Source organism: Chenopodium album, chromosome 15, assembly GCF_948465745.1.
Source record: "Chenopodium album chromosome 15, dcCheAlbu1.1, whole genome shotgun sequence".
Classification (NCBI taxonomy): Eukaryota; Viridiplantae; Streptophyta; class Magnoliopsida; order Caryophyllales; family Amaranthaceae; genus Chenopodium; species Chenopodium album.
The window spans coordinates 42,740,365-42,800,873 of NC_137848.1; the positions used below are offsets into that span (position 1 = coordinate 42,740,365).

The window sequence follows — 60,509 nt, forward strand, 5'->3', positions numbered from 1 at the left end:
TTCAAGTCAATAATTTTCGGGTTATAATCAGGTCGGGTCATTCTCGAGTTCAAGTCGAGTTCGGTTCAAGTCAATAATTTGCGAGTTATAATCAGGTTGGGTCATTTCCAAGTAGGATTATTCTCGGGTTCAAGTCGGGTTATGTTCAAGCCAATAATTTGCGGGTTACAATCAGGTCGGGTCATATTTGGGTTCAACTAATTATAAATAGATAATTATCATTTTTATCAAGCTAATTATTTCCTTTGACTATAATATATATGGCAACATACTAGGGAACTATAGCTTATAATTTAGGAAGATAATTATCTCCTTTGACCATACAACAAACATATACGGAGTACTATATTTAACTCTTAAATTTGGGGATGATGCTCCTTTCTTTTGCTGGCCTGGACTGACTTGGTCTCCTTATACAAAATGCTTTGATCAACAATAATAAGGTGGTCTAAATTGAATTTAAGGTGATTTGAAATCGGGTCAAGAACAATTTGGGTTGAATTTAGGTCGGGTCAATAACAAGTCGTGTTGATTTCGGGTCGGTTTGTAACAAATCGGGTTGAATTTTTGGGTCGAGTTAGTAATAGGTCGGGTAAAATTCGGGTCGGGTCAATAACAAGCCAGGTTGAATTTGGGTAGGGTCAATAACAAGTCGGGTTGATTTCGGGTTGGGTTTGTAACAGGACGGGTTGAATTTCGAGTCGGGTTAGTAACAGGTCGGGTTAGTAACAAGTTGGGTTAAATTCGGATTTTGACGGGTTAAAACGGGTTTGGGTCAATTTCAGTTCAAGTCGAGTTCGGTTCAGGTCAATAATTTACGGGTTATATTCAGGCCAGGTCATCTCGAGGTCGGTTCATGTTCGGGTTCGAGTCTCACATACTCGAGTCAACTCGGGTCTAGGGTTGTTTTCAGGTCGGGTCAGGTCGGGTTTGGGTCCCCATTTTTTCGGGTTCAGATGAGTCGATTAATAATCGGGTTCGGGTCGGTATTTTGGATCGGGTCAGCTTTTGACAGCTCTAGTAAGAAAAGGATGTTGTCAAGTAATGTTGATAGTGTGGCCAGCCCCACCAATTGGGATCTTGGTGAGAAATGAGTTACATCCTAGCTTGAAATTGTAGGGGTTTGGGGAGTATCGCTGCAATAAACGCTTTAAAACGCATAGTGTTTCTTGAAAATCCCCAATTAATTTTTCTTTCGGAGACGAGATTAAAAGCGTTTGAGATGGAAAAAATAAAACAAAAAATAAAGTTCTCTTGTGGACATACTGTTGAGTTTGAAGGTGAAGGGAGAAGAAGGAAAGGAGGCTTGGCTCTTTTGTGGAATAACAATATTGATGTTTCGATGCAATCATGATCTTTGAACCATATTGATGCTATGGTGCGCTCTGTAAATCATGAGGAGTGGCGTTTTTTGGGTCTCTATGGTTTCCTAGAAGAAGAAAATAAGTTCAAGACTAGCCAACTTTTTAAAACTCTTATGGCGATCTGAATTTAATGTTGCACTCGCACGAGAAGATAGGAGGGAGGGATTTTAACTTTGATGAGGCTGAAATCCTTCGAAATGCAGTATACTATTGCCATCTAGAATATTTGGGTTTCATTGGACACAACTTCACATGGATAAACAATAGGAGAGGTGTGGAATATATTCAGGAACTACTTGACAAGTTTCTCGCCAATAGTGCTTGGAAGGATCTCTTCCAGGGATCTTTTGTTACTCATCTTACAAAGAGGAGGTCGGATCATTTGCCTATGCTATTTTGAATTAAAGAAGCTGTCCCGAGCCAAAAAAAAAAAAGAAAAAAAGAAAGCTTTACAGGTTTGAAGAGATGTGGCTCCGTGACCAAAATTGTGCCAATATAGTGTCGGATGCGTGGGGTTGTGAAGGTGATTTATGTTCTAAAATTTCTTTTACTTCACTAAAACTTAGTGCGTGGAGTAGAGAGAAATTTGGTGATTTCATTAAGGAGCTTGGTGCCTGTAAGGCTCAAATGAAGTTCTTGATGGGTGAAGCTCAAACTGATGATGTGATATCACAAATGAAGGCCCTTGATGATTGTATGGATGAGCTTGAGAGACGAGAAGAGATGTATTGGAAGCAACGGAGTAGACAAGAGTGGCTTAAAAATGGGGACAAAAACACATCTTTCTTCCATAATAAAGCCAAACAAAGAGCAGCGAGAAATCATATTTCTCAAATCAAAGATGAGGCTGGAAACTCCTATCTCGAAGAAGAGCAAATTTCGGAGATTTTTGTGAATTATTTTCAAGACTTGTTTGCTACGAGTTGCTATATTGAAGCGGAACCAGTGATAGACTTGGTGGAACCAACCATAAGTGACAGACATTTCACAGGCTTGAACGCCCCTTATAATGCTGAAGAAGTTCGTAAAGCTCTTTTCCAAATGCACCCTACAAAGGGCCCCGGGCCTGACGGTATATCTGCAATATTTTTTCCAAAAATTTTAGGATGTAGTAGGGAATGATGTAGTTGGGAAAGTCTTAGATATTTTAAATAATATAGGGATATAGGGGCTATTAATCGGACTCATATAGTTTTAATTCCTAAGAAAAAAGAGTGTGAGTCTCCTGTCGATTATAAACCTATTAGTCTTTGTAATGTCTTGTATAAAATTGTGACAAAAGTCCTAGCAAACAGGTTGAAGCTTGTGCTTCCTTCTATAATTCATGAGTCACAAAGCGGATTTGTTTCGGGAATATTGATTATGGATAATGTGCTTGTGGCCTATGAGTGTTTCCATTACCTCTGAAAGAAGAAGAAGGGCAAGAAAGGGTACTTGGGTCTCAAATTAGACATGAGCAAGGCGTATGACAGAGTAGAGTGGGATTTCCTAGAAAAAATGATGAAAAAATTGGGAATGCCGGAAATCTTTGTCAATTTGGTGATGAAATGTGTGAGTATGGCCTCTTTTGATGTTTTAGTCAATGGTCAGCCGTCGAGAAGCTTCAAGCCAAGCCGTGATCTTAGACAAGGGGATCCCATCTCCCCTTTTCTATTTATTTTATGTGCGGAGGGCCTTTCAACCTTACTTCGAGATGCAAAAAGAAGGAAACTCATTCATGGGGTAAAGTTTGGTCGATATGTCAAGCTTATTTCTCACCTATTTTTTGCTGATGATAGTTACCTTTTTGTTAGAGCGACGTAAGAGGAAGCTGAGAGTGTGCTTGTGTAGGCGTCGTTTGAAGTGCGCCTACGTTAAGCATGTATGAATATGCTTGGTACTCATAGGAAGTGGGAATTGACATACACGATTAGGGACAACGATTAGGAACAAGGAAAGTAGGGAGCCGCCAACAAGTTTTTAAGGAACTTGTAAACCGTTCACGGATCATAAAAGGCAACCACGAATAAGGGACAACGATAGGGGGATGAATTGGATTGGATTTGGATTTAAGCACCTAAAAATGTATTGGGAATGAATATGGATTTAAGCACTAATACCACTCTCTCTACTTATGAGATATCTCATAAATACCCAACAACATTTTTAGGTGTCTACAGCTTGGGATTCTCTCTACTTATGAGATAGCTTCCGGTCAGAAACTGAACATGGATAAATCAGAGGTGTCTTTTAGCCGAAACATAGAGCAAGAACGGAAACAAATGCTTCAGATGAAGTTATCATTAAGGCTTTCGAAGGACATGACAAATACCTTGGGCTTCCAACTAACAATGGGGGGTCAAAGAAACATATTTTCTAGAACATTCAGGATCGGATTTGGAAAAAACTCAAGGGGTGGAAAGACAAATTTCTTTCTCAAGCCGGGAAAGAAATTTTAATTAAATCAATTGCACAAGAAATTTCGACTTATGCAATGCTTCTCGATTCCGGTTAGTATTTTAAATGTTGTTGAAAGGTTGTGTCGAAAAATTTTTTGGGTCAAAAAGGGGAGGAGAGCAAAATTTGTTGGGTTTCTTGGGAAAAGATGTATGCTCCAAAGAGTCAAGGAGGGCTTGGATTTCGGAACATGAAAAATTTCAATAGATCCCTCCTTGCTAAGCAGGCTTGGCGTATCCTCTCTAATGAGGACTCGCTTATGACTAAGGTCCTCAAGGGAAAGTATTTCCCTCACTCGACTTTAATGGAAGCCAAAATAGTCCAAATTGCAGCTATACGTGGAGATCAATTCTTACGGCTAGAAAGGTGCTAATGAAGGGTGCTAGAAAAATTGTTGGGGACGGCACGTCTATTCATATCTGGAAAGACCCCTGGGTTCCAGAGCTTCCTGGTTTTAGTATTGCTTCGAGTCAGGAGAATAATATAGACTAGTAACCACTCTATGCCTGCCAACTTTGGGATGACAGACAGTGGGATGCAAATGTGCTCAATGGTTTGTTCTCTCACACTGAGGTCTGTGCAATCCGAAATATACCTATCCCTCTTTTTGATCGCAAAGACTCATGGTCGTGGCATTACACAAAAGATAGGTGCTTCTCTGTAAGGAGTGCTTACAATCTGATCACAATGGAGCAATTGAGGGAAACTACCACAGCTTCGAATAGTGGCTGTTCTTTTGACTGGAAGGTCATTTAGAATGCTAAGATTCCTCAAAAAATAACAATGTTTGCGTGGAAAGCGATTGGAAATGCTGTGGCTGCTAGAGAAATATTGTGAAAAGAGGTATGGAGATTGATCCTATATGTCCTATGTGTGGAACCGAAGCTGAGAGTGTACTGCATATGTTGATAAAGTGTGAGAAAGCAAGGAGAATATGGTACTTGTCTCCCCTGCGCATTGATGTGCAGCTGCTTGCAGGAGAGAGTTTCATAGAGTGGTGTTGTTCTGCTCGTGCTGTTTACAAAGATCCAAGCTGGTGGAATCTGTTTTGGAGATTTTGTGGGGTGTGTGACTGCGTAGGAACAGGTGGATTTTTGATAAGAAGAAAATAGAGGCGAATATTGTTATTCATAAAGTTGTTGGTCTTGTTGGCGAATTTGAGAATGCGAAGGAGATAAGTAACACCAGCCATCATACTCCTTTGCTTGAATCTGCCTGGAAGCCTCCTTCAAATGGAGTGATAAAAGTGAACTTAGGTGCTGCCATGATTCCCCCACTGTATGTTGGATTTGGAGGCATTATACGTGATGCTGACGGTGATGTAGTGGCTTTCACGTGCTTGAAGATGGAAGGAACCTTTGAACCAGATGTTGTTGAAGCTCTTGCCATGAGACATGCCTTAAATGTGACTCTTGAGTCTAGTTTTAGGAGAGTTTGCTTGGAAACGGATTGCTTGAAACTGCACAATCACTTAGCTAAGGGTGTTACCTCATCGAATGCTTTTTGGTATGATTGTCAATGATATTCGTAAGCTGTCTGTAGGGAATATTTCAAGCATTAACCCCAAGCTTGAACCCCACTGTGATCATACACTTAAGCATGGTGGCGTCCAAAGGGAAGGAAGCTAGAGCAAAAGAGTCGCCAACAAGTTTTAGGAACTTGTAAACCGTTCACAAGGTGAAGATTACACCCCTTAACGATCCATGAGATCGTCAACTCCAAAAGGTCTTGAACCAAATAGGGTTCGGGGATGAAGGTACAAATCCAACCTAAAAGAGATTGAACCTGCCCTAAATAGGCCTCTACTTCATTCTTCTCGTATTCATGTGCGCTTTCTGACTAGCATGCAATCAACAGATTAACCCTAAACCTGTTTATCTATGTTGGTTGAACTTAATGCAAAATTAAAACTATTATTGGCGATCACTTGAATTATAATCATATTAGCCCTAAACAAGATTATTAATTATCTTATTAAGCGTGATTACAAGTACAAATTCCCTTTAAACATGCATAAAAGGCGTGATCAAGCAATAATAATAATAATATATATCAAGTAACATAATAATCATCATAACAATTATAATCATGTTAATAATAAAGCTTAAATATAATAGCAAGATCTTAGGCATGATACTAACAAGATTAATAACACCCTAGCCTGTCACTAAGCATAAAAATCAAAGCTTTATCCCTAGCATGATACCCACGGGACACCTCCTGGCAGCAACCACAGGACATGCTATTGATATGATATTAGAAAAGAGTAAAAGGCACCCTAAACATGATACTAGAAAGCAATAAAGACATCCTAACATGATACTAGGAATTAAACAAATTTAGACATGCTTTCTACAAGAATAGAGCAATAAGATTACATACTTTGATGCCTCGCATCTCTTTCTAATAATAAAATACACGCGTCAGTAACTTCAAGGAAAATAAAATCAAACAATCAAATTAAATAATCGAAATAGAGATTAGGGACCAAACCCTCAGTTATAACCTTTCACGTCTAGGGCGAAGGCAACTTCGAACTTGGCTAGGTGTGTCTAGATCTCGTGAATGCGGAATTTTGTAAGAGGGAAGGTTTAGAAAAAGAATAGAGAGAGAGAAAGCTGATTGTTGATTGTAGATGATTGTTGATGAATAAAAACGGAGGTTCAGGACCCTATTTATAAGAAAACAGTCCGGAAATAGGTAGAATTTGATAAGGAATAAAACTCCACGCTGTCGCTGCAAAACCGACCTTGTCGCCAGGCGACAGGGTCTGTCACGTGGCGACAGACCTTGTCGTCTGGTGACAGCCTAGACTTCTACGCGCTTTCAACACGGAGTCCACATATGAATCAAAATCGATTTGTAAAGTCCGTATGAAAACTGAAATCGTATTTTTCATAAAATAATATTTTATTCCAAATAAAACTTATCAAAATCTAATTATTAATTCTAATTCTATTAGGATTAAAGAGAACCTTCTAGAGAATTCTAGAAGACTATAATTAATTCTAATAATTCTAGGAATAATAATTAATATTGGGCCCTCCCCTAGATCATTGGGCCGTATGTAAAGATCAAACCGGGCCCAGTTTAGTGTTTTGGCCATAACTTCCTCTTTATTCATCGGAATTGGGCTTATAATATATCGTTGGAAAGCTCTTTGCAAGCTCCATCCAACTACACTATTATTGGACCCTTGTTGTGGACCAAACTAAAATGGATTGGCTATTTTCATAAATAGAGTAAGAAAAGAAATATTTTCTAAAACAGAAAGAAGAGATATTTTAATAAAAACATCCTCATCACTAGACTTTTCACACTTTCACTTCGTTCGATAATCAAATGATGTGAAATGTATTCATCACTGGGTTTGGTTTTGGGGAGACACATTTGGGTGTCTACGCTGTCCCAGTTGTGTCTTTCTGTATTTTTTTATTTTGTACAAAGGGAGGGCAATAGAGTAGCACATAGCTTAGCAAAATTGTGTAGTCCGTATGATGAGCTTCGTGTTTGGATGGAAGATGTTCCAAGTAGTGTTCTTGATATTGTAAGAGCTGATTTAAGCTCCTTTAATACTTAATAAAATATCACCGATTCCTGTTAAAAAAAAAAAAAGGAATGAAGAAAGAGAAAATAATGAAAATATGTAGAAGGGGATTTAAAAGAAAAAATTAAAATAAAAGGTAGTTAATGACCTGCAACATTAGCGTCCACATAAGACATTAACCTACTACATAATGGTAAAGAATAATCAAAAGTTTGTCTTGTTTAAAGAAGACCAAATAAAGTTTGTATTATTCATGCTAATGTTTCCTAATAATAATAATAATATTTACCCTAATAATAAGGGGAAGCCCCAATTAATCTCTAGAATAAACAAAATTTGTTTATCACATGACATTTTGGTAAATAAATCAATAAATTTATCCAGTCATCATCACTGTGGGACCCGCTTTTATTGAAAAAGTTGTTGATTTATTTACAAAAATTACATGTGATAAACAAATTTTGTGTATCTCAAAGATTAACTTGTATTTACCCTAATAATAATAATAGTAGTAGTAGTAGTAGTAGTAGTAGTAGTAGTAGTAATGATAGTAATAGTAGTAATAATAGTAGTAATAAAAGTAGTTATGATAATAATAATAATAATAATAATAATAATAATAATAATAATAATAATAATAATAATAATAATAATAATAATAATAGTAATAATAGTAGTAGTAATAATAGTAGTAATAATAATAATAATAATTGTAGTAATAATAGTAGTAGTAATAATGATAATAATAATAATGTTAATAATAATAGTAGTAGTAGTAGTAGTAGTAGTAGTAATAATAGTAATAATAATAATAATTCATTTTAATTCAAGCTTTTCTTCTCCCTTAATCAAGCTTCCATATTTATTCTACAACTTTTTATATTCTTCCATCAATTCTAATTAATATTTTCAAAATTGCCAAAAATTAAAACAAACTTGAAATAAAATGTCTATTTCTCCATTAAAGATGCACATATAAACTTGATATATTAGGAATAAAATACAAAACTCTTATAGTCATATACTCATTTTTCTTTGTAAATGGTTGATTTGAGTGATTTTGATCATTTCTTGGTCCGTGCCTATTCCTTTTTTTTAGTAAGATAACTTTCTTGTTTTAGCAATGTCAATTATACTAGTAGAAAAATAGTAAATAGCACCGGTTCAAAATCCCCTATAACACCGAGAAAAAAATAGCACCGGGATGCCAATTTAAGAAAAAAATAGCGCCGGTTCAAAACCGGTGACAATTTCTTTGATTGGCACCGGTTATGGTGGTAATAATTATTTTGGCACCAGTTAACCGGTGCCAAGAATCCTTCCCGCTTTTTTTTCTTTTTTTTTTTTTTTTTTTTTGGTATCAAATATATATAGGGATCCGGTAAGAACCCCTCCTTATATATGAACCCTTTCTTATGTAAGAACACCTTATGTTCTAAACTTTTTCCTATGTTCTAAATTTTTTTTTAGTTTGTGTTCTAAAGTTTTTCCTATATTCTAAATTTTTTCTACTTATGTTCCAAATTATTTCCTACTCCGTGTGCTCTTAATTTTTTTTTAAGTTTATGTTCTAAATTTGTTTCTATATTCTAAATTATTTTTCAGCATATGTTCTAAATTTTTTCCTATGTTCTAAATTATTTTTTCAGATTATGTTATAAATTTTTACCTGTGTTATAAATTATTTTTTAAACTTATGTTCTAAATTATTTTTCTTATGTTCTGAATTTATGTTTGCTTACGTTCTAAATTTTTGCTATCTTCTAAATTTTTTTTTTCTTATGTTCTAAATTTTTTGGCTTATGTTCTAAAAATTTTCCAATGTTCTAAATTTTTTTCCATGTTCTAAATTTTTTTTTTCTATCTTTAAAACATGAAATACTCAAAATTACAGAAATGTCATTACTAAAGGATCATTTTAGATGGTAAGATCAAAACTAATAAAGGGCTGAGATTGGTTCTTATATAAGATTGAGTTCTTATATAGAGGAGGGTTCTTACATATATATATATATAATAATAATAATAATAATAATAAGAATAATTTCTAAATTGAAATAAGAACAACAATAAATAGATATTAATTGAAATAAGAACAACAATAAATAGATATTAATAATCTCACGTGCAATACAACATCCAAAAAGTGTCATATATACAAACAATACTAATTGATAATGTAGTTAAAAAGTTAACAAAATATAAATTAAATAGAAGTGAAATTTACAAATTAGTTTCATTTTGTTTTTGCTTCTAAATATACTACGAAGTATGTATTGGTTTTTAAATATCGTGAATAAATTAGTAAATGTGCAATTATTTGTGTGTGTGTGTTTGAAGGTTGAACATGTTAGTGGTGTACTTACTATAAATAATGTTGATGATACTAATGAGTTTAATGTTGGTGATGTGCCTATTTTGCAAATAACGTGTATTACCTAATTAAATGTAAGTAATAGATTTTAGATTAAAAATATGTATAATTTTTAAACTATTAAGGACCCATTTTTTTATTCTAGATTAGGGCCGTCAAAACCACTAAGACGGCCCTAGGGGGTAGGTAGAATAATAAAAAAAATTGTAAGAAAAGATATTGAGGTTATAATTTAATTGAAAAGTAATAGGATGTGAGAAGGAGTAGAGACCATTGAAAGAATGAAAAATGATAAAGTAAGAGAGAGTGAGTACCATTGGTGAGTAAAGTTACATTAAAATGTAAGGAGTTTTTGAAAGAGGAAGTGTAGCTTTTAAAATAAACGACCGAATAAGGCAAGTGAAGCTTTTAAAAAAACGGAGGGCGTATATTTTATAGACTTTATAATTAATTTATAAAATATAAAAATTAAATATTAATATAAAATGTATAAAAATACTGGATATTACAGGTATAAATATGACTGACTCAAAGCAAAAATCTCGTAAGGATTTGATTTATTTGGGTCTATGGGATTGCTCTTTTAGCGAGATATTGAACCTTATTGGGTAAGGCAATCCGATTTTGGACAGTTTTCGTCTACTCAACAACTTCAACTTGGTTTTACATATTACATGTAAATTGTAAATTGTAAATTGTAATACTTCACATATTACATCTATTGGTTGTGAATGACCATACGTTGTATTGTGGAAGGGTCTAGCCCATTTTGATAGGGTTGGGATCCGGTGAGAAGTAAGGTAATGATGAGAAGCGTGAGAAGCACGAGTACATTGAGAATATAAAATGGATACATCCAATGTGCATTGTAGATACATTGAAATAACATCATGTATACATCAACTCTTTTCCTTCTTTTTTCTTTTAAATACGAACAAATCGGCAATATGACCTCTTCATGTGCCCATTACAGAAGTCTTTCTTCATAAACTTATTTATTAAATTTGAAAACAAAACCCCAACCCTCTTTTTCGTCTTTCTCACTCTTACCAACAACTATATCGTGATATTTACAGTAACTATCTATAAACAATTGTTGAAATAAAGAAAGGGAATTCAACACGTCAGGTTTAGCCGCCCGATCGGGCGAAGCTTGCCCGAGCAGGCACGAGAGGTGTCGTAAATTTTTGGGGTTACGCCGCCTGACCGGACGAGCTTTGCCCGACCGGGCCCGAGAGGAAGTCTGGAAAAGATTTCTTGCTCGGTCGATCGGGCGAGCTCCGCCTGACCGGGCGAGCTCCGCCTGACCGGGCTTAGCTCGATCGGGCGCGAGTTTGCCCATTCGACTCCAATGGTTCTTTCTTGGATTCCTCTTGATTTCTTGATTAATTCCTTGTAACCCCTCATTTAAGAGGTTAATTAAGGTGATTAAATCACCATGTTTATTATGATTTTATTTCTTCATTGATGGAAAATATTCTTCTATCTTCTTCCATCCATCATTGTAAATTGAAGTATGATTTGCTGCTTTCATACACTTGAAAAAATACATCAAACATATAAGCTTAACATATACTCTACATTAGGCATAAGTTACTTGACTCCAACCTTCCATACCCAAAAGTGTCTTTGAGTGGAAGTGGTGTGTTAACCTTAGGGAACGTGCCAACAAATACAATTGAGCACCCCGATTGTGTCGGAATTTCGTCAAGTCATTTAATTTGCTTCACGACACATGGTACTCATTCCATTGTTGTGGGATCACTTTTCAATCTTGCTTTTGCTCTTATACTATTTGTACTAGACCACTTTATTATTTACAACAACAATGACTTTGGTTGAAAAAGGCATATAAAATTTAAAGCTAATATATGAAGTGCACTAGTGCAGAAGCAGAGATGAGCACAATAAATAAGATGCTAAATATAGAAGAATCGTATAGATACATTAGAATGATTTTACAGATACATTAACAATGCTCAATAGATACATCAAATTTACCTTAGAGATACATCAATAACATTTCGTTTAGAGTTTACAAAAACATTATCAGATTAGATTGTAAACTATAAAATAAATTTGATATGTAAATCGTTGAAATAAACCATTGAAAATGGAGGAGTATGAAATAGATTAGCTTGGGAGGCCAAAAATGGAGGAAAAAAGAGGTTTGGGGAAGAAAAGTAATAAGCAAGGCACGTGTATCTCATATAGAGTTGGATTACTTTGAGCTAAATTTTTCACATATTTACCATCATGCCATTAATGACACATAAATGATATGGGCCATCAAATTAATATAATCCAACGGTTGACATGTCTTCTCACCCTTTTCACATAATATATGTGTGTTTGTATCTCTCCTCACCTTTCTCACAATGTGTGTGTATGTTGGATTTCAATAAGAAGTTTTTTAAACTGAGAAGGATGAAATGTGAAAAAAAATTCATTAAATGCGTATATTTTTTTCACAAATTGTGCAAAATTGATTTTTGAACTAAAAAAAATAAATTTTTTGGAAAATCAGAAAATGTGCACATTATGTTCAAAATTTATGCACATCGAATTTGAGTTAAAATATTTTTAGCACATTTAGTACAAAAAGTATCATTTTCATCATTCACATTTTAAGGAACTTCTCATTTGACCTTAAATATATAAAGTTTCGGCTTATTTGCAATAAGACTAAAAATATCAGGGACTCATGGTGCATTGGATAAGAATACTAAAAGTGGAAATATTAAATTAAAATGATAAATTGACACGTACATATCACTACTTTTAGTAATCCTACCTAATGCACCATGACATGACACGTAGGCAGACATATATGGATTATGACATGTATTACCTAATCTAATATCACTATCACTGAAAATATCAAGGACTCATGGTGCATTATTGGATAGGATTACCAAAAGTAGAAATCTTAAATTAAAATGCGCCGTTTGACGCATGATTATGACATGCATTATCTAATTTAATATCACTATCACTTTAAATAAAGACGAGTCTCGCACTCTCGCAGCTAGGTCACAAAAAAGCGACGCTTGACATTTCAGCTTTTCACTAAGTGTCACGCCACGTAGACAACAAATAAAAGTAAGCGAATTTAGGGATAAAAAAGGATAAGAATTTAAATAAAGTTTTATTGTCGATGTACTTCTAATATTTCATACTCCCTCCGTTTAATATTTGTTGCAACAAAGGGGGAGAGCACGGATGAAAACTACCACCGCCAAACTAACAGCCACGAACTACCATAAGCACCACCAAAACCACTGATGAACCCCCCGGTCGTTGAATCATTGACGACCCACTAACAACCAGAAGAATCCCGGTTGAACCCCCGCCGAACCACCAATTTGATTATGAGAGATGAGTGATGAAGAATGTTGTTTCAATGAATACTACAAGAAGGGGGGGTTGAATTGTAGTATGAGAGTTTAGCCAAACTTTTTGCGAAATTAAAACTAAGTAAGCTAAAGGAACAGAAAGTTAAACTGAAGGAACTAAAAGATGCAAGAGAGATTTTTACGTGGAAAACTCCTTGGCCCTAACAAGGAGAAAAACCACGACAACTTGGGATTTTGGGAAAAGAATCTTCACTAGAATAGGGCAAATGGTCCTATTACAAACTAAAGACTCAAACTTCAATTTCCTCAACGAACTTGAAACCCCGAGGAACAAGTCACCCAACTTGTTACTCTTCTCTTCTCTTTCTCTTTCTCTTCTCTATCTCTCATCTCTTTCTCTTCTCTTTCTCTTCTTTTTCTCACTTCTCTTTCTCACATACAGAAATTCACTCAAACTTCCCCATTCCCCAAATTACAACTCGAAAAATAAATAACTCTATTATAAGAACATAAGAACACTCTATATCACTTATGTGGAATTGACACTTAACTCGAATTAAAGCTTGAAAACTTATGTGAGTAAAGGTGAGTTTTTCCAACTAATTTCAAAGACTATTTATAGATCAAATTCGTTTAGGAAAAACTCCTTTGTGCAGCAAATCCATTACGCCATTACTGCAACCCATTAAGATGAACATATTCCTAATTTCAAGGAAACATGAACTCCTTAATGTGCTTTGACCATGATATGAAAGAGATCATGGGGAGTAGGCCGCAAGTTTTTGGAAAACATGGAAGATTTTATTTCAAAAAGATATTTTCGAAAATCAAAAATAAAATAAAATCTTTTCAGTTGAGAAAAAGATAATCCTTAGAAAATAACAGTTTTCCTAAAAACTAGCATGCACAATTTTATCAACTTAGACCAATTCCACACAGCTTTTTTTAGTGTAACTAATTTCTTATACTTACATAAATCCTAAAATATAAAAATATATTTAGTCTTCATGTTTCTCTGATGAAGCTTCTACTCCGAGGCTTCTATTCCTCAAGGGGAACTTTTCTTCTCTGGTGAAGCTTCTGCTGTGAAGCTTCTGTTCCCTGAGGGGAACCTTCGCTTCTCAAGTCTTCATTTTTGAAGCACCGGTTCCTGCAAAGGAACTCTTCTTTTTAGATAGCTTCGTTTCTGGCTTTCCTGTTCCTCATGGTATCTTTGCACGACACTTAATTCTCCTAGTCATTGCATCTGATCACACACTTAAACAATCAAGCTCTTATTAGTTTATAAGTAAGTGAGGTTGTGTCATCATCAAAATCATTAAGTCCAACAAAGAAGATGAAATGAGAGATGAAGGAGGAGAGAGAAAGATAATGGGTCTAATAATTTAGGTGGGATTTTATACATAATTAATTTAGATTAGGATTATAATGAGTTGTAAATATGTGTAGTATTATTTGCAAAAAAATTTAAATGAGGGTATATTGGTCATTTTGACACGAAAAAGTTTCCAAATAATGAAAAAAAAAGTTTGTTGCAAGTATTACAAAGCATTCTAAAATGATAAATGTTGCAACAAATACGAAACGGAGGTAGTACATATAATAAAAGATAACTTTTCAAATTAATCTTATAACTTTGTTCTATCAAAATATATAACTAATACTACCTCCATTTCTGAAAGTTCGACTCACGTTACATTTGCACGGTCTCCAATGAACATTTTTTACCATTAGTAACTTCGGCTATGTATAAGTAAATATTTTAAAAAGTTAAAATTTGAAAAATTTATCAATAGGGGAATCTAATAAGACCAAACTTGTTAATTTATTCTGATTATATAAATCATAAAATTAATGTGGTTAAAGTTATTTTATTTTTACCACATGAATAGTAAGTGAGTCGAAATTTCAGGAACGGAGGTAGTATATAAAGTTATAATTTAATTAAGCAAGCCACGAGACAGCAACACTTGACGTTTCAATTTTTCGCCGAGTGGAAACGTTAAAAAAAAAAAAGTGTCGCGCCACGTAGGCGACATATATGGATGAGAAATTGACACATATATTGTTATTAAATAAGTGAATTTAATAGATTTGTTTAGGATGAAATAATTCGATAAGTAATATCGAAAATATATCAAATCAAATAATAAATTATATCATAGTTCCACAAGAATTAAAATTTCAAATAGGCAATTGTCTATCAAAAAAATAAAATTATAATAGTCAATCATCTTGGAAGTTTATGCATAAACTAATTATTAAAAAGAAAACAGCTACGTATCATGTACTCAGATTGTTATATAGCTCCAATCAACCATGATACGTAGCTGTTTAATTAGATTGTTATAAACTAATTATTAAAAAGAAAAGCCCTTTATGATCTGATTAATTGATGCATTGATGATTGATTGTTATGTTTTACCCTGGAATATTATTTATTGGTGAACCTATGCCCTAGGCATTTATAAATTGATTCATCCCTACTTTTATCTCCCTTAGTTTAATTTCCTCGTATCTATAACTTAGTTACTTTATAATTTAGATTACTTAAATTAATTAGAAATAGGAAGACTTGTTTCCCTGTGCTTCGACCCTTCTTCCCTATCTGCATAGTTAGAGGAATCTAGGAATTATTTTTGATTAGGTGATACGACTTTATCCTGTCACCCTTCGTTGCCATGAGCGTTCGATTGGGTAGATGGAGCGTGAATCCCCAGAGGGTTATGGTCACATGTAGAACACATATGGGTTTAGAAAAGTGAGAAAAACTCAATCAGGAAGTAGAATCGAGCAAACAGTACTAGAACTGGTCGAAACAAGAAGGTAGATTTCTGGCTCGGTATTGGAAGAACGTAGCGTGAGACAATAGAGACTGTCGCCAGACGCTGACTCTGTCGCCACGCGACATTGCTGTCGCACAGCGATAGAGCCATCGAACTGCGACAGGCTCTATTTTCTCGCGCCAGTTCCTACATGCCACAGCAGCTTTCTGTTCTTTGAATTTTCCAGATTTTCGCAGCGTTATTTCGATCCTAGTTGTGAAAGATATTTCCCAAATTTCCTATGTGTAAAAATCCTATGTTTTTTACGCATTACGGATGGTCTTTCCAATGCGGACCTTTTTATTCATATGCCAATAATGTCAATAAAAATTACGCACATGAATATTTAGAACGTTTCGAGTCTCATCCACTCATTCTAAATTATTGCCAAAATAAATTTTAGGAATTAAAATAGAAATCCTCCCCGGTGGAGTCGCCAAAAACTGTGGGGAATATTTCAAGCATCCCACACTTAAGCCCCACTGTAATCATACACTTAAGTATGGTGGCATCCAAAGGGAAGGAAGCTAGAGCAAAAGAGTCACCAACAAGTTTTAGGAACTTGTAAACCGTTCACAGGGTGAAGGTTACACCCCTTCATGGTCCATGAGATCGCTAACTCCATAGTGGTCTGGAACCATGACTGGATATTCGGGGATGAAGGTACAAGTGCAACCTAAAAGAGATTGAACCTGCCCTAATAATAGGCCTCTACTTTATTCTTCTCATATTCATGTGCGCTTTCTGACTAACATACAATCAATATATTAACCCTAAGCATATTTAATATATGTTGGTTGAATATTAATGCACAAACGAAACTATTATTGGCGATCACTTGAATTATAATCATATTAGCTTATACAAGATTATTAATTATCTTATTAATCGTGATTACAAGTACAAATTCCCTTTAATCCTGCAAGACAAGGCGTGATCAAGCAATAACAATAATATATCAAGCAACATAATAATATATTGATACAACAAATCATCATCATCATAATAATATTCTCAAAGCAAAATAATATTAGCAAGATCCTAGGCATGATACTAACAAGATTAATAACAAATCCTAGCATGTCACTACAAAATAAAGATCAAAGACTTATCCCTAACATGATAGAAGAAATAGAAAGCAACCTAAACATGATACTAGAAAGCAATAAAAGCATCCTAACATGATACTAGGAATTATAAAGACATCCTAACATGATACTAGGAATTAAAATAATCTAAGCATGATTTCTATATCAAAAGAATAATTAAGCAATTAAATTACTTACTTTGATACCTCGTATCTCTTTCTAATAACAAAATACACACGTTAGTAACTTCAAGGAAAATATTAAATCAAACAATTAATTTAAATAATTGAAATAGGGATTTGGGACCAAACCCTCAGAAATTATCAACCTTTCACGTCTAAGGCGAAGGCAACTTCGAGCTTGGCTAGGTGTGTCTAGAACTCGTGAATGCGGAATTTTATTTGAAAAGAAAAGTCTTAGAAAGAGGGAGAAAGAATAAGCTTCTAGCTTAAGAGAGAGAAGAGAATAGAATTAGATGATTGTTTATTGGTTGTGTATGAATAAAAACGGGGAAATACGACCTTATTTATAGAGAAAATAGCCCGGAAACGATCAGAAGAAGACTGAATCCTATTAGGAGTAAAACTGCCTCTATCGCAGAACAACAGAGTCCAGCGCGACACGACAGACCTGTCGCTGTGCGACAGGCTTGTCGTTCAGCGCCGGTTTTGTCGTTTCGCGCTGATTCACGCGTTTTCTAAAAACTTGTACGGAATCCTTAATATAATTAAATTCGATTAACAACGTCCGTACTTATCTTTGAAAATCAGATTTAATCTTTTTTAAAACACTTGTTTTAATCCAAATAGAATTCTTTATTTTCCATAAAAGATATAATTATTATTCCCAATCCCATTAGAACTCAAAACAACCTTCTAGATTATTCTAAAAGATTAAAATCAATCCTAATAAATTTAGGAATATTAATTAATGGGCCCTCCACTAGATCATTGGGCCATAAAACCATTTCAGGCCCAATTTTGTATTTTGGTCATAACTTCCTCATTATTCATCGGAATTGGGCTTATAATATATTGTTGGAAAGCTCTTTTCGAGCCCAACCCAACTACGCTATTATTGAACCTTTATCATGGACCAAACCAAATTGGACTGGACATTTTCAATAAATAAAGTACATTTTCAAAAACAGATTGAAGAGTTATTTTTATTAAAACAACCGCATCACAAGACTTTTCACACTTTGACCTCGTTCGATAATCAAATGACGTGAAAGGTACTCATCACTGGGTTTGGTTTTTGGGGAGACACAATCAGGTGTCTACAAGTAGACTTTTTCATGTCTGGATTCATTCAACAACATGTCTATTGGCTTTCTCCTCTTCCTTTGTAACCTCTTTGTAATTCCCTAGCTTCATTATGCGGATGTTTATGGTGATTAATCTTCATCTTTATTCTGATTAATTCACTTTTTGGAGAGGTTACATTTGCCTCTTTATCTTCCTTGCATAGTTTATATATTGTTTGGAACTCTTTCACAAAGATTACATACATGTTATACAATCATCAAACACTGTAAGCTAAACACATTCCTCTTTTTGGGCATTAGTTTAAGTGACTCCAACCTCTCATCCAAAAGTGCCTTTGTATGAGAGTGGTGTGTTAACCTTAGGGAACGTGCCGGCGAATATAATTGAGAACCACGGTTGCGCTGAAATTTTATTTTCAAGTCAGTGATTTGCATCACGACACACCATATTTGTTCCATTGATTATAAGATCAACTTTTTGATCTTATTGTTCTCTTATTTTTGTAGCCTTGAAAAACACCTTATTTTACATTCTCCTGTTATATGTTATAATTAAACATCACCGCACTGTGGACAAGCATCTAAGTTTTCATTCTCCTTTCGAAAAAGCACACAGTCATTAGGACATGCGTGGATCTTGGTGTACTCCAAACCCATGGGACACATCAATTTCTTCGCATAATAGGTGGACTTAGGAATGTCATTCCCCTCGGGGAACATATCCGAAAGAGTTTCTAACAGCAAGGTGAAACTCGTGTCAGTTCAACCGCTCTTTGCCTTCAAGTTGAATAAAGTTAACACCCCTGAAAGCTTGGAATACTTTGTACAACCAGGATATAGTGGTGTCTCTGCAGCCTTTGACACCTCCTCCATTGTACGAGAATTTTCATTCACATTATCCTCCAACCCTTCCATCATATCATTGATGTTATCTTCATCAACAATGTTTTCATGATCAAACCATCATTATTATCACTACCACCCGACTCCTTATCAAGCTCAGTATCATTATTAACAGAAGATGAACTGCCCATAGGAATAATTTTTTCACCATGCCAGTACCAAACGGTGTAGTCTGACATGAACCCATGAATAATCAAATATTCCTCTATTTTCTTAATGTCATCCCACCTCTTCACGTTCTTGCAATGACAACAAGGGCAAAAGATAGGTCTTTCCCTAGTAAGTCTTTTTTCAACAAGAAAACTCCACTGATGTTGCACAGCAATTTTACAAAACTCCTTAACTCCTTCTAAGTATGCAGGTGAAGTTTGGATTGCATCATACATCCATTCACGATTCATTTCTAAAATGTAATAACATGTTATATTCAACACCAAAAAAAAGCAAAATATTTGCCCAATTATTTGTGACGTGATTCATAACTAGAATTTGAACGACAAAGCATATTTATGATATAACGCACACTAATTAAGGCAGATGAACTTTATATCTAAAATGTCATAAACCCAAGATCGACAAAATCCACCTCAGTCCACAGAACAATTGAGACTCCAAAATATAATTCAAATACAATAGATAAATACAATATAAACAGGAACTATCAACAGAATATTGAGACACAAAATTGAAATAGGTATTAAATGCAATGTAGACAGAAAATTGAGACAAAAAATTGAAACAAAAAATTGAATTCAATATAAATTTAAATTCAATATAATAAAATCCAAATCCCAAATCAAATAAAATTGACACAAAAAATTGAAATCAGATTTCAATAGCATTTACCCTCAAACTCTCAGCATCGCAAAATCATACAAGCATAGCAAGACTCTCAAATTTCAAGCATAGCCCTCGGAATTCAAAAATTCAGACACATAACAATCAGAACTTGCAAAAACAAATAAGCATAGCCATGGGATTTCTAGAGTACAACAGCCAAAGAAGTGAAAGAGCCCAATTTTCATGTAAAAAAAAACCCCCAAAAAATTCTCGAACATACCTTAATTAGTGTTGAAGCGGCTTGACGGTGGCTAACGGTCGAACCCAAATAATCTGAAATATAAAGCCAGATAATCAGTCTAAGGACAGTTCATGGCTACAAAAAATGGCAATAATAGAAAGTCACATTAAATTCATCTTTAGGATCAATATATATTTGGTGAACGAAAGGAGTATTGAAAATAGTTCTTATTTGATTAAAGGAGTTGAGTTGAGGTTGTTGTTTGACCATAAACCTGAATTTTGTAAAGGATTGTGTTGACAACAAAATATCTATTACTTTGTATTAACAGCAAATAAGTACTACACTTTTCATCAAAAATTTAAAATGATAGGTGCGTCAAGTTTGTTAATTTGGTTTGACTCAAATTTCCCTCCAATCATTATACTATTTACATTACTTTACAAGAAATTGAATTTAGGTTAAACGCAAACAAAAAAAAATGCAAGCAAATTGAATTGTAAAACGCAAACAAAAAAAACTAAGAAAATACCCAAATTTTAGTTTAAACGAAGGTCGGTAATTGTGGAAGGCGTAGTGGGCGATTGTGGAAGGCTTCAAGTCGCAGGTGGATGGCGGAACTCTAGCGGTCTTTGTTTAGAGGTTTTTGGTGTCCCTTGTGAGTGTTACAGCTCACAGACTGGATCCAAGCCGCCTGTACCTGCAAAACAATGGAACTCCGGATGTTCGGAGGTCCGCCTCCGAAAGTTAAGTTACTACGGGTTCGAAGTAAAAAACGTGCAGAAAGTAAATATCTTCTCGGATTCTGAGATCAGGTATTTTCTCTGTTTTTGAGAGAATGTAGGGTTTTTGTAATAATTTAAAGTGTCCCCAAAATGGGGGAATCTCCCTATTTATAGGGTCGTTGGAAAATATGCCCTTCATTAGGTCAAGATGACCTAATGGGCTGCACCGTTTTGCGGCGTTCTTGGGATTTGGCCCCTGAAGGCTGCCATTCCATTTGTCATCTGAGGCTGACACGTGTCAGCTGAGGAGTGGTCCACGTTGGACCAATCCAAGAGTGACACGTATCCCTCTCTGATTGGGCCACGTGTCTAGGGTATTTTTACCCTAAACATTTGCCCCTCATAGGGGTGACGTGGCAGGCCACGGGGCGCCTATGACACGCGTCCCCCTGTAAGTGGTGAACAGTAACAAACAATTCACCTTCGGTTAAAGTGACGGGGATGCCCCTGTTTTCACCCTTCTATAAATAGGGTTTTACCCCCACCCCCCTTTTCTCCCTCATCTTTGACCATTTCACAAGTCTAAAGAGAGAAAGACAGAGAATTTTTTAGAGAGAGACACTCTGCTACTGCCTGCAACTACTTCCCAGAAACTTTCCGTCTGCAGCGTTCGTGGACTCAACCAGCCACCGTTTGAGGCAAATTTTCAGAGTTTAAATCAGAGGTAACCGTCTCTTCTCTTCTCTTCTCAACTCTTTCGAATTTCTTCCGCTTGTACATATAGTTTTTCAAATAAAATGGATTCACTATCAACACACACGGCACAACCTAGGACAGTAGTCACCCGATCTCCTGATACGACTGAGTCCAGGACTGGGGGTGTCGTCTCTGGGTGCATGGACCTATTTTGCTCATCCCCGAATTCCACCGTCTCTATGTTTGTGCAGGACACAATGGCGAGAGTTAAACAGACGGCTACAAAGCCAAAAAGGAGAAGGCGCACTATAAAAGTACCTGCTGATGAGGTAACCCCAGACAGGGAATACCAGGAATCGGGTGAGCAATCAGAGTTCTCCCCGCGTGCCCCAACTACTCCCAGTGATGGTATTCTAGAAGAGTTGGGCGGCGAGGGATCCGCCTCGGCCCATAGCCCTAATAACGAGTCAGACGGCAAAGAGGCTGCTGACAGGTCTGGCTCCGAGGCATCCAGCTCCAATTAGGAGGATGTCAGTTATGAATACCAACAGACGGCCAAAGGACAGTCTATCCCGGACCCTACCCAGATGGGTATGTCCCCCAAAGACATTGCAACTTTGAGGGACAGCTTCGAGGCTTTCAAGGATAAACACCCTCTAAGTTGGGGAGCGTGGTATACTTTAACCACACTCTCGGAGTATATGATGACGCTGGACAAGACGTCCAAATGGAGTAATTGGAGGGAGAAGTTTTACTTGGTATCTTCCCCATCTTTGAGTCACAACAGGGCCCTCCGCCAGTACAATAAGGACCCGGCTTTGTTGGGAAGGAATTGTGCCCGTCCGCATCTCCCTAAGAAGACTTGGGATGAAATTATGTGGCCGGGTCTGTTTACAACGACCACAATGCCGCTTGACGATGGGACAGAAATAATAGTGCCCAAGTACTGGGTGCCCCATCCAAAGTGGCTCAAAGACGAGGCGTTTCTCTCCGCTTGTGGTCTAAGTACCATGTTTGAGAGACGTATGTAGCCCCTCAACGGGGAATTTTATGTGTTTGTTTTTTTTCGTTTTTTAATTCACAATTTTTCTAACCGATTGATTTCCCTTTACAGCAATCGCTTTGGAAATGGTTGATGCTGACAAGACGCCTGCCAAGTCTGCAGCTCAGGTCCAAAAGGACCTTCTGGAGCAAAAGAAAGCCTAGGCGGCGGCCAGGAAAGATGGAGTAAGGCCCGCCTGCGCTCTTAACTTGAGAAAATTTATCTTTAAAGAACTAACTTGCCAGCTGTCCTATCTCAAAGTGGGAGCAAGGTTGTTCCCCGGTCAATTACCAAGATTCTCAAACGGAATCGGTCGGATGATCTGAAGAATACCCCCGCAGCAAGGACTCAAACAACCCAGACGATATCTTCTATGCCGTCTGGGCAAAAAAGACCAACGACCGAGGGTAAAAGCCCGTCTGCATGGGAATATTAACTCTTCCGGGAACCAATAACGCGTAAAAGCACCTCAGCCCCGGCCGGATCGACCTATAAGGCTCTCAGTGAGAGCGCTGAAATTGGCAGTAAAGAGTCGGGCATCTCTGAGACGCCGAAGGGTGGCATGCTACCCGGTGCTGCATCCGATTCTGCAGCGGTTGTGGGCACAAGGGACCCTCATTCTGGAACTCCAAAGTATGAATTGCTGTCTAGAACTCCTCTAGCCGTTTGACTACTTGATGCGAGTAAAATCCCAAACTTCTCAGTCTGGAGATTTGCCGAGCAGCCGGCACGATATTGGTGCCACCTATGCTTCTTCCTCACAAAACCCTTCTTCTGGTGCAAATACATCCCAGAGATGGCCAAACATACAACAGTATGCCACGCGGATGTTGAGGACCCTCACCCGATCAGATAAGTACCGGGTCCCTGGATTGCAGCAGGTCAACTTTGACCAAGTCCTTGCCCTGCTGGCTGAGGTAATTTGTACCCTTTTCTTGATGTAAAATTTTGCAAGAAAATTGGCTAACTCTTTTTCACCGCTTGTGCCTTTTTTAGGCAATGCTGGGTAGAGGGATTGAAAACCCCGTTTAGAAAGTAGAAGGAGGTAAGAGAGGCCAAAAATCGAGCGACTGATGCCCTTAACTTTGCTGAATATCGATATATTATGGGTGAAGTTGAAACTAAAGCCATGGAGATGAAATAAGAGGAATTTATCAAGGAGCTCAAGGCTGCGACGGAGACGGCCAATAACAAAGTTACCAACTTGGAGCTTGAGCTCAAAAATGCTAAGTTTGACCTCAAAGCTTTGGAAGCGGCTGACACAGAGAATACCAAGCTTAGGGAAGACGTCAAGCAACTCCAAGTGGATATGGCCAACATGCAGGCGGAGCATGATGCTGCACTCAAGAAGGAGCAAGAGCGGCTGATGGCGAAAAACGAGAAGGATTGCAAGGAGTGCATGAAGCTAACTTGAAATCTCGTTGATTCACACACCGACTGGGAGTACTTCAACTTAAGATATCGGTACGCCTCCGAGGTGTACGATGCCCAGCAGCTTTCCGAGCAGTCGCCGCCTCCCTTCAAGGAGTGGGCCTCTTCCCAAGGCATTGAAATTGACTCAGACGAGGAAGATGAAGAGGAAGATCCCAAGGATCAAGCTCCGGTTGACCCTATCCAGGCTCAACCTGATCAGACTACGGCTGACCTCTCGCCTAGCCAAACCCAGGTGGTGCCTTTTCCCCAGCAGCCTTAAATTTCCAGCGACAGTATGCCAAGTGTTTTCTCCGGCCTGTGTGCCGTGTATCTTTGTACTTTCCCGACTGAGGGGTCGGATAATTCAACAATCTCTTTTTTTTTTTTTTTTGCCGGATGCATATCCGGTTAACATTATTGCTCGGCCATTTGGTCGGGTTTAATCTATGAAATACCCTGATTGAGTCGGTTTTGTTCAATATGTTCTAAATTTTTCAATTTTTACATTTGAATCTCTGCATATACATACATATATATACTTGAATTTTTGCCTAACTCTTTAATAGCATGCGGCAAATGGTGAACCGGCTGTACTTGCCCCTAGGCGGCTGTGTGGTTTGTTTCAAAGCTTGATTGATTGATTGATTTGGGAACTTTTGATACTTTAAGGAGTATGAGATGTTCCTAAGTCAATCAATCATAGTAGTTTTTTCCCCAAACCAAGTACACAGCCGTCCAACACAACAAGCGAATCAGTCGTTTGCTTAGGCGGTTTGGGTAGTTGTATTGAACTACTTGCCACCGTCTGGGGTACCTGCAATCCAATTGTACTCTTGTCGAACAATGATCTAAGTTAGAAATTCGGCCAGTCACTGGCTAATGCCTTTAGACATCCTCTATTCGTGGACTTGGTTGTTCTTTTTAGATTACTTTGGTCAGACGACTATGAGTTGGCCAATTAGGCCGTTCAATTTCAGCCGTCTGCATATGTTTGTAGAGAAATGTGCCACACAAATGGGAGATTCTCCCTGCGACGATTCCATCCGGATGGGCGTCGCGGAACGCCTTACTCATATTGGAGCAGACGAATTTATAAGTTCAAATATTATCCGGCTTCGCCAGACGTTCATTTAGCTACTAAGTTTTTGTACTTAGTTTATTATTTCTATTACTTAAAAGTGCGCCGTCTGTATATTGTACAAGCGGCATTTCAAACATTCTGGATGTATATTAAGCAACAGATAAAGGAATTGGAAATAAAAAGAAAGTTTTCATTGATAAACTTTTCATTTACAAAAATTTACAACTCTTAGAAGTAGTACTTTTTTAAATTATCTACATTCCAAGTTCTAGGCAACTGCCTACCATCTGGGGTTTCCAGGCGGTAGGTGCCATTTCTTACTTCTTCATAAATCTGGTAGAGACCTTCCCAATTAGGAGTTAACTTTCCCTGCTCGTTGGCCCTACCGGTTGCCTCCATTTTCCGTAACACAAAGTCACCCTCTTTTAGGGGCCGTTTGTGTACTCTCTTATTGTAGGCATGGGTCATTCTCAGACGGTAAATCTCATGACGTAAGGCGGCTTTGCCCCTGCGTTCCAGGAGTGAGTCCAATACTAGCCGCATGGCCTCCCACTTTGCCTCTTTATCGTATAGCATGACTCAAAGAGTCAGCTCATAATGCTCGATGGGCAAGATGGCTTCAGCACCGTAAACCATGAGAAATGGGGTTTCATCGGTTTCCCCTTTTTCAGTTGTTCGAATGGCCTATAGGACATGAATTAATTCTTCAGCCCATAACCCACCGGCCTTTTCTATTTTCTTTTTAATGTCGTCTGAGATGAGTTTGTTTAAGGCTTCAACTTGGCCGTTTGCTTGGAGTCGGCCAACTGATGCAAAACAATGTGAGATCCCTTGATCTCCCAGCCAATTTTTGAGTTGAGGCATCTCGAATTAAGGGCCATTGTCAAAAACCATAGACATAAGTACCCCGAACCGGGTGATGATGTTCTTCCAAATGAAAGAGATGACATCCTTAGTCTTGATACTTTTTACCGCCTCTACCTCAACCCACTTGGTGAAATAATCCAAAGCCACCAGAACGTACCGTTTTTCGCCTGGCATAGGCGTATACAGACCCAAGATATCCATGCCCCATTTAGCAAACGGGACTGGGCTATGAATTGCTGTCAGGTCAGTGGTCGGTTGATGGATGAGCTTGCAAAACCTTTGGCACTTATCACATTTTTTACCATCTCCATGGCGTCTAACTCAAGAGTGGGCCAGAAATAACCCTGCCGCCTGGCCCTGACAGCCAAGGATCTGCCGCATATGTGAGAGGCGCAGTATCCCGCATGCAATTTTTCGAGAACTTCCTGCCCCTTTTCTGGAGTAACACACTTCAATAGAGGCTTTAAGAAACCTACCTTGAAGAGTTCTCCGTTTCTCATCTCGAAATTTGCAGCCTGCTGTCTCATGATAGCCACTTCCTGTGGTGAATCAAGTAGCGTGCCGTCCTGCAGGTATGCCCCGGATGTCATCCATCCAAGTAGAGCTTCGGTCAAGTACTCCAATGGGTTCATCTTCAGTAATACTTCGTTTTTCCATAACTTCCCAAAAGACTGAGCGAGGCGTATCACAGGAGGCGGAGGATGCCAATTTTAACAGTGCATCCGCCTGATTGTTTTCGGACCTGGGCACTTGACTCAGATGGAATTCTTCAAGTGTCCCAACTTCAACTTTGATGCCTTAAGGTATTTGATCATAGCCGGATGGGTGGCCTCATAGTCACCATGGTATTAGCTTATGACCAACTGAGAATCAGAGCAGGCATCAATTTTGGTTGCCCCTGCTGCCTTATACCGACTAGCAGGGCTTTATATTCTGCCTCGTTGTTTGAGGCTTGGAACTTGAACCGTAGTGCATACTCATATTTGTCCCCCTCGGGAGACTGACAGATTATGCCTGCACCACAGCAGTTCATGGTAGAGCTCCCGTTTACATACACTTTCCAAACCTGATCAGCATTGTTCGGTGCAACTGGCCTTGTCATTTCGACAATGAAGTCGGCAAATGCCTGACCCTTCACTGCCTTTCTCGGTTCGAAAGTGATTTCAAGACTTTGCATTTCAATAGCCCATTTGAGCATTCTGCCGGATGACTCCAAGGTTGTCATTGGCCGCTTGAGGGGTTGGTCTGTGTAGACCATAACCGGATGTGCCAAGAAGTAAGGTTTTGACTTCTTGACAGCCATGTAAAGAGCAAGGCCAAATTTTTCAACAATGGGGTACCGCAGTTCAGCATTTCTGAGTACATAACTGATGAAATAGATCGGGAGCTGAATGCCGTCTCTCTCAGCAAGGAGAACGGCACTGAGGGCATGCTGAGACGGCTAAGTACATGTAAAACGTCTCTTTGGGCAAAGGGCTAACAAGCCTTGGCAAAGAGTATAAGTGTTCTTTCAATTTCTGAAAGAACTTCCTTGACAGTGCGGGGTGACTTCATGTCAATTACCGTCTATATCTTCTCGGGGTTAGCCTCTATCCCCCTTTGATCAATCAGGAATCCGAGAAACTTCCCAGACTCAACACCAAAAACACATTTCTTGGGATTTAACATGACCTTATGCCGCATGAGTGTGGTGAAGGTTTCTCGAAGATCAGCAAGATGATCCGTCTGTAGCTTGAATTTGACTATCATGTCATCAATGTACGCCTCTACATTCCTCCTAATTTGATTAATGAAGACAGTATTAATCATTCATTGGAAAGTAGCAGGCGCATTCTTCAAGCCAAACGGCATCACAGTATAGTAGAATAACCCCTTATCAGTGACGAAGGCCGTCTTCTCTTGATCTTTCTTCCACAGGGGTATCTGATGAAAACCTGAGTAGGCATCCATAAAACTCATCAAAGCATGCCCGGCTGTAGAGTCGACCAGACTGTCGATCTTTGGAAGTGGGTAACTGTCCTTTGGACATGCTTTGTTCAAGTCAGTATAGTGCACACACATGCGCCAGGTACCATTTGGCTTCTTTACAAGCACAGCGTTTGCAACCCAATTGGGGAAGTTACATGGCCGAATGAACCTTGCGTCTAACATCTTTTTGACTTCAGCAGCTGCCTGCATATATAGTTTATATATTGCTTGGAACTCTTTCACAAAGATTACAAACACGTTATACAATCATCAAACACTTTAAGCTAAACACATCCTCATTTTGGGCATAAGTTTATGTGACTCCAACCTCTCATCCAAAAGTGCCTTTGTATGAGAGTGTTGTGTTAACCTTAGAGAACGTGCCGACGAATACAATTGAGCACCACGATTGCGCCGAAATTCGTTTTCAAGTCTGTGATTAGCATTACGACACACCATATTTGTTTCATTGATTATAAGATTAATTTTTCGATCTTATTGTTCTTTTATTTTTGTAGTCTTGAAAAACACCTTATTTTACAACACTCCAATGACACATTTTATGTATACAATGTTTTGCTAAAAAGGAGTTAATTATATTTATAAACTTGAAGATAGCATTTAGCTGAAGAACGAAGTAAACTAATAATTTAATTTTAAGATACTGGATATTGGATAAAATATTTTGATGTTCAATAATGATTTGAAAAACTATATTTTAAATAGTACGAGTGCTAAAGTAAATGTAACTATATTATAAAAGCTCATTTTCAATATACATATTATGACCTGGGGTATTATCCGAGCCAAAAACTAGTTCAAATTAAAAATGATACACAAATAGGGAAGGTATCTTACATTGACATTTATTTTATGGTTCCTTAAACACCTAGTTGCATAGAACGTAGAAGTGAAAAAAGCCCGAATACACATAAATTAGCAAAACAAAATTAAAAATAAATAAATAAACATTAAACTTGATCATCAACTTATTTTGGCATTTCCAACATTAAATTTTCGCATTACAATCCACTCTAGAAAATAAAACTGTTAAAATCCTATTAGAAATTGCGAAAATAATTTTTTTGCCATTATATTGGGTGATACCTTAGCTTACGGGTAACAGTAGCCGCCGAAGAAGGGTAAGGAGCAATGATAGGGTTCACAACATCGGTAATAAAGCCCATCACACCACCCTTCGTGGTCTACACAGGCAGAAGTGACAACAATTAACATAAACATTACCATAATAACTAGTATAATATTTTTCATCACCACATTATTTCCCTTCATCTTCGTCTCAAAGTGATCAAATTTTGTTTGCTTCAAAAAAAAAAGTGATCAAATTTTGTTTTTTTTAGTGTGTTTTGATTCTTTTTATTGAGATGTAATCAAGGTAGCCACAACCTTTTATAGAAGTTATACTAGCAATAGGGAGTGGAGTCCATACATTATTATTATTATTATTATTATTATTATTATTATTATTATTATTATTATTATTATTATTATTATTATTATTATTATTATTATTATTATTATTATTATTATTATTATATGGGGAAGGCTTTTAGATATTTCATTTTTTTTATCATCTACTTGTAAATTTTTTTTTTTTTTTTTTTTTTTTGAAAAAATAACTACGACAATCCCAATTTGGGTGATCTTCCATATAAAGTCAAATCTTAACTTAGTAAAAATATGCCCAAGTTTAATGTCTCTATTTCAATTATACTACTCACATGTTTTTTATTGGCTTTAAGCTGGTAATACACATGACATGGTGCATGTAATCATGTGTATCCATATTGTTTGACTTTAAGAAATCATTGAGCATACATTTACATTAAGTAATCATTGAGCATACATTTACATTAAGTAATCATTCATGATTAACACATACAAAAAGCTTATACATGGCATCACATCCGCAACATGATACGGAGTATCTCTTTGTGAAAGTTGGATAATGCACCATTCTTTTGGACTTATTTTTTAGAATTTCAGATTTTTTTGTAAGAGAATAAGTAATAGGGGGGTAATTTTTTGTAAAAGAAGTGTAATTTGGGAATTTTTGAAACTAACATGATTAAAAAAAAAATGGTATAAGAGTTTTCGAAATAATTTTATAGTATTTTCAATTTTCTTAGCCTTAACTTATCAAGTCCGCAGTCAATCACAAGCACTAGAGAGGTAAGATTTACTGATTTAGATCTACATCCTTTCCTGGATAAATAAATAAAGAAAAAAATCAAATTATACAAGTCCATTTGACATGAAGCAACTGGTTCTACTTCTACATTGTATAGCACTTCCAGGTTTTAGCAAACCTAAAAGGTGCACTAAAACAAGTGGTGTCCACAAAACCCACAAGCAGGACTTAAGTCCTATACGGCTATAAATATGTTGTTTCTATGCTCAACATTGTTACTCGTCTACACGCTTCACGAAAGAATAAATTCTAAACTAAACTTGCTCAAAACTTTTACAAGGGCCAGCTCCTATGGTTTAGATTCTTGACCTCTCTCTTCGAAAGTTAAAATAGCTTGCTAGTTTTGTATGTACAAGCACATTATTGTACGACTGCAGCAAGCACCGACACATCCCCAAGTGTCTTCTTTGCACGCCAATATACAGCATTGGCAGATTCGGATGTTCCCAGCTGCATAAGCAATGAGTAAAAGTTAAGCTAGTCAGACCAACTAGATTTGCAACACTTATTCAATTAAGGTGCGAGGATTGGCTCAAATGTTATACTTCCTATGTTTTTAAAGCTTACAACAATTGAATTTCATGATTTGACCATTAGTATCTTTGATTATTAATTATGTTAGAGATTAAGAAAAAATGACATTTAGAAAATATACACACATATATATCGAATTTAACCTAAAAACATTCTACAATAATAACATTCATTTAATAAATCTTCTATACCCTGATATTGACATAGAAGCCAAAGGAGGCAACACACTGTGCCACCTCAACAATCATGTAACACTACATTTGAATGAGACTTTTTAGACTATGCATTTGATTTCAGAGCATTTCTTCAAGACTGAGCGTAAAATAAAGTCATACGAGTACTTGATAAACTATGCACCTAAATCTTACTTGAAATTACCACAGTATAGATTAAACTCTGATAATAAAGAGTCCTAATTTTAAGGGGAAAGGAGTCCTTCGGCACAAATTGAAGCTACTTTACTTGGCAACAGGAGTCCTATTTTATATCAACTTGATTCTACTTCTTTTCTCCCTATTTTCAATGGAAATTAATTACATCACATTTCAAATTACTTGGCTGTGGGAGCCCTGTAATCACATGGGTATTGCATAAAGGGAACCAATAGTCTACATATTAACTCCGTGTATTACTAGTAGAAACACTTGCCAATACATCACCTTGACCATTAGTAACTACCTAACTACTCCGTATAAGTATCTATTTTTAAAATCTTAAAATTAATTTAGCATAACATATTACATAATCGGCTATGTTTACAATTGCATTACATTATAGTATTATACAAGTGAACATATTAATTAATTAATTTATAAAAGTGATTTCAGGTTGAAGGTGACAAAAAGGATTGTTCAATTCAAGTCGGCCCAAATTGGGTAAATGTAGCGTTTAATAATCAGGTAGGGTTCAGGTTGGATTCAATCAAGTTTGGTGACTTAAGAGTTATATGGTCTTAGTTCATCGAGCAAATAAATTATATTGTTCACAGTTGACAAATCACCCGGGCATTGCCCAGGTAAGAGATGAGAAAAAAAAAAAAAAAAAAGTGCAGTCAAAGTTACAATATGAATAAAGAGCGCAAAAGTCACATTGTTGCAAGCTTTAAGAAACGAAAGAAGTTATTGCCCAATAGAACCTAATTCAGTAATTCTTATCACTCAATCTACAAATAGCCAGCATGTTATATTATACAAGAAACTAACCTGTGTCTCCATTGAGTAATATTCTTGCCACAGGCTGATGTCCTCACTATCAGTTGCAAGTGCACATTCGTATAGCTTACGAGCATTTGAAAGACTATCTTTGTCGCCAGATGAGATCTCCAGCTCAATGCAGTGCTTGTGTATGGCTACTCCTGGGTGAGGTGAATTAAGAATTCTGCAGAATCACAAGATAAAATTTAGCAATTACTTCCTTCGTAATCAGAGTAAAGCGTTTACAGAGCTAGTCTTGCTCTAGTTAAGAAGTAAAACTTGAGGCTTTGGGAGGTCATGGGTTCAAACCCTCCACTAGGGGAACTTTGAGGGTGAGATTTCCATCCCTTTACCCCACCCTGAGGGTGTCTATGCTCCAACTGGGCTGGCAGTAGGACCATGGGCCAGGCCAGTTTCATGAACTACCAAAAAGAGGAAAAATTAATGTGTTTGGATCAGGGACATTAACTAATGCAGCAAAGAAAATTGCCTTTTGCAATAACACTTGGAGCTTATGTGTGCAAGTAGGGTAAAATTACTAGGGTTGGATGGGGTGAAGTAGGCTAGATTTTTGGATTGATAGGTAAATTGCTTAATAAAGAAATTTTGCAACAAAATTAGAACGGCCTAGAAATATAGTTGCAAGTAATTTGGAGCAGAGAGAGTACCAATAAGTAATACTCACCCAGTTCCATTTTAGTAGTTGGATACTCGGATTTAAAGAATGGACAGAATTAATGGAACATCATTTACTGCAATATTACCTACCATTTATACATCTTTTAATCAAAAATTCTATTGCGGTGTTACCAAAAAAAAAAATCCTATTGTTGCACACTAAGTGATTTCATTTATCATTGTTGAAAATATAACCACTATATAAGGACATCCAAAAAGAATATTTGACCAATGTAATGGAGCGGAGAGAGTAATAAATAGCAGTTATTGCCTAGCCCATGGTGTTAGTCTAGTTGACTTCAAATCTAACTTCGTACCGCTTATAGAAGTCTCTTGCTTGTTGAATACCATTGTTCTGCCAAATAAAGTTAACGAGAACAGCAGAGAGAGAGAATCCTTCATCCTGGCCTCCATCTTTAGCCAGTGAAACAAGGGCAAGGTCTACCAACTTGCCAAAGTATTTCTTGTCATTTGCAAAGAGCTCAAGAGCCTGCAACATAAGTATTAGGATACGATTAGCTAGATAAGATTGTTGATAGAAGAAAATTAGCTAAAGCTTCAAAATTCAAAGCTCAACAAAACAAAAAAGTTTGAATACCAACTTGAAAACATAAGATGCCAAAGATAAGGACTACATAGAGAGGAAAAGAGAGAAATAGTTCAATTAGGATAGGAGAAAAGAATGATTACAGAAAATATGATAGCTCATAGAAGGACATGGGAGTTGATGATAAGGAGAGGAAATAATCCCTCTTTGGCTAATCTCTCAACTGGATCACCTAATGCAACGAGTGATGATAAAAGCAAAATCTTTTGCACGCTTTTGTGCTTAACAATATGACAAGTACTGCTATTCTGCAGTTTGAGCTTTCTCAAAAATTGGAGAACAATGGGCTAAACAACGCACAATGGTAAGAGATGATACTGAAAGCAGTGATAGGTGCAAAATTAGGGGCGTTTCTATAAGCTATGTGGATTGTAAAAAGAAGACAAAAATATCAATACAAAGATCACAGGATTGACAGTTGTAATAGACTTTATGAGACCGACATGAAATGGTTACATACCATGACCCACAAGCCCTCGTCATTGGAGACAGCTACTTTTTTCACCAACCTTTTCAAGAGGTCAAAGATAGATGAAAGGTGAGCCTTACAAGAAGTACCAGATTCTTTAATGTGTTTCATTTGTTCTGTGACCCTTAGAACCCACAATTGTCTTGAATCTGAATATTTTCCCTCACAGAAACTCTCTGCTAATTTCATCGCTTCATCAAATTTACCCATGTTCTTGTACAACATTACATACTGACAGGCAAGATCTTCATCAAGACACCCTAAGGTATCAGCTTTTTCAAAGACCTTAATCAGGTGTGATATATAGTCTCCTGCATCCTTTGATGCAATGCAACATCCAGAACTTCCAATTTCTCCTTTTAGACTGATGACTTCAGACAAAAACTTTACGTACATGTCAAACATAGCAACAGATGAAATTGACTGTATTGCTTCTTCATATACCTGGAAAATGTTGCATCAATATGAGGATCAATTGAATACCAATAATGAAAATAAGGACTGCAGGTGCAATTACTAATTAGACACATCTTAAGAAGAGTCACAAATGTATGTCGTCCATGCACAACAGAAAATTCCCCTGAATCGAGGATTCCACAATTCCCAAAGATTAATATAAATATATAAGCATTCACATGATGCCATAGAGAGAGGAAAAGAAAAAGTGACTAAGAAAGCTCAATCTATCTCTTAAAAGAATAATTATTCTTTTCTTACAATTTATTTATGGCATTGAAATGGGGGTACAAAAAAGTTTTAGGAGGATTTAATGACGAAGACAAGCCTTTGTCAATATGTTCCAAATAAAGTTAAGGACATCGCATGTGCACCAAGTTAATGTGGCACAATCAATAATCAACCCCACATGTTATTTGAGCTATGCAAGATACATGTTCCTTTGATCTATGGACTCAATAGCAATTAAAGTATGGCATTCATGATCTGAACTCTGGAGCAAGTTTCCCCAAAGATTGAAGTGAGTTTCATGGCTAGTATAGTGAAGCACCAAATGATGGGATCACATCTAAATCAAGCCTTTTATGGTTTAGCAGATAGGTAGTCTTCCTTACTTCCATTTGATAATAGTCAATATTCTACATGATACAATGCATTATCAATTTGCAAGTTTTTCTTTCCCTCCATCTTAAATTTCAGCTCCATTATCCCTTTTTTGAAGCCTCAAGGCCAATCTGTATCCAAAAATAAATGCTAAATATTATTCCAGTTACATTTGGTTGTCCACCTCCTAGCACTAAACATCCCACATTGAGGGTGTATTAGTAAGCATAACACAATTAAAATAAATTGTAGGTGGATTACTGATTTTTCCTTAGAATAGGCTTTCCAGCAAAAGGGTGTAAAATGACTTGGAGCATTCACTTTACTTCAACAGATCCAAATCCATGATCCATCTCAAAGCACAGGAAAATGGAAAGCTTATGAAAGCTATCATAACAGCATCAAAACATTGTGTCCCACACAAGGGGCTGTCAGACAATGTTATAAAATTGTAAGAATTCTAATGACTGACACCTGAATAATGTAATAGCATCTCAATTGACTACTTAAAAGTCAACAATGTTACATCTACTTAGAACAAAGATACTGAAAATTGATGACAACAGAGTCAAACTTCATACCTTAATGACTTCTTCCACCTGGGAACGCCCACTATCTGTGCTAATATCTGGAGTACATTGTGGATCTTTTAATTTAATCTGAGCAAGCCAGCTCCAATATTCAGGTTCAATTGAGAAATCTCTCCTCATGTCAGCCATTATCGCAGCTCGCATTTCTTCTGAATGTGCCAAGTCCGTAACTTCCACTATCTCAAGGAACTTCTTCCTTAGACCAAAACTAGATGGAATTGCATCAATAGCACCTTCATATATTTTTTGGAATAGCTTAAATCCTTGTTCACGGAAAACATCCAGTTTCTTGCTTGATTCTTCCTTTTGAGCAAGGGACATGAATAAATCTTTGTTCTCATCTTGCCACTGCTTCACCTCAACATCTTTATTGTCATGAATCAGTGTCCCATCATCTTCCCCTAAAATAACTTTACGTGTTTTCAACTTATTAAGGCAAGTAAGTTCCATGCGCAAAAACTCAACCCAAAGATCTTCAGAAGTTGGGCAAGATCTCAAACCCATTTGCATGAGGACATGCGCAGCTTTTGCATTCAAGTTATGGTCAAACTCCCACGCAGCAGCATAGATCCAAACTGCAGGAACTTTGGGATGAAATCTGATCACTTGACCCAAGACCTGTATCACCCAAAGGAGCAAAGAATAAAGCATGTAACTTCTTAAGATTATGATAGCTTTCAGTAATAATCCAAAATACACTTTTTAATGCTTCAAGTTATATAAAAACATAGGATTATAAGTAATAATACAATGACATAATTTCTATAAACTCAAATTTAATTGACAGAAGAGGGTATAATAACTGGTAAGATTAGAGGCCACATAAGACCATAAGCAAGTAGTCTATATTTTGTATCTGTGAATTCAAAAAATAATAAATAAAAAAGGTTGTTTGAATAAATATAAGCATGGAACTCGGTGATCAGTGCTTAATTGCTATTATACAATAAACTGAGAAAGTGATATGAACAAGAAGATAAAGAAAGTAAGCCAAAAGATCTTCCATCAAACAAATCAGATAATGGACAAAAATTAGACTGCCGCGATAAATTAAATCCTAGATGGAGCAGCAACAGAAGCTTAACAAATTGAACCCTCCCTGCTTTCAGCTTTTCATCTGCTGAACACCGAGAATACACCACATTAATGAGTGATGGATTTATTGATGTCAGAGTTGTCAGATCCTACACCAACTCCATTATGGCCAAATGAAGGTAATTACATTCTTAACTCAAATTGTATTATTTATCAGAGTTGTCAAGTCCTACACCAACTCCAGTCACAATTTCATCCTAAATTTATTGGGGTAATGAACTAGACTAGAATATTTCAGAGCACATTGATTTCAAATTGTATTATTTTGCAACGTATATTGAATTTTAGCATCCGATTTCATAATTACAATCACTCATTTACTCCAAATTTTTTTAATTATCAGTATCTAGGAGCATTTTGTGAATGTGATGTCAAATATAACGCTAATAGAAATCACTTTTATGACTGAAAACTAATGAACAATTAACTTCGATATGTAGCTTAAAAGACTCCAATTGAAACTCCAATTCGAAACAAGACTTCAGATATTCTTTTTTTTTTTCCTTATACCCTAAATTGAAATTCAACTGATTATGACATAAATTAAAATTGCATTTCTAACTAAGTAGGCCATTTCAACAAACCACACAATCAATATCAAAATTGTCTCCGTGTCACTGTCAGCCTTAAAAAACCCGAATTACAACTCGAATATACTCCTAATGCCCACCAATCCTCAATTGAACAAAGCTTTACTTTCTAGCCAAACAAGTTCATCAAAATGAATTCTTCCAAATTTGTGTCACTATTATACAAACATCAACATTGTAATTACATTGTGATCAAACATCTTCAAAATCACAAATGCACAGTCATTTCCTGCCATTTAACATAATACTGTATAACATATGTAAAAGCTTTAAAATTTAACAAAATACCTTCTTCATCCTGCCATTGCTTTTCTCTTTACAAAACTCCAAATACTGAAACCAAATATCAAGGTCACCCTTAAAGCGGCTAGTAGCAATGCGATAAATCTCAATAATCCGTCGAACACCGGCAACATCGGACCGCGATTTCTTGAGCTTTTTATTCCCTTTATCCTTGAGCTCCCGAGAAACAGACTTCTTCCGAAGAAGACGGAGTCGATCAAGCTGCTTCTCGTAATCAATGTAGTCTAAGAAATCTTGCTTTAAAGGGCTTGGTCTTTGGAGTCTGTACTCAAATTTTCTTCTCTTTTTCACAATTTCATTGATTTCTCTACTATTGAAGAGACCTCTTTTCTCCAGGTCGTCTAGGTCTGGAATCATTCGCTCTAGTCTTAACTGTACTACGTCCGCCATTGTTGTGTGGTTTCGAAGGTTTAGGGTTTAGGGTTTTTGGGGATGTTGGCAAGTGAGGAGGATGAACTGATGAAGGCGCCAGTGAAGTGATATGCGAAATTTGCCAAGGTTGTAACTTGTAAGTTGATGTACGGGCCGGGTCGGGATGGCTCACATGAGTTCGGGCCTTGCAAATGTTTTAAGTAAGGATGTCAGTGTACAGGTTAAAGGTCTATTCTGATTGACTGAATTGAAGTGAACTGAACTTATTGGAGCTGAACTGAATCGAAGTGAACTGAATATTTTATTAGAGGAGTAAATTAAAAACTGAACTTATTAGAGTTGAATTGAATTGAACTGAAAATAATGTGAAAAGAACAGGCCCTAAGTAGGAGACCTGACTCATCCCTGCCCTAATGAGGCGGGGTTAGGTCCCAATTTGACGAGTGGTGGGATGAAGATGGGGATAAAAACAGTACCCGCCATGAATGATATGGCGGAGGTGAATTTTAAGTTAAACTTGCCCCCCAACTTCTTATCCACATCCATATATTTTATAAAAACAAAATTTTATGCTTTTTCGTGGCATTTGGTTGGAGGGATAAGATAAGAGGGATAAGGAGGGAGGATAAAGATATGGAATTGATAGGTAGGCTAAGGATAAATAATTCTTATCCCATGTTTGGTAAGTATGGGAAATAAATTAGAGATAAGTAATAAAATTATAAAAATACCCTTACTAACTTCTACCCTTTCCCTTATCCTTTCAATTTCATTAAGGGTAATTTGGTATTTTTAGCCTATTTCTTATCCCTTTCCCTTATACCACCCCCATTAATTATAGAAATGGAGGAATAAAAGGGTGTTTTTATCCCTATCCTCAACCCCCTTTTAATCTCCATCTCTCTAAACAAACAATACTTTTCTTCTATCCTCATCTTTTATCTTTATCCCTCCCTTTTTATCCCCTAAACACACCCTCTTTATACTACGTGTAGATAACCAAGTAGGGGGTGGAGTGATGATGGTTTTGAAATTGTGTCCGATGGGGCAGGGATGGGGATGAATTTTGGAGTTGTCGCTAGAATGAGGATGGAAATGAGAATGTTAAGCGGGGATGAGGATGGAAAACCATCAATTGTCAAGCCCATCCCATTGGCATCCCTAGTTTTAAACTTTAGAACTAATGAGTAGCACAGGCATTGCCCCGGGTTCACTACTTTTGTAATCGTGCAATTGGGGTACTTTTTTTTAAAGATTTTGAAATCTGAAATCTACATTATTAAATGGTTTTTTTTTTAATAATTAAATCATGTAGTTAACCCTTATCTATATTTCTTTTTCTTATTTATAACATGCATCATAATGGGCTAAAATGGTTAAATACCCAACTTTGTTTTAAATGTTTGGGTGTTCGAATCCCCTTAACCTTATATTTTTATATGAAGTAATGTGGGTTTCTTGGGTGACGTGGCGTAACGATTAAGGTTAATTAAGTGATGATTTGGCATGAAGAGATGTTGGGTAGGTGATGTGGCATAAACGTTCTTTAATATATTAGTACTAGGTTAGGGATGTCAATGAGGCGGGGCGGGGCGTGGCGGATGTTGGCCTTCCCATCCCAACCAGAAATGTTCATCCCCATCCCCGTGACAGGTCCAAAATTCATCCCCATCTCCGTCCCGGTGGGTACAATTCCAAAACCATCCCCGCCCCACCCTCCACTTGGATATCCATCCCCACAATTCCAAAAACATAGACTACAAGAAAAAAAAATTGTTAATATTACTCACTCTTTTAGTTATAATATTAGTGTATTACAATTATTATATCTACTATTTTATTTTACATAATTTTTTTATAGAATAGTATAAAATATATATAATTTTGTTTTTAAAATATATATATATATATATATATATATATATATATATATTGGTGTGAGATGGGGATGAAGCAGGTATGAAGTGGGGCGGGGCGGGGATGGGATGGGTACAATGTAAAATCAGCCCCCGCCTCATCACTCATGGCGGGTATGATTTTTATCCCCATTCCCGCCCCACCACCCGCCAAACCAAGACCCATCCCCACCAAATTGGGGCGGGGATGGGGCGGGTCTCCTACTTAACCCGCTCCACTGACATCCCTATATGTATATATATTTCACCAACAAATTTATATCGTTTTCATGTTAACCAAATGAAAATCTTAACAATTTGTATTTTGCACACTATTATTCATTCTCTCTTATGTATGTTGCATTTTTTTTTCTCAATAATCAATTGACTTAAAATGTTTTTCATATCTCTCTTAGCAAGCTTTTCATACATGATTAAATACCAAAAAAAAAAAATCCTTGTTTTATTAATGGTAAAGTAGTACGTAACTCTACGTATGTCATAAATTATGTGTAAGAAGTTTATGGTATCAATATATTTTTGGAAGGATACATTAAATCTTTTCTAATCCTTTTTTTTCTTTGAAGGAAAATTTTTTGTAATAATCTTTTATTTATGCATAAGATTTATTTCCTATATAAAAAATAAAAATAAAAAAAACTAAGGACACAATTTCCTATATAAAAAAATAAAAACTAAAAATAAAAAAAACTAAGGACACACCATAAAATGACACGTGTCATTACTGGTGTGTGTCTTTTAATATATAGTTATTGATTGATGATTATTGATAGACAGATTTTTAGATTTATGTTAAAATCAATTATTAGTTCTTATAAAAACAATTAAAATTTTTGAGAAATTCTCAATAGTGGTCTAAATTTTTGCTACATTGAAATGTTAATTATACTTTTTTAATTAAATAGCTCTTAGGAAGAATTGTCATAAATAATACAACTTTTGATCTGTTGAATTCAAACAAGACAAACTTTTAACTATAACATCAATCAATATATACAACTAACGTCAAATCTCACCCTCCTTCATAGTATTATTTCTGAGATAGATTTGGCTCAAACTTTTTCTCCAGATTGAATTGAACCTAGATTGTCATCCTTACTTGTTGTAGAAATTTCTTAATTAGGGTTATTTTGTATAATAAAAGAGGACTATTGTTTGAATGTGGTAAAAGTACGGGACCATTGTCCATTGATAGATGGCACCCCCGGTTGTATGTAACAATTTTGATCAAACTAGGGCAGCCAAAGCGCGCGTTGCGCGCAGGATGGCCAGCCCTTTCAGTTTAATTTTTTTCTTAGATTGTGTTTGCACTTGACATGGAGTTAATGGACTGATAAAGGTATATCTCTCTATTGCTTAGCCTTAATGTTTCTTGGCTTGTGTTTGCACTTCACATGGAATTAATCATTCAATGCCGATGGCTCTTGTTTTTGATGTTAATCTGATACAACAGGTTGTACCCTTATTTAAGTAGTGAAAAAAACAACGTGCTAACACTTTATATAGGAATTATGATACTAATATATCTTTTGCGCTCATTGACCTAATTGGAAACAACTAGGTACAACATATAGCAGTATAGGGTACATCACTATACATAGTAGTGGCATTAATATATAATAGCATTCAGATACACATGATATCACAATTTTCAAAAGTTAACCGATAATCCGAAACTGACAGACAAAATAATGCATCAAACAATTTAGTTTTGCAGTGAAACTCTATGCAGCCCCATAATTCCCTTAAATCTCTTCTTGCTTTCTTCCCCTTTTCACCGTAGTCAATTTGGTTTCCTTTCTTCCTAGCACATCTATTTCGGCATAATCCGATTTTTTGTAAACTTCTCCCCCGTGGTGTTGGGGGGTCGCGTTCCTTCTTAATGTAGCTAATGTGGTTATAAATTAATTTTATTAGTCTTGATTACCTTTAAACACAATTATGTGTAAGTCATTAATTTTGACTTTCACAAAATAAAGAAAAAAAAACGCCATATAAAGCAACAACCTTTCGTTGTCCAGTGACTAATGTTGTGATGTAATTAAACCATAACCCCTATTAAATAAAGAAGATTTTAAATTTTATTATTCCATTTTCTATTTAATTTCTAATTAATTGATGGGTTTTAAGAAAAATTACAAAATTATGCATGTAGATAAGAAGGCAAACAAACATTTTGAGGGGTATAATGGTCCGTGCACTATTCATAAGAATAATCTCCTACTTTTTACGGAGTATAAGATAGGGATGCATGTGAGTAAGAAAGTAAACAAACATTTTAAGGGATATAATGCTCCGTGTACTATTGATAAAAATAATCTCCTACTTTTTATAAGGTAGGGAAATCTGAATTATTCATGTCTAAATTGGAGTGAATTATTCATTGCCCGTTCTATCAACAAACTTCTAGATTTTCCTCAAGCCCAATCCACCTTTTCAACGGGCCTGGAAATCATAATCTAGAAAACCATAATCGTCACTTTTGACGTGCCAAACAATATCCCTAAAGTCTAGGGATTTCAGTCAATTATAAAGAGAGAATTGAAGGGCCTAAAAGAAAAATAGAAAGAAAAGTAAGGGTATATTTGTAAAGAAGAACCTTCTCGAACCACTTTTTTTCATATTCCTCGTGGTTACAATAAAAACCCAAAACGACTTCCTTCATCAAATTTATCTGCTCTTTACCAAACCTTCAATTTGCGTCGGAAATATTCGCGAGTTTTTTGCTATTATAATTCAAGGTACATTTTTTTTTTCCGTAATTTTTTAATATAATTTTTCATTACGTATTCTCAATGATATTATTGCGAATTTGACTGTTTTTGATTGCTTGTTTGAAATTAAAATTATCAGTTATTAATTGTTAAGAGAAATATTGATGAAATTGTGAGTTATCTGCTGATTAACTCTTTTAATCATTAGTTTTAGCTTACAAATTGCGTTGATTTGTATCTTTTTATTCCATTTTAATCGATTGTGTGGTAGGTTATTAATTTTGTGAAGGAAAATTGATGTTTATTTAAATTTTTTTTTTCGAGTAATACAAATTTCTCATAAGATTGTGGGTTAAAACTTTTACTCGTATATTAGATGGGATAAAAGCATTCGTAAAGCAGTAAATTGTAATATTTGTCTTCATTATCTAGTTTAATTGGTTAAAGTCTTAATCAAGTCCCGTCTACATCATTGCCTCCTCGCCTTGTGTTATGGTGGGAATTATTTTCATGTATCCATGAATTTAGTATCATTATTGATCCCTTTACCTCAGTTATTATGAAATAGGATGAGTTTTTTATTTTATTTCGTTGTAGTTTAATGGGTTTGTTATTGTTTATTCCGATGATGATTGGTTTGTGAATGCAGAGAAAATGAGGGGAAGAAGTTACAGCTACAGCCCTTCTCCATCTCCTCCACCAAGGAGTTATGGAAGAAGATGCAGGAGCCCATCTCCGAGAGGCCGTTACAGCCGTGGGAAGGAGGCTCCCACTAGTTTATTGGTTCGGAACCTCCGTCATGATTGCAGGTTCGACCTTGTGGCTTCCTATGAGCAATTTTATGACTAATTGTTTCTTGTGCAATGGTTGCTTACTTGCTTGCTATACTAATATACTAATATTTGTTTTTTCTGTATTTTGTTAAGTCCTACCCATTTGTATTTTGTATGTAAAACGTAGGCCGTAGGATAACCAATTTTCTCATTTATTTTGGTTGTATTGCGTATTGCTAGATAGCCAATATTGTCATTCATTTACATATAAGTTATTTTTTGAGATAATTTGTGACAGTATACAATGTGGGATGAAATGTAAATGTGTGCATCCATTTTCAAAACAATGTAAATGTTGTTTATGGAGCAATATGCTATTGCACGGTTGTTTTCAAGGCAGCATGTAAAAGTGTAATTTTTATTTGCGAATTGCTACCCTATGTAGTGGTTCGTATAAATTGAATATTTTTCAGTAGTTGCTTTAAGTTTTAAATATAGCCATATATTGAACTGTCTAAATCTTCATAGTCTTCATTTTCTTGTTCTTGATATAGATATATTTTTAGATACTTGTGCATCAACTTTCAACCATTTCATTGGGCAAGTACTTAGTTGGGCATCTCTTCTTTTTTTCTTCCATTAAATTCATTGCTTGTTGATTGAGGAGCAACTAGAATCTGTTGTATTTTCTCAGGGAAGATTTCAAGACTAATCTTCCACTGTGAGCCATTCCATTAGTTTTCTGTGTAATATTGATGGGTTTGATTAGCTAATGGACCCCATGGTGTCACGGTCTAGCTGAAGCCAGATTATGGTTATTTGAGTCATCAATCATGCTTTAGATTATGACTTTTCACATTTCAAGGTGACTGAGAATTGTGCTCTTACTGTTCGTCCTACATGTTGCTGTGCCTCTCTTGTTAGAACTGCCTAAAGAAAAATTGTTTGTTGATATGAAGCTATCATCTCTCATTGTAGTTGCCTCCTATGTCTTTCTCTGCTATCAGCAGTGAATTTGTTAAATATTTATATGCGAGATTTGATATATTGTACTTGTATTTGCTTTAGTTTAGCAGTTATCTTCTTATCTGTACTCATATTCTTCATAAATATGTTGTGTTTTAACATATGTTCTACTGTTGCAGGCCTGAAGATTTACGGGTGCCTTTTGGGCGGTATGGTCCTATCAAGGATATTTACTTGCCTAGAGATTATCATACTGGGTAAGTTATAATGAAGCCACTTGTAATGTTTTGTTTAAAACCTTTGTTTATTGTTTGTTTCTTGTATTGAGCTCTAGGTTTTAGATTAGGATAACAAAAAATGATTAATTTACTATAATGAGCTGTCAAATGTGTTACGGTCTTTGGTAAATCCATTTATCATATTAGAATTGGGTGTTAAGAAAGAGATCAAGGGTTGTGATGCATTGTACATCCTTGTTCTTTGTTTGCTTAGTGGTCTATGTTTATAGGGGTTTTTTTGTGCTTTGCCTGCTTCATAGTTATTTTTTCAAACTATTTCTTGTGTGGTTGTTTCAAGAAGTGTGTCAAGTTGGAGACACGAAGTAATTAAGAGTTTTGTGTTTTTTCTTGAGAAGTGTCTAAAGATTGAAGATAGCAAGTTATAAGAGTTTGTACAAGACTGAGTAGTGGATGTCTTGTTCAAGATTTTCTTAGTGTTGATGAAGAATGGAAGAAAAGAATATGATTCCTTTGTGATGAAGACATTGAAGTCTTCTCCAAGGTAAGCCACCAAATGACTGCTTTGATGTATTAATTGCTTTGTCGGAGAATATATGTGGTTACCATCATCAACCTGAGCTATACGTGGAGCTTCTGAGCATAGTTTTGATCTTTCTTTTTGAGCATTCTTAATTGGTTCATGATTATGTAGGGATCCTCGTGGCTTTGGGTTTGTCCAATTTGTGGATCCTGCTGATGCTGCAGATGCTAAATATGAAATGGATGGTTATGTCCTCCTTGGAAGGGAGCTGACTGTTGTTTTTGCTGAGGAGAATAGGAAGAAGCCCTCAGAAATGAGGGCAAGGGAGCGCGTAAGGTGAGGCTTTGTTTCAGTTTCTATAAATATTTCATATTCTCCAATAATGCGCAGATTTTATATTTTTTTTATCTTGATTGGATTTTTTTTTTTTTTTTTTCATTTGTAATATAATCCTAGCAACTAAATTATTCAGAGCTCTCATTTTGCTTCTGTGTGTGCTGTTAGGAGCCGGTCGTATGATCGTAAGCGATCCTCTTCACGTTATTCTAGGTCTCCAGTGTATGGAAGGGCCTATTCACGCAGCCCGGATGATTGTTCTCCAAGGGGGCGTTACTCACGGTTAGTTCATTTTTACTTAAAGTTGAAGTTTTGTATTATTTGAGAAATACTTGATAGCTTATCAGTGCTTTTTTTCTTTTCAGGTCAATTTCACCAAGAGGTAGGTCATATGGAAGACGCTCATATAGATCTCGCTCTTACTCAAGATCCCCATATGGCTCAAGGCGTCAGAGTAGAAGCCCATATGGTAGCCGCAGCCGCAGCAGTTCACCTGGATATTCTAGGTGACATCTTTTATGATGCAGTGGATCAGAGTCATGAATCTCGTAGTGTAAAATATCCTATTTGGTGTCTCGATTTTCTGTTCTTGCGGAGCATGAAGCTGCCTTTTAACTTCTTAGACTGAATACGGAGTATCTCCTTGTTGAACCGTCTTTGTATAACATTGGTTGAAAAATGTTGCGTATTGCAATGGAGTATGGAGTACCTAGTTACAAATTACTGCATGTTCATTGTTTATTTTAACCATGTTCAGGTCATAATAACTGCAAATTGCCTAATCACCCCAATTTTAGAAATAGTTGGACATAACTGCATATCCTTTACATGAAAGATAAGCAATCAATTATAGGAAGATTGACAAAGAATGATCATCTGTACAAATAGACACACCATGAGACAAAACAAAATTGAAACAAAACAATCGGAAACAAAGCAAAAAATAAAAAAATAAAAAAATAAAAAAAAAATTTAAAAAAAAACACTGTTGTTAAAAAAGAAGTGTGTTCAAAAATATGCATGCAAAATATATTTGGTTAAAGATGTTAAAAAAAATTACTTGACTAACTTGATTTGAGATTGATTCGAGCAAACCTTTATTTGTGTGTTTTGATTTGTTTGGATACTTTAATTTTAGTATGACTCAAATGTCGTAATTTGTAAAGCATAAAGACTAATGTCAATGACAATTTCTTACAGTGTGTTTTGATTGAAGGAAATGGAGGGAAAAGAGGGGAAGGGAAATGAAGGGAGAGAGAGTCTTTCATTTGAATAACAAATTATGGATGAAGGGAATTGGAGGGGAGAGAAATGAAGGGATTAAATTCTAAGAAATTGATCCCTCCAACAATTGAGAGATTTGAAAGGAAAACTCATCCTTCTCCTCCTCCTTCCTTTCCCTTCCCCCCCTTCTTTTCCTTCCCTTAATATTATCCAAACACACTGTTTAAGGCTAGCCAATTTTTTTAAAAAAAATACTGGGTATGGTTAATCCTCTGGGGAAGAGTTTTTTGTCGTTCTCCATTGAAGGTATTCATGACCTTTGGTTTCTCTATTGAATCTCTTCCAATTACAATTATGGAGGAACCCTAAATAAAATTACAATAATGGAGGAGAGAAAATGGAATTATAACATGCAAATTCTCATTTTAACCCTCAACCTGTAACATAAAAAAGACGGATATAACTTAGGACTTGTTCTCTTCAACTTATTTCAGATATTCATTGCTTATTGCTTAATAAATTCAGATGAGACCAATCAGAAAGATTCAGATCAGACCAGATCAGAACTTTTAATCATCATTTACTTATCGTTAAATATCGTCAATTGCGTTTAAAATTTTTATAAAAATTACATATTTAAAAAGTCCATGATGAGATGAATCTAACAAAATCCATTTTGATGATGTTTTTCTTTATAGATTAATATTAAAATGCGGTCAAAGTTTAGTCAAATTGTTAAATCAGATCAAATTACTATATCAGAAAAATCCAGATCAGACCTAATTTACTTGTTTCAGGTGAAGAGAACAACTCCTTATTGCTCGACAAATTTCATCCATTAAATATTGTTTTTTCTCTTTGAAAATTGGTTCGGCAATATTATTATTTTGATGTATTTCCTTGTTTAAAGTCATTGTTCTCTATTCCTATAAAAAAAATTTAAAAAAAAAAAAAAGTCATTGCTCTCTTTATCTACTTAATAATGTATGTAGAAATAAAATGATGGTTTAATGTGGAAAGTATATTTTAGTCACTTCCGATCTTAGTATTAGTATACATTTTTTTTTAAAAGAAATCTCTGTTTTAGTATATAGTTACTGATGATGATTGATTTTCACTTATTTTTGAAAAAAAAATTAATAAAAGAAATTGATAAAAATAGCATAGTCAGCCGTTATTGTTAAGGGTGGTTATAAGGAGAGAGAGTGTGGAAAAATAATTAAATGAAGAGAGAGAAATTTTTTGGGGAAAAAAAAGCAATAACTTGGTTGTGGAAAACTATATAAAAAAAAAATTTTAAAAAAAAAATGGTTGTGAAAATAACCATGTTATGAAGCTTGGTCATTAAGTGAAATAGTAGTGCCAACTTGCTTGGTCATTGAGTGAAAGAGGAAGATTGTGTGATGAAGTTGGGTAAAATTAGGAGAGAGAATATGTATAACTAAAATTTTGAGGTCAACCATTGGGGTTAAAATTATTTTATGGGATAGAGGAAGAATTATTTTAAGTGTGAGTCATTTTATTTTGTCTCAAAGCCCTAAATTTATACTTCCTGATATAAGAGTGGTTATAAGTAAAGAGTAGTGATAATTACAATGGTTGTAGGCAACTATTGAGTTAGATATAAGTAGGGTTGTTCAAAGTGCAACCTAGACCACGCCAAACCACAAACAAACCCTTTGTGTGTGTGTGTGGGGGGGGGGGGGGGTTGCGTGATTTACGATTTATGTGTAGATTTCAAATATTTTGAAACTAAATTGCATCGCAAACTGCAATTTAATACTTGTATGATTTGTGATTCAAACTCATAAATCGGTAACAAATGTTATGTAATCATATACTTCATAATTATATTTTGCATTATTAATGTATAAATATCATAAAATATATAATGTGGGTCAGATTAAGGGTGCGTTCTATTCATTTGATTTTTACTTATCTGAACTTACCTAAACTTATTAGCCCTTATTAGAACTTATTTTCATTATAAATTAAACTTGGGTAACCCTGATTAACCCTTATCACAACTTATCTGAACTTATTTTTCCTGAACTTATCTTATCTGAACTTATTAACCCTTATCTGAACTTATTAACCCTGAAATAAGTGGAAATAAGGTGCATAGAACATGGCCTAAACTAGAAAAATTAAATTGTATGTACAAAATGAATTCGAACTGGCCAAAATCCAAATGTATCCATCATAGCATAATTTTTTTTTTTTCTAAACTATGCCCCACAAGTTCTTCGGTTTTTAAGCTGTACTCATGCATTTTCAAAGTTATAAGCTGTGCCCTCCACTTCACAATATTAAACATCCATATCCGTTAACGAAAGTTAAGTTATTTTATCAACAATGGTGTCGTGGCGTTATTAATTTGACACGTGTCCCGTTCTAATTGGTTTAACACTTTAAAAACATTAAAAAAAAATCAGGAAATAAAATAATAAAAAAAGTTTATTGTTAACATGAAAGGTTATTGTTAATAAAAGTTAGTGACGTTGAGGACACAATTTAAATGTTTGAAAAGGCATGGACATAGGTTAGAAACCGAAGAAATTTGGGGGCATAAGTTAGAATTTTTTTTTATAAGGCAATAGCATAAAAATTGTTAACTAGTCCAACGTCAAATTGTCAATACTGTCCTACTCTCTAAACCCCCATTATTGACAAATTAGTCAAATTACCTTTCTTAATCATCCTTTTTTTTATTCCATAACCTACAAAACCTAAATAAAACTTCTGAAAACAACACCATCATCTTCTTTGTAACTACATTATTTGATTCAATCAAACTTTTTTCTCAAACTTGTCTTTTTCATTGCCCCATTTTTTGGCTATTTGACACCTAAAATCCCACAAGTATCATGGGTCATGTGGTTCCCATTTACTCGTTTTAGTAAACCCCACAAAATTTCTTCTTTGAATCTTCTATGTCTTTCTCCTTCCCTGTAATTGTAAACCTTAATAGGAGAGAGAATGGAGAAGATACCCACATGGCAAACAGAAGTTCTCTGTGGAATTGTGGCATGGATTATAATTTCTTCTTTTTTGGGTTTAACCCGAAAGATTAGATCTTTGTTACAACCTTGGGTTATACACCATGTTAAAACTGGCATTCCTCTTGTTCTTCAGATCCAGGTTTTTTAAAATTTATTCTAAATTTTTTGTTGATTTATATATGCTTTTTAATTGATTTTATGAAGTGGGTGGGTATTGATTATTTTGGTTGAATTTTTGGTAAATTTGCAGAAATCACGGCATAAATTTTATGATGTTCTGTTGATTTATATATGCTTTTTAATTGATTTTATGAAGTGGGTGGGTATTGATTATTTTGGTTGAATTTTTGGTAAATTTGCAGAAATCACGGCATAAATTTTATGATGTTCTGTTTACTGTGCTATCATGTGTAGTTTCTGTCCCATTCTACACTGGTTTCCTTCCTCTCCTTTTTTGGGTATGTTTTATGTTTTATGTTTTTTTTTTATTTTTTTATTTTTTTTATTTTTTTTATTTTTATTTATTTTTTAAATTTATTTGTTTAAAATAAAATAATAAATAATGGGTTTTTGAAGAATCATTGTGGCTAATTTTGGTTAATGGGATTTTGGTTTTGGATGAAAATATTGCAGAGTGGACATGGGAAGTTAGCAAGGCAAATGACACTTTTAATGGCTTTCTGTGATTATGTTGGAAATTGTATAAAGGTATAATATGGTTCAAAGTTAAATAAATGTGTTAACTAAATGTGTGAGAAATAAAGAATAATATTGAGTGTTTCTATTAAATTTTGTGTATGTTTAGGATGTAATTTCGGCTCCGAGGCCGAGTAACCCTCCTGTTAGGAGATTGATTGCTACCAAAGATGAAGAAGAAAATGCACAGGAATATGGTTTGCCTTCATCTCATACCCTCAACACAGTTTGCTTATCTGGGTAATAATATTTTTTCTAAGTTTCCTGGTAGTTGATTTTATAAATAGCTACAGTTGTCACAACCCACAATCGTCTAGTGATTACTGCTTCAAATTCTTGAAGTGCTCATAATGTATGTATTGTATTTGCCTATTTGATTATATGATCACCTTAGTTCAATCTACTTTAAGGCTTTTAGAAAAAGCTTTCCAGTGAATAGGCAATAGTGTGTATAGAATATGAGTCATAGCTCTAGTTAGACATATAGCTCGAGCTAATATATTTCTTACAATAGTTGATAGAGAAAGCTTGCATTCAGGCTTTGTATACTTACCTACGGCTTCTTGTCCATATTAGTCCCAAGTCTTCAGATTCACGCAGAGAAGTGGAAATAATTAGTAAGGAAAGTAATCGAAATTTAAAGGAAATGAACATGCTTGCATTTGTAATTGTGTTACCTTGTATGATAGAAGGCAATGTAATGCTCTGTATGCTGCATCATTGTGAAATTATGCATATTTCATTATCATCCGAATCAAAGAGCCTTGGTGTATAATCAGAGCAAAGCATTAAATCATAGAAGTAAGATGTTGAGTCATTGACTCATTAGGATACAGGCTTTATATCTCTTTTGTTGTCTTCTCCAGTGGAAAGTGGTTAGCTAACCCTCTTATTAGCAAAGAGTAATGATGCAGGCGAAAATGTTGTTGAGTCCTAACATGACTTAAGAGCTTCCTTAGTATCTTATGGTGGTCATGTTTATTGGGTATTGGGCCAATACTCTTCACTTCAAGAGTTCAAGTGATATTGACTTGAGTTCTATATGTTCTAGTCATATTTTTTTGGTGCCATAATTTTGATGGGGATGCTAGTTATTAACTCCCTTTTATTGATTGGCATAATGCATTAGAATTCTGTTCTCTTTTAAAACGTCTGTGTTGAATAATTGTTTCTAATTGTGTCTTGGAATATACAGGTTCCTTTTGTATTATGTTATATCATATAACCAAAGAAGTGTTGGTCCGGAAGAATTTGCTGGTCTCGCTGTGGTTTGCTTGCTTGTTGGCCTTATAGCCTTTGGTATGTCTTGAGATGAACTTACATGTGGTCAATTCACTAGATTTCCTGACATTTATATCTTGATGTTGAGATGGACTTTTTTTTGTTAGGAAGAATCTACCTTGGCATGCACAGTTTGATTGATGTCATAGGCGGGTTGATTCTTGGATTGACAATCCTTGCATTTTGGCTCACAGTCCATGAATATGTTGACACTTTTATCACTTCTGGTAAAAATGGTAAGCATGATTCCATTTGATGATTCAAAGCTCATCCTCTTTTGTTCTGCATTCAGATGAAATTAATGCATCAGTTTAATACATGCTGAAGTAAATCCGAAATAAAAGCCATTCAATTAGATCTTTTAAATATAAGATGATTGAGATCCAAAGAGAAGTTAATCTCCAAACCAGACAATGCCTGGAATGAAAGAGGCTGTAACATCTAGTATTGAAGCTATGGTGGAAGATAACTATTATTTTATATATAGTTAGGGTTTTAGGGAGGATAGTTTGTCACTTTCAATAGGGGATATTACGTTTCCCTGATCTTCCCTACAGTTTTTATTAGCTCCGCTCTCCTGCGTCATCCCTTTTTCACGTGATAGCCGAGTCGGACACTTGGACACGTACCCATAATCAGCTGAATTGCAGAAAACTATTGAATATAACATGTCCATAATCACTTGGAATTCAGCTGTGGTCTTTGGTGATGAAACACAGCTCTTGGATCCATTTTTGGCTTGGGAGGGAGGTGACTTAAGCTGTTACTCCTTTTCAAAATGAATTTCCTATACTTGGTTTGAACTTTAAGTACTTATGCAATTCAAAATAACTGATGCATTGTTATCTGCGTACTGTATGCGGAAAGCTTTGTAATTACATTAAATTTGAAAGAGTTACAAGAGGATTGTTTGATGGACTTTAATGTTTCTATTTTTGAATAGTTTCATTCTTTAGAGTGATTGTATTATAGCTTCATACGGTAGGATATTGGCATATTGCCCTGGAATGAACTAGGGAAGAACAGCATGTTAATAGGGTGCTCTACACTGTACTTTCTTGGAGTTTTGGGCGGATTACTGTGTCTTCTATTTCCAAAGTAGATTCAAGAAAGTTTAGTGATTTTGGGTATCAGCCACCTATAGAGTCTGTTAGGTTGGGGGTTTCACGTAAGGGAAAGGAAAGCATCTCCCTTGATACACTTTCAAAGTGTTTGACTGTTTGGTTGACATTTTATTGGTTTATGTTCCACTTTACCCTGGTTTGAGTCATCTTGATTTACCCACTCCCCTTGGGACAAGAATGGCCCTAATCTCTTCCACACCTCTCCATCACCATTGATATACCACCACGGATGCAACTAAAGATGGTTGTGGGCCCTACTGGGCCCATGTGCATTGGGCCTGGCTAAGCACGTCCCACTTATGAGTAATGAGACCACTAGCATGTGGCGTGCCAAAATTTGGAAATGGCACATTGCCATGTGCCACTGTGCTTGTGTGCCTAAGCCAAATTTAACTTATTTCAGGGTGCTTTGTCTTGTCATGTCTTGTTGTGCTTCACCCAAAAAAAGAAGGAAAAAAAAAGTGGCCAAGGCCCATGGTGCTGTATTTCGGGCCCAGTGCCATCTTTAGATGCAACTAGCATCCACCTCCATTGTTGCGCCATTGGCTGTGATTTTGATCTGAAGTGTCGGTCAATCTCCAGTTAGTCTATTCTAATAATAAACATATTGGTGCACAAGAACTTCTGAAGAACTCTGCCACTGCTGTTATCAGTATCAGCCAAGAGAGAACAATTAATAAGGCCTTAGATACTGGAACGTGGTGATGAAATTTACCTCTGAGTAGCTAGATTGGAAGGACAGTATGGTAAAAGGTAAGAATGCTTATCAAAGCAGCTGACGGCAGTATACATTACTCCATTGGATAGTTGATAAGGCCGCAATGTGGTGCTTGTTGGGGTTGCTTGAAGGTTATTAAGACATCGTTTCTTTCTTCCGATCTTTTAGCCAAATAAGTGATTGAGGAATTAGATTTATATCCTGTTGGACCAAACATAATGTTACATTTCTCTTTCATGGTTCCTTTCCCCAATTTCCTCGCCTGTTTCCTTTCCTTGTGAAGTTGTGATGAATTGAATGGCCCCTTACTGATTCTATATTTTCCAAAAAAGGGTCTGGAACTGAAAATCTTTAATGTGCCGTTTACATGCCTCAGAAAGAGGGCTCTGTGGAAAGCACTGTTCCTATTGCTTTATTTGAGCTGTTTCATAGTTAAAAATAAATAAATAAATAAATAAAAACCCCTACTTGTTACAAAATTTTGGATTAACAGCCACCTTCGCCAGCCCAACAAAAAAAAAAAGAAAAAAAAATCCTTTAGAGAATAAGTGTAGCCATAAAAGAGAAAATTACGATAAAATTTTTCGTGTTTATCTGGGATAGAATGTGAAACAAGAGCTAAATTCCCTCTTTGTATCTCTTATTCTCAATAATGTGGGAAACAAAATGTCATGCTACTCTGATCTGGTTTTTAGAAAAGGTGGCTGTATTTTGTGGTTTGGTGGCTGTGACATAGGATTGCAAAGCATAGGATCCATAGGGGTTTATAACGATCAGTCCTCTGTACTTTTTCTTCTGCTTTTTTCTGTTTTGCATAAGGATTATTTTCTCCCTGTCCTTCTGCATGCAGTACTGATGCAGAAATTTCAGTGACATTGGTCTATCAAATGGTTAGGATTTTGACTATGGAAACAAGACCTTGAAATTATTTCTCTAGATGGTTAAATTTTGTTGATATGAATTGTTTTTCCCATAGAGTAGATTATGTAAGCAATTTGGAATTATCCAGAAACCATGCCTAATGAACGATGATGCATGTGCTTTGAATTAATTTAGTGAGTTGAAAGAGGATTCTTATTTATGAGGGCTTTGGTCTCTCTTAACTGCCTGATACTTTATTGTAATCCATCTTGAAATTGTTCCAATTTTATGAAAAGAGACAATCTCTATCTAATAAGAAGGTTGATCATGTTTAGTTACCACTATTATCATCAAGAAGTGGCTTTAGGGCCTATGAATACCATTAACTTTTACATGGAAAATTATTCTGTAGGCTAAGTTATAATTTCTTATTCCCTTTGATCCTGAATGTTCTTCTCATTTAAAATTTAAATACTACTAACAATTTAAGAGAATCTTCTAAATTCTTTCCATTATATAAGAAAAAAACATGATCAAGTATGTCTAGTTTGATTTGTCTCCATGAGTACTTTTAGAATATCAAATTTATATAATTTTTAATAACATGTAATTAGGGATGTTAACGATTTAAAATGTGCATTGACAAACACATCAAAGTGAACTAAGAAAAACCTAAAGGATCGGAGGGAGTAATAACTAAAAATCATTTTCAACTAAAGGTGTAGAAATTAGATATTTATGTATAGATTTTCACAAGTAAAAGCGCTAAAAACCAGGGGTGCAATCAAGGGTGGGAGAGTTGGGGTTTGCAGAGGGCATGGCCACTCCTATGGCCCTATGAGCTTGTGGCTAATTAAGATAATGTGGCTTTGTTTAGTTATATCAAGTGTGAGTGATGGGTTAAGTCTTCTTAAAGATAATTTGTTTGTAGGTCTAAGAACATAATTATTCATTGATCCGTCAAGCTGAATTGAGCTATATATTCCATTATTGTTTCAACTCCAAAATTATCATTGTGCAGCTTTGTTATTCTGCCAATTTTATTTCATAATATACCTTGGCTATAAAATTATACAAATAAAAGACAAACTTGAAGTGTTGTATTCTATTTGTTGAAACTGAGTGAAGTAAACATTAATTTGTTGAGCATAAACTTGAGTATCACTGAATGGGAAGCAATTTTGTACTGTTGAGAAGAGGATGTGAAGTGCCTCGAACTTGGCTTGGGTATATAACTTTGTTTCTGGGTTGCTGAGAGAAACGGGTTATAGTATTAGTTGACATCAGATATAAGTGCATTTTAGACATGATTTTTTTTTTTTTTTTTTTTTTTTAAAATTAATTAATTAATTTTTTTTTTTTTTTGACAACCAAAAAAAAAAAAAGTGAAAAGAGCTCAAGGCTTTATCCTAGCAGAGACTGCCAAGTTGTGTGCCCCAGCAATTACAGATTTTGCAACTTTTAAAATTGTAAAAGATAAGAAGGAATTAGCTCTATGTTTAATTTCCTTGATAATCTGCTTGATTTTCCTCCTTGCCGTCTCTACATGATGGATGCTTCTGATCAAGGCATCTGAGTCAGTCAAACTTCAATAGCTTTATTAGAGATGCAGGGGCTGTCAATCGCATGGAGAATAGCAAGGGCCTCAGTGGGGGGGGGGGGGGGGGGGGATTGCAAATACAGGAGCGCTATGTTCAGATCTGCTGAACCCTAGAACCTTCTAAGTTTGTTGCCCTATGTTGAGATTTACTTGGGTTACAATTGAATTAATGCATTTTCTGGTATTGTTTTCATGTCTTCTAATTAGCCCAAATCATGCAATTTTACAGTTACAACATTTTGGGCTGCTCTCAGCTTCTTATTGTTCTTTGCTTACCCAACACCTGAGATTCCAACACCAAGCTTTGAGTTCCATACAGCCTTCAATGGTGTTGCATTTGGCATTGTAAGTGTCCTTTACGAGCCTAAAGTATCATTGTTTATTTCATTTAATTGGCACAGGTTTTCTGAAACAAGGTGTCTATGCATTCTAGAAATGAGTTTTTCGTGTTTCTGTTATAAGTAAATCTAGCTTTTAAGTTGGTGATAGAACAAGAATCAAATTAAGAGAATAGTGAGAAAAGAATAGAGGATCATCTTCTTGAAGATAAGAGTGCCCTCAATGAGGTTGGCCTACCCCCAATCCGTGTTATCTGTTGCATATGCCTCTTGCTTTCCTATAAATTCTCTGAAAAAAATAGACGAAGGGAAAAGTGTGGAGTGATCTTTGTATTTTGCATGTAATATGGCAAATGTTCAGTATGAGGGGCGATACACTCATCTCTACCTACTCTCAGAGCGGCATTGTTACTTAAAAGTACGATTAGTTTCTAGCATTGTGTCAGGGTATTTTGGTGCTTTCTCGAGGTTTTTGTATAATAAATACAAACTCTACTGTCGTGAATTTCTCTCCAGCTTATTTCACGTTGTATGTTGTTAAAAATAAATCAATTAATGTTTTTTCGAAAAAATGTCAATGTTTTTTCAAAAAAATGTTTATGTACGTTGTAAAATGATTTCATATGAATTGTGTTGTCAAGGTTTCTGGGGTACAACAGACATATTACCAATTTCACCATGAGGATGTGCCACGCCTTTTTACCCCTACACTTGCAGCTCCCACCTTTATCGGGCGGATCCTTGTGGGTATTCCCACCATCCTACTGGTGAAGTATTGCAGCAAGGCCTTGGCAAAGTGGATTTTGCCAGTGGCATTGAATACAATGGGTATATCTGTAAGGTCGACGACTTATCTTCCTGCTCTTAATGTATCTACAACTGGTAAAAATTCAGACAAAACCAAGCAGCAATCGGGGTACCTTCAGAAAATATTCTTCTCTTCCCGTGAGGATTCTTTCGATATTGACACAGGAATCAGATTTATCCAGTATGCAGGCCTTGCATGGTCTGTGGTTGATCTTGTTCCATCACTATTTTCTCAGCTCAATTTGTGATTAGTATATTTTTGGCATTTGTCTGTAGAGGCATCTACGTATCTGTTGTTAACCCCTTGCTTGGGAGGCGAAAACATTGCATAGTAAGTATATATATTATTCAAATATAATTTTTACACGAAAATTGATTCATTAATTGAATATATAACATCTAGACACAAGTAACCAAGTAAGACTTGTTTAGTTCAAGTTATTTTTACTTGTTTTAGAAAAAATTAGTTCAGATTCGATATATAAGTTCAAATCAGATCACATCAAAAAAAGAGGTTTAGATCATATTATCGTTTTATCTGCGGGTTTTTTTTTTATCATTAATATCTTTGTTTTCTGTAATGAAATTTTTTATAAATATTATATATTAATACAAATCTAACAAAATTTCACTTGATATATTTTTTCTTGATAGATTATCGTATACATAAAGTTTGGTTAAACCAAACAATCAAATCAGATCAGACCATATCATATCAGATACGCATAAATAAGGCTTAATTCACTTGGCAAGGCTTAAGGTAAGGAATTAGCTCCCACCTTTTTACCCCAACACTTGGGGAGTTGGGGGGTGAGAATCCCCTTACCTTTCCCTATTTCCAAATGTTTGACCCGTAAATATTGGACCAACAAATCTGCAAATATTATATTGGATAAATTTGACAATTAATATACCCTGTAAGTTTTCTTCAAAAAAGAAAATACCCTGTAAATTCTACAAAATTTCAAGGGATAACTTTGGTTTACCGTCCTATCTTGAACTCTATCTTCAAATCAAAAATCTCCGCCAACTAGAGGAGGCAACGGGTCGGGTCAGGATCAAATTCGTGGATCTAAAGTTTTAGGATCCAAAGGAAGCAACCTTGTTTAATTTAATGCATTTAGCTGTTGTCAAAATATATAAGGTTGTGTTTGGTAAATAGGTTATTTGACCAACATTAGTTAATTGAATATTAAACGAGATAATATAAAGTGTTCGGTGGAAAACTTATTTAAAGGGCTTATTCCACTCAATAAACTCTTTTTCAAAAAGCTCCTTTTAAGAGATTTTTTATTAGTTTATTCAATATCTTAAAATGATGTGACACTTGTACCCCCATTTAATTTAAAATCCTATCTTAACTGCCTACCCCCTATAATTAGCTTATTGGTCATTTCACATATTCAAACATCCTTAAGCAATCATCTATTTACCAAACACTTTTATATAATCAACTAATAAAATAAGTTAGTCAAATCACTTAATACAATCAGCTAACTAAAATTAACTAATACAATCAACTTTTCACTAAACACGACCTAAGAGTGCGTTTGTTGGTGAGCTTTTTGGGGAAAAAGTAGTTGATTTCAATTTTAGGTGATTGGCCAATTCAATAAGCTAATTAGGGTGTTTGCACGGTGGTTAGCTAATTTGAAGACTTGATTCCACCAAATTAAATAACCTTGAGGAGCTTTTTCATTAGCTTATTCAAATTTATTATTAGGTGGAATGACAATTATATCCTTATTTAACCCAAAAACCCTTCCAAAATTAAATATGTCAATGAATTTATTGGTTATTTTGCATACTCAAATAACTTAACCAATTAGCTATTTACCAGACATTTTTATTCAATCAGCTAATAAAATCAGTTAGTTAAATTAGTTAATACAATTAGTTAGTCAAAATCAGTCAATACAATCAACTTCAACTTTTAGTTTTTTACCAAACACAACCATAATTATTTGTATTTATAGATTTATGAGAATATAATAGTGTTGTTCTACTATGTATTTGTAGATTGTGATATACTCATATTATTGTGGAAACAATATTTGAAATGAGCTAAGATTACCATTATAATTTCCCTTCATCCCATACTAAAGTGTCTATTCTATTTTTTGTGATCTTCAAGATGCGTTTTGACCATCAATATCTTTGATAAAATATTAAGAAAAGTTAATATTATAAATTAAAACACATTGAGATGCATTCAACGATATCTCACATAACTATATTTTTTTTGTATAAAAATGACGAGAATATTTGGTCAAAAAAATTTTGACCAAGAAAATAAAAATAAGACTATATTATGGGACGGAGATAGTAGAATAAGTATAACAAATTAAATTTTAACAAGTGTGCTACAAAATGGATTGTTTATTCTTGGTCTTTAATGTGTCTAAGATCAAATTAAGCTATTTAATAAAGAGGATTTAATCGAGCATCTAAAGATTAAAAATTTAAAACTAAGCTCTGAAGCAAGGCTACTTTTGATGAAGCTTGAATTTTCATTGCTCACCACTCAGCTTTATTTTGGATTTATAATCTTTTTAGTAAATATTAAATTATAAATAACATAACAATTTCTTCTAAAGCTTTTCGAACTAAGAGATAAGTACTAAAAATCATTCTAACATGAAAAAGAGGTGGATCGTGAGATTCGTGACTTCCTTCCCCACTTATTGAGTTGTTGACAACTTTATCAACTTACAAGAATTACAAGGGACAAAAATCGAAAAATCATCTGTATTTAATTTGACTGTCTCATAGGAGAAGTTACTGAAGTGTTCTTGTTGATTGGGGCCTTGGGCTAGCGAGCTTCATAAAATCTTCTACTCCTTAATCTTTTCTTAAGGAGAGTTATTTCTATGAGCTTCAAATGGTTGATGTTGCCTTAGTTCCAAGCCTTCATCTTTTCAGCGCATCAGCTACAATTTGGGCGTGATCATGCATTCATTCTGGCTACAAGTTGCCTTTAGGTTACTCTTATTTTGTTTCTTCTGATTAGGGTTGTTCACGGGTTTGAGATTGAACCAAATTGAAAATTTGAATTTCAATAATCAAAGAACGGACTGATTTGGATTAGTTTTTTAGTATGTTTTGAAAACTTTAAAACATATAATAATGTTATGAAAAACTCGAAAAATGAAGGAAAAACTATAATTAAATGTCTTTATTTGTAAGTCTTATATACTTCCTCCGTTATTTTATTATTGCACCACTTGCCTTTTTAGGAAGTTTCACAAATATTGCACCATTTTCTCTTTAGGAAAAAAATTATTTGTGTTCACACTACAAATACCCAACATACCCCTTGCTTTTCGCACTTACTTTTTAGTTTATCAATATGTCCCATGAGCAATTTTGTATTTTTACCTTTCGCTCTTTTACTTTTTTTTCACTACCAAAATATTTGTACCCAACCCCTATGGTGCAATAATAAAAAAACGGAGGAAGTACAAAAGTTCATTTATTTAAAGAATTCCAAACTTATTAAGGATATTCTTTATCATTTTTAAAGATTTATGCATAACTTTTTCTAATAAATTTGTCATGGATTGAAAAGATTTTTCATAAATTTTCATGAATCTTTCCTTTAAGCGTATTTTGAAGTGGATTTATCGATCAAATCAACTAATCAAACCCTAGTCTGCGAAGATTTATTTTTCGATATTATTGAAATTTTGTAATTAGATTGTTTTATTATTAAGTTACTT

At 35.4% G+C, this 60,509-nt stretch overlaps 4 protein-coding genes across 4 annotated transcripts; 3 read left to right on the forward strand and 1 right to left on the reverse strand.

The window, feature by feature from the left end:
• Nucleotides 1–1,829: 1,829 nt before the first annotated feature.
• LOC145581216 (uncharacterized) lies at nucleotides 1,830–2,486 on the forward strand. Its single transcript, XM_081638265.1, has one exon. It carries the CDS (start codon nucleotides 1,830–1,832, stop codon nucleotides 2,484–2,486), a length of 657 nt encoding a protein of 218 aa, XP_081494391.1.
• Nucleotides 2,487–30,186: 27,700 nt separating this feature from the next.
• On the reverse strand, nucleotides 30,187–37,764 carry LOC145582271 (uncharacterized). Its single transcript, XM_081639280.1, has 6 exons — nucleotides 37,289–37,764; nucleotides 35,307–35,933; nucleotides 33,658–34,110; nucleotides 32,908–33,080; nucleotides 31,922–32,096; nucleotides 30,187–30,635 (listed from the first exon to the last, which is right to left on the reverse strand). Exons 1-6 carry the CDS (start codon nucleotides 37,691–37,693, stop codon nucleotides 30,546–30,548), a joined length of 1,923 nt encoding a protein of 640 aa, XP_081495406.1. The 5' UTR covers nucleotides 37,694–37,764; the 3' UTR covers nucleotides 30,187–30,545.
• A 4,478-nt stretch (nucleotides 37,765–42,242) lies between these two features.
• LOC145582272 (serine/arginine-rich SC35-like splicing factor SCL30A) lies at nucleotides 42,243–45,859 on the forward strand. Its single transcript, XM_081639281.1, has 6 exons — nucleotides 42,243–42,332; nucleotides 42,955–43,114; nucleotides 44,224–44,301; nucleotides 44,975–45,139; nucleotides 45,308–45,421; nucleotides 45,505–45,859. The coding sequence occupies exons 2-6, from the start codon at nucleotides 42,960–42,962 to the stop codon at nucleotides 45,647–45,649; spliced, it is 657 nt and encodes a 218-aa protein (XP_081495407.1). The 5' UTR covers nucleotides 42,243–42,332; nucleotides 42,955–42,959; the 3' UTR covers nucleotides 45,650–45,859.
• Nucleotides 45,860–49,166: 3,307 nt separating this feature from the next.
• On the forward strand, nucleotides 49,167–57,214 carry LOC145583172 (lipid phosphate phosphatase delta-like). The gene is made up of 8 exons (XM_081640344.1): nucleotides 49,167–49,504; nucleotides 49,728–49,823; nucleotides 49,999–50,073; nucleotides 50,171–50,301; nucleotides 51,257–51,360; nucleotides 51,450–51,578; nucleotides 55,875–55,990; nucleotides 56,625–57,214. The coding sequence occupies exons 1-8, from the start codon at nucleotides 49,343–49,345 to the stop codon at nucleotides 57,036–57,038; spliced, it is 1,227 nt and encodes a 408-aa protein (XP_081496470.1). The 5' UTR covers nucleotides 49,167–49,342; the 3' UTR covers nucleotides 57,039–57,214.
• The last annotated feature ends 3,295 nt before the right edge of the window (nucleotides 57,215–60,509 follow it).

What these genes read in the sequence shown, in the direction of transcription:
- LOC145581216 (XM_081638265.1), top strand. Translation starts at nt 1,830, where the DNA reads ATGTGGCTCCGTGACCAAAATTGTGCCAATATAGTGTCGGATGCGTGG.
- LOC145582271 (XM_081639280.1), bottom strand. Translation starts at nt 37,693, where the DNA reads ATGGCGGACGTAGTACAGTTAAGACTAGAGCGAATGATTCCAGACCTA. An exon ending in GCAATGGCAGGATGAAGAAG is followed by an intron (nt 35,934 to 37,288) that starts GTATTTTGTTAA and finishes TGGGTGATACAG; the next exon opens with GTCTTGGGTCAAGTGATCAG. An exon ending in GCAAGAGACTTCTATAAGCG is followed by an intron (nt 32,097 to 32,907) that starts GTACGAAGTTAG and finishes GTGATTCTGCAG; the next exon opens with AATTCTTAATTCACCTCACC.
- LOC145582272 (XM_081639281.1), top strand. Translation starts at nt 42,960, where the DNA reads ATGAGGGGAAGAAGTTACAGCTACAGCCCTTCTCCATCTCCTCCACCA. An exon ending in CCTAGAGATTATCATACTGG is followed by an intron (nt 44,302 to 44,974) that starts GTAAGTTATAAT and finishes ATGATTATGTAG; the next exon opens with GGATCCTCGTGGCTTTGGGT. An exon ending in CCAAGGGGGCGTTACTCACG is followed by an intron (nt 45,422 to 45,504) that starts GTTAGTTCATTT and finishes TTTTCTTTTCAG; the next exon opens with GTCAATTTCACCAAGAGGTA.
- LOC145583172 (XM_081640344.1), top strand. Translation starts at nt 49,343, where the DNA reads ATGGAGAAGATACCCACATGGCAAACAGAAGTTCTCTGTGGAATTGTG. An exon ending in TCCTTCCTCTCCTTTTTTGG is followed by an intron (nt 49,824 to 49,998) that starts GTATGTTTTATG and finishes AAAATATTGCAG; the next exon opens with AGTGGACATGGGAAGTTAGC. An exon ending in AACACAGTTTGCTTATCTGG is followed by an intron (nt 50,302 to 51,256) that starts GTAATAATATTT and finishes TGGAATATACAG; the next exon opens with GTTCCTTTTGTATTATGTTA.